The 72,089-nt window shown below is 35.4% G+C and overlaps 2 protein-coding genes across 2 annotated transcripts; both read right to left on the bottom strand.

Moving 5' to 3' along the window:
* Positions 1-11,434: 11,434 nt before the first annotated feature.
* LOC112014043 (gamma-glutamyl hydrolase 2) lies at positions 11,435-64,872 on the bottom strand. The gene is made up of 10 exons (XM_065775967.1): positions 64,125-64,872; positions 58,672-58,758; positions 38,951-39,040; positions 38,113-38,260; positions 35,327-35,367; positions 25,259-25,348; positions 25,062-25,124; positions 23,928-24,016; positions 11,744-11,836; positions 11,435-11,657 (listed from the first exon to the last, which is right to left on the bottom strand). The coding sequence occupies exons 1-10, from the start codon at positions 64,599-64,601 to the stop codon at positions 11,624-11,626; spliced, it is 1,212 nt and encodes a 403-aa protein (XP_065632039.1). The 5' UTR covers positions 64,602-64,872; the 3' UTR covers positions 11,435-11,623.
* Positions 64,873-69,056: 4,184 nt separating this feature from the next.
* On the bottom strand, positions 69,057-71,715 carry LOC112002670 (uncharacterized). Its single transcript, XM_024034827.1, has 3 exons — positions 71,261-71,715; positions 69,253-71,174; positions 69,057-69,121 (listed from the first exon to the last, which is right to left on the bottom strand). The coding sequence occupies exons 1-3, from the start codon at positions 71,713-71,715 to the stop codon at positions 69,057-69,059; spliced, it is 2,442 nt and encodes an 813-aa protein (XP_023890595.1).
* Positions 71,716-72,089: the final 374 nt, after the last annotated feature.

The following is a 72,089-nucleotide window of genomic DNA, read 5'->3' as shown; positions in this document are numbered from 1 at the left end:
TCAACCTTATCTAGTAAATTATGGACACTTTTTGCTAGGTCTTCTATGGTTTGCTCTAAGGAGGGCCTAGACTCGGAAGTGGATTGATGTTTAGAGTTTGACTTGATGCGACCACTACATAGATGCATGCACACAATATTTATGAATGCAATTAAGATTCAGAAAAGTTCAAGTAACCAATTCTCAATGTTAAATTAAGGTCAAGCAAGAATGCATGTAGAGATTAGATCAATGAATCACAAGAATAAATTGCAGTCAAGTAGTGACAGTATTCACAATATTGAAAGATGGCCCAAATAAAAGTCAAATTCCAATAAGCTCCACAATTAATAATGAGAATAAGATATTTCAAAGAAATTGGTATTTTTATTTTTTATTTTTTATTTTTTATTTTTTATTTTTTGGAATTTTAGAATGGGTACTGAGAGATAGCACAAATAATAAAATAGCTAATTAGAGCACAAAATGGGTAGGCCTGTTGGGTATGGTGGGGATATGCACATAAAAAATATAAAGATAATATTTTTTAATGAGACAAAATTGAACCCACCAAAAGAGAGTAAGAGTTGTACCCTAGTCAGTGGCCAACTTATTGTACTAGATAGTCACGGGCTTGGCTCCTCAAGTGAATAGGTCTGACTTGGACAAATGGACCTGTGGAGAACGATGTCACATTAATAATAATTTCTTTCTTTCTTTTTTTCTTTTTTTAATGAAAATAACAAAGTACAAAGTCAAACACAATAAACTTAGAGAACAGAAACTCAAAACTGACTAACAAAACTCTAACAAATTAAACTGGAAACAGAGGCTGTCTCTGTGATGAAGGTCTTTGGCTAGTGTTAGAGACTCGATGCCTGGTGGCAGTGCAGAGGCACGGACAGTGGCGGCGTGAACATGGAGGATTAGTGGCAGCTTGCCTCCGGCCCTGGTAGCGGCGATGGGTTAGCAACCTCGGCAATAGTGGCTCGTCAATCTCAGTGGCAGTGGGTCGGGGTGACGATGGGTCTTGGCATAGGTCTTGGCAGCGGCAATGGCTCATCAATCTCAACGGCAGTGGGTCGAGGTTGATGATGGGTCTCGATGTGGGTCACTTTTCTTTTTTTTTTTTTTTTTTTTTTTTTTTTTTTTTGGGATTTGTGGGTGTGGGTTATGTGATCAGAGGTGGGCACGGATGGTGGTCACCGGCTTGGGAGGCATCACTGGCTTTTCTATTGGCTTGGGGATGAAAAACTCATGGGGCTGCGGGGTATATACGGATTGCCGGGGCTGGTTTGAGCTTGTTCAAGATCTCATGGGCAAAAACTTGAAAGGTACTGTCATATTTGGCTAGCTTGCTCTTTGGATGGTTTTGCTTTCAAGTGGTTGTCTACGGTTGTGTTGTATGGATTGAAAGTCTGCTCTGATACCAAAACTGATGTAGGACAACCATAAACAACAATAGAATAAAAAGATAAACCCTAAGAGTCAACAACTAAGGGTTGCTTGGAGTTAGCACCAGGCAAAACTGGAGTCAGCACCAGTTAAAAGAAAACACGTTTTTAATAATTCTCAAAATTGTTTTACAATAATCCCAAAAAGTGTTTAAATAGCTAACAATAAAAATGCATAAAGAAACCCTAATTATTAAATGCTCAGGCTTAAATAAACTCAAGCCCAATAACTAATAGGTCACATCCATAAGGTCACAGGTTGGGCTATCTTCTTTTTGCTCTTCCTCCCATACGTGCGTCTAATTGGGGCTTGTATCTCGTGTCCGCGCCACTATCACAATGCTGATGGTTTCGAATTAAGCATATAATACAAAGTTAAATTTATAAATCCACATTTTTTTTCTTTTTTCTTGTTTTTTTTTTTTGTTTCTTTTAATGTTTCATAAATTCTGCTGAGAAATTTAAAACAACCATTTCATGGTTAAAGAAACTGGAGGGAATGATTATAATTATGCATTGTTTCAAGGCAAACAATTGAGGATGTTAGATACATGGTTGTAGAAGTTATCCAAGCAATAAATATGCATTGTTATAGTATGTTTTATTAGCAAAAAACTACTAAAAAAAAAAACCTTCTTTTTTCTTGCAAAATGACTTGCTATGATTATTGATCACCAATTTTCTATTATTGTTCCATGAGTTCATTGGTTCTCTATTATTATGACATTCTACACCAACAATTCTTCTGCTTATGACAAGATATGACGAGTCTCTCTCTACTTCTAATAGAGTGCAAAAAAAAAAAAAAAAAGGGAGGGGGGGGGAGACATGATATGATATGGAGATTTAGTACTGGATTTTATAATTTTTCAAGGTACAAGATTTTATGATGCATTTATGCAAAAAAAAAAAAAAATTGGAGGAGAATATGAGTTTAGCATGGCATAAAAAATGTGACACTCCTGATGTATGCTAAACTCATTGATTTAATTATGTTCAGGTTTTATTTCATAACTCTTGCCTTTAAAGACTATTTCAACATGATTGCGATTATATTGCATTAAAGGCTAATTTGTTTGGCTCCAAGTAATTGTGAAAAGGCATGTCTGTTTTATTTCAATGTAATTTGTCAAGCTCCTCTGTAAATACCACCAAAGTTTGGGTTGTGATGACTGAGAGTGAAGCTGTTGGAAAATATTGGACCAGTTCTAGGAATAATGAACGCTAGCTAACCTAAGAATTTTTAATCCTATGTGATAGGGATACCAAGGGAAGAGAGTAAGTTTCATTCACCTAGTAAAATATGATCAAGTTACAAGTATCAAATATTTAATTTACTTTTAAGTTTCAAATAAATGTTGTTAGGACAACTTTTAATTCAAAATTATTTTGCATGTACTTTAGTTGTTTGTTTGGCCTTTTTTTGTATTATTTTAATACACAAGGAAAATCTTTATTGATCATGCAAATATAGATATTAGCTTACTGGTAGAAGGCATGCATCTTAACATTCACTTGATTAGGATTTGCTACAGATTAGAATTGTTCTTAAATCTGTTCTTTGCAGCATGCAGTTAATTCCTTTATTTCTAGATTCCTTCACGTCATACTTACTAGAATTAGCTAATAACATTTGATCCAGTACAAAATAAATGTAATAAATTGTATGAATAACCACAGTAAGGAAGTCTCTATTGCATGAGGTAAATGTTCTTTCCAATGACCACCTTATTAGCTGCAAATTACTACAGTTATTATATTGTTAAGTTAAACCAATTTTTCTTCGGCTGAAATTGTTAAATTACCCGAAGATTATAATATATGCCAGTTATAAATGGCCATTATAGTTTGTTGCTGCATTCATTAATTTTGTTAATGCTTAAATGATCAAAGATTATAAAATGTTACAAATTATTGAAGGAGGCTTTAAATTTCACTCATATATGTTTGAGGTCTGTTACCATTCTACAACACTACCTTATTATATTTTTGGATTTAATCCTTCCCCAAGCTTGTTGGATTAATTACTTATCATAATATGTGCATCATATGTACCCACCTTTAAGTTATTATTTGTAAAAGAATGATTTGTAAAGACTAAGATAGAATACATAATTAGCAATCATACCAAAGCTTTGCAGGGTGTAAAAGCATCTACACACACTTGGCGAATATTGATAATTATTCAAATTCTTTGTATGTGTGTAAAATAACATTTCATTGTTTTAATACTACCTTAGTCTGGCTTTTATGATTATATTGTTATTCCTAAAACTTTGTTGTTTAACATTTGATATCAATACTGTGCTTGCAACATGGTTTTTTTTTTGGGGTTTGATTTATTTAAAAGACATGTAACTAAAATCTTTCTTAAATATTCAGTGATTTGTCATTCACAATACAATGTCCAAATAAATTGAAAGCTAATATCAACACTACCTTATATTTATTACTTTGTTGCTACTTGCTGGTCCTTTTAATTTTCAAAATCTATGATGAATGTGAGAGCATGTTTATTTCTGGTGGGGATTTCATCTGGTGTAGCAGTTGATGCTACAATAAAGGTGGTTAAAGAAGGCTCAATGATAGAAAACTCATTGTTGTAAGTCTTATTCCTTTCTTCAAATTAATATGGAATCTCTATTGCATGTTTTTGTATTATGATAATTAGCTTAAGTTATTTTAATCAAGCTTCACTTCAAAATCACTTTAAATATAAGTTGACTTCTTTTGATATTCCTACTAAGGGTAACATAGATTTTCAAAAGGTTTTTGATCTACTCTTGGAAATTTCTGAAACTGAAAAGTTAAACCTAGATAGGATGGTGAAGACAATTTTCATGTTTAGCAATATGGGATTCCAGTAGAAAGGGGATAAGATATTTCTGAAGATGGTGTTTTGGATTGCTAAATGTGGTTTCATCTCTAGAGGATTAAGTTAAGTTAGTTCCAAAGCCAGAGGAGTTGATGGAGTTAGAAATTTTTGGAGAAGATTCCCATGATCTAATTGTATTTGATTGATAAAGTCTTCATTATTGGAAAACATACATCAAGGATTTATTGCTGTTAGCAACATGCTAATTGTGATATTATTTGTGAACTTGCTTAGGAATTAGGAGTGAAGCTATATGTTTTTTTATCTTGAATCTAAAGAAATTGTTGAGTCTAATTTTGGAACACTGAGTTTATTAATCAGTAAAATAACAATCCTCCAACTAAATTGGTATATTTTAGTTTCTTCTTCATCATGCAGTTTTGTAGCTTGATGAGATTACAATTTTTATGTATACTGGTTATTGAAAGCTAATCTATAATTTATATAAGATCTTATCAAAAGTCATAATAAAACAATATGTGAAAAAAAAAATACTTGCACTAATAAAAAAATAAAAAGTAAGTTACACTTACATTGCTTAGGAAACTATATAAATTCATTTGTTACATATTATAAATCTTATTTTTAATCGTGAATATTTATGAGGTTTGAAAAAATTAACTTCAAGAGAACAGTTTGTTTCCCATTGCTTTAAGATTTATATTTTGTTTGCTTTAAAAATCTCGTGCAATGCACGGGTTACAAGCTAGTAAAGCTATAAACGCACTAGGCATAGCATCCAAACATGTAAATCTATGAAACATTTTAACTCTCCATACATGCTTTTTGATGAAATATAACTCAATGGGTATAAATAGAGTTTTGTGTTCACCTGAAAAAGAAACACAAGAATACTGTGGGTATTCTCCAAAATTGATATTTGTCTAACCCAATAAACTTGATTATATCCTGGGGACAAGTTTGTAAAAACCCTTTAGCAACTTGCGTATAAGGACAAATATTGCCTAAGGATAACATTCAATAGTGCCTCCAAGTCAATCACTAATTTCTATTTACTTGATGTGTTATTTTGTTCTTTCATTATTACTCCTTGATTTGGTGAAATCCCTAACAATCTTAGATGATATTTGCTACAATAAAAGGAGTAAATGGTGGTACAACTTTGAAGATGTTGAACCATGATTTGGTGAAATTGGATCACTTTGATAAAACCAATTTTACACGGTGGAAAGAGCAATTGGCTTGGATTTGAAGAGTCTTCAAATGATGAATTGATCATAATGAAGATTCAATGGAACAAGGCCTAAAAAACAAAGTTTCTTTGTTGGCAAGACAAGGTAATGATTCTTTCACATTATGAATACATTAAAAGTCATGTTCATAGTTTGAACATTGAAGGTACAGATTTCTTGTCCATGAGCAATTAGAATCTCAAATTGGTTGACGAGTTTCTTTGTTAGAATATTTGCATGTGTTGTGAATTTATTGGAATTGAGAAATAAGAATGGACTTTTGACATGTTTAAATGTTATAAAGTGAAGTAGAAAATCTAAAGGATGAGAATTTAAACACTTAAAGTAGTATGTGAATATTTTCCTAAGTGATTTTCTAAACTATGTGAAAACATTAAATAATATGTTAGAAGGTCTCACTTTAGATCAATTCAGAGAACATCACTGAATTGAAGAAGAAAGCCAGGTTAGAGGTGAAACTAACACCGATTCTAAAGTGATTATGAACAATGTTTAAAGTAGAAGTTCTAATAAGACCAAGAAGCATTTGAATGTGAATAAAAGTGTGAGTGGTTTTAAAAGAACAACTCCAAGAATCCCAACGATGACAATTAGAATATGTCATGTTTCCTTTATGGAAAGAAATACCACTGCATTTGAGAATGTAAGTTCCTAAAGAATAAGATGAAACAATTGTCATTAAAGACATTATTGCTATGGTGAGATACGTATGTAATAATATGATCACTATATTTTATATGGTTGTAATTACCAATCCTTCTAATTGATGATTTGATTCGGGTGCAATGTTGCATGTGTGCAACTACAAGGCTTAATACAAGACTTATGAGTGAGAAGTCTTCCATAAAACTAGAGGTGTTTGTGGGCATCCACAGTAAGGCAAGAGTTCATGAAAGTGCATTGTTGAAGTGAAATTGAATTTTGGCAAGAAGTTCTCTTAAACAATGTTTTTCTACGTACCTGATATCAAGAAAAGCCAATTTGTTATTTAAGAATGGTATTGTCAAAAAATGGGATATTAGTAGGCGATGAATATGCTACTAATGACATGTTCAAACTAAGTGTTATTAATAAAGATGTTTCTAGTTATGCTTATATTGTTGATTCTTTTATTTGTGGCATGCCAGACACAGACATTTAAATTTCAAATTCTTGAAATTTATGTCAAAGCATGATATAACTTTATATAAGCATGATGATTTGCGTTGAATGGTGTATTAACTAGAGATGGTGAATATTTCTAAATGTACATTCTTCTTTGTGAGGATTATGTCATAATACACCAAAGTGCAATCCCTTATACGCCCCAATAAAATTTTTTAGTCAAAAGAAAAAGAGAAGAGAACTCTAGTTGATATGGTGAATGCCATAAACTTGAGTGCAATCAGCTAAGTTCCTATCTGATCAATGGGAAGAAGCTTTGCTTTGTATATGCTATGTGCATAATAGAGTTCTCTCTTAAAGGTATTTCATATGTGTTATGAAACGAGAAAGTGACCAAATGCTTATCATTTTAATCTGTGGGGGTGCTTAACCTTTTGTAAAAAGATAGACCAAAGATGATTAATTTGTCAAAGAGCTATATAAAGTGTATATGTAGGTTTTGTGTAAATTTTGTGGGTATGTAGTTTATTAGACTTAATGTCTAATATAAAAGTGAAATCAAAGGACATTGAATTTATTGAGTTTAAATTCAAAGATGATTTTAAGGATATCCCAAGACTTAATTAAACATGAGTAAATGACTCTAATGTTAAATATCACATTAAGTGGTATTAACAATTTAAAAACTTGTTCACTAAGTGAACAAAGGTGGAGTCAAAGTGTGAGAAATAAAAAGGATTTTATCCCAATTTTATTTAATGTGAAGCTCTTGTTTACTTTGTTGAAAGTAATAAAAGTGTAGTCCTAAAAAAAATACATAGTATTCTTTGAGGGAAGTGATCCTAAAGTTTTGAGAAAGCTTTGTACTTCTTAAATATGTAGTTTTTATTGTAAAAACTATTATTGATGAGATAGACTCGACATTATTTAATAATAATTTGGTCTCAGTGGATCTACCTCTAGTTTTAAAATCAATTGATTGTAAGTGGGTATTAGAATAAGATATAAAATCCTTTGGCCTAAGGTTAGTAGTAAAAAGTTTGAAACAAAAGGGAAAAGATAGATTACTTGATATCTATGTACTAATAACTGTTTGTGTTATTAGTTTGATATCTTTAAAAAACCATTCATATAAATTTAAAGAAATTCACTATATTCGATTATTACATTTTTATATATGTAATTACAATGTGAATATATATATGTGAATTTTGAAATGTTTGATAACTAAAATTGTGGGGTTTAGAAACTCAAATTGTGGAATTATGATTTCCAAACAGCGTGGAGGTATAACTCTCAAAAGTATCATGGACTCATAAGGATGTTAATGTGCATCAAAGATGTGCTTGTTAAAAGTATTAAGAATTAACATCAAGGGATATTAAATTCATTGTGATTAAACTTTGTCATGTGTGATAGATGTCTTAAGTTTAATCAAGTACATGTTGTGATCCTATTTTCAAAATACTTCTTTGTGAAATAAAGAATGTACAAGTGAGTTCATTAAATTTACATTCAATGATCAATAATGAAAACATTGGATTATGTGTCCATATATAATTTGAGTATACATCATATAGATGTGAAGTAATTTTCTTAAATAGTGATCTTGGTAAGGAAGTTTGCTTGAAAGACCTGTGAGTTTGTACTTCCTTAAATAATTAAATGAAAGTCTTTTATGAATATGAATCAAGTAAAGAAATATAGTGGAGAAGTGCACTATATTAATCTCATTTTGAGATTTATGCTATCTCATTTGGTTGAGATTTGAGTAATTTTATTGTGTTGAGATTAGTATTTTCTCATTTTATTGGGAATTATGTTATCTTATTGTGTTGAGAACTTATTTCTTAGATTTTAATATCATTAAAGAAGTAAAGACACTTTGATTCCAATATTAAAGAAAGAGATTTCTGGAAAGGTGGATGCACAGCTCGAGTTTGCTAGTGTTATTAAGTACATGTTGCATATCATATATGAAACAAAACTAGACATTACTTTCGTAGTATGTAGACTTTCAAAGTTAAAATATATATATATATATATATTTATATATATTGATCACTAGAAATTAATTAAAGCGTAATGAATATCTATTATATATAATATTCAAAGTTAATTCTATTATTGATGTAAGTGATAACATCTATGTCTAGTTAGATATTCACTACATATTGGGGTACTATGTGTAAGCATTAAAAAAATAATGTGTATTTCTTACTTTGCTATAGAATTAAATTGAAAGCATTGGTTATAAATGGTAACGGGCAAGGAAATAAAATGACTAAAATTTGATAGTGTCGTGGCCTCGACCATAGTGAGCCATTCCTTATAATGTAATTGTGAAACTACAATGCGTATAGTATACATGAGTTGTATACAATGTGAACTTAGAAATAAAAGTCTAAGACAAGAATACGTTAAACAAGTCAAGTGTGGTTGGACTAATCCATTGCCTACGTAAATTCTATATACAAAATAGGTTATTTACCTAAGTGTGTCTCGAGACTTGGTAAGGATAACATTCATTAGAATGAGACTAAAACCCTTCTTTAAAGAGAACCACTAATAATGGGAACCTAATCTCAAACTGGTTATATCTAAGAGATTTAAAGAGTAATAACAAGTTATTGATACGTGATTAGTAAAAGCACTAAATTTGTGTCTTATTCAGGATAGATTAGAGCAAACTGTTACGATGACATAGAGGATGAGTTTTAAACTCGTAATGAAGTCCATAAATCATAAATCTCTGTGTAACAGGGACAGAAGAATGAACTTCACATTTATGAACATAGGAGTAGTGCCGCTTCTAGCAAAAGTAAAAGGGTTTTCTCTTTTACATTTTCACTAAACTGGGAAGAGCACACGGCTATAATAGTGCTAACAACATAGATTTTTAAATGTGTTGTGAATATTCTCATGTGTGTATTGTTTTCGATTTCAACACATAAGAGTTTTTGTTTAAGCACCAAATCACCATTAACTCTGTTGATTTCTTGAACAATTAGACTAAAGGGAGGTTTAAGTTGAAAGACACCTTTCGTTATACATGATAGAATATCAATCAAGTAAGACATATATTATTACAACATTGTGGGAGATTGTTGTATATATGAGTATATACATGGAAATGTTGTAATAATAATATTTGAGTTTGAAGAATATTGTTTCATAAAATAAAAATTCAAAATCTGGAATTTTCCAAGTGAAATTCGAAATTTAGAATGTTCAATTGGTCGAAACTTTTGCTTGATCGATCGAAGTGATGAGGAATAATATCTTGGAGTCTCAACTTGATTCAATCGATCTTCAATTCCTGTTCGATCGATTGAAAAGAGACTTCGATTGATGCTCAAATCCTTTTGATCGATCAAGACTCGTGAAAATTGCATTTCTAATAACTATTCTGAATGTTTAAAAAGATTTCAAACTTTGTAAACAGTTTCATGAAATGTTTTAACTCTCCACACATGCCTTTTGATGAAATATAACTCTATAGGTATAAATAAAAGTTTATATTCACAACACAAAAAATCTTGTAAATATTCTCCAAAATTGTTATTTATAGAACCTAATAAAGTTGATTGTACCCTAAGGACAAGTTTGTAAAAACTCTTTAGCAACTTGCGTATGAAAACAAATATTGTCTAAGGATAATATTCAATTGTACTTCCTAGTTAATTACTAATTTCTATTTACTTGATATGTTTATTTTGTTCTCTCATTATAACTCTTTGATTTGGTGAAATCCCCAACAAGCGATTCAAGAGTTAGCAATTTAGGGGTTAACAATTCAAGGATTGGATACTTAAGGGTCAGGGATTTAAGGGTTAGAGATTCTAACCCCTGAATCACTAACCCCTAATTCACTAACAAGTCCATTGCACTTAATTAATTTTATATTTACATATCATTTATTTAATTATGGACAAAGTTTGATTTCAAACTAATTTGTAATCGACAGCTACAACTCCCACAAAAAAACATGAACATTATTATATTTTGAAAATCTAATTTTTGAATTGCAAGTTATTTATATTTTTAACATGCATATAAAATTTCTTGTCAATTGGATGTTATTTATCATACAAACTATTAACTTATTTTTTATGCATAATTTTAGATTACTTATTTTTAAACGTTTAATTGAGAACTTTTGATCTACTAGAAATTTTGTAAGCATAAAAATATAAGAAGAAAATTTAATCCAATGGTAGATTTGTTAAAATTAACATCTAATAAAAAGATATTAAATGAAGTTGTAACCATTGGCCACAAATTTCTTATGCATAATTCTAGATTACAAAAACTTGAAATTTTAATTTTGATTTAGTTATTAATCTTTAATCTTCTAGAAATTTTGCAAGTGTGGAGAACATAAGGAAAAAAAATGAAATTCAAAATTTGTTAAATTTACATCTAATAAAAAGATATTTAGTGGAATAGTAGTCATCGGCTACAAACTAGCTTTTAGCCAAATTTTGTCTTTTAATTATTTTCCTCACTTCCATTTTTCTCTCTCTATTTAAAGGAAAACAAATATTGGCATACTATATGATCAACCCCAAGGGGTTGGCTTAGTGGTTTCTAAGGTCTCATGATATTTATGAAATCCTAAGTTTAAATCCTCTCGCCAACATTTTGGAGCCACCCATTATTCCCTGTAATAACCTGGTACATGTGGTAAGGGAGGACTGCATACAACTGAAGGAATAGTTAGATACCCAAAGAGATCTGGATAACCTCATTAGTCAAAAAGAAAAAAAAAAAATATATATATATATATATAGACACACACACATACGTGATAGAAAAAATACAAATTAAGTTTAGAGGATGTAGCAGGCCGGTGGGACGTATTAGTCTTCAATATATGGAAAGATGATCAATGTCTCGTTTTCCAACTTTTAAAGTTCATAACAAATACAATGCACGCTACACATATGTCAAAAGACGCATACATAATAAATGACCTTATAATTTTGGTTTGGAAGTTATGAAAAGATATAAACTTCATCGTATCCCTTCCTACAGTCAAGACAGAAAATCAAATTAAGTTAGTATGCCCACGTGAAAGAAATACAATGCAGTTTGCAGCACAAAATTGGGCTTACCCAGCCTTCCCACAATAAGTGGGACTGTAATTGTATATGAGATTGTCGAGCACTCTTCGAGAAGGTGGCCTATTCAATGACTTCCTTGCCTCACTGCACCAAAATACCATGCTCAACTCACTCAGAGCAAACGTTTAGTAAAGAAGCACAGAATTATGTTCAATTGCTCGTGTGAACAACTGTTCAATTTTACGCACAAGATGCAAAACCCAAATTTCAGTTTCAGCCAAAACCTAATGTGAAGTATAACAGCATCTCAACTGAATATTTGGAAATTTCAGGGGTGAAAGATAAATTACATTTTAAACCTAGAGGGCCAAGACACCAATTGATTTTTTGTTTAGGCAATGCTCGATATCAGATGTCTTATTTGACAATAGGTCACTTTATTAGTTGAGCTAATTAAAACCGCTATATAGTTTTATTTTAGAGTTTTGGGTAAGTTTTCTTCAAAGCTCAACATTTTAAATAATTTCGTTTAAACCAACTAATCACATGATGTTGAATGGGGTTAACAGAAAACATGTAAGAAGGTTTTAATGAATTATTGTTAGAAACTATGAAATTTAAATGAAAAATTTTTAAAATGTAAGGTTTAAATGAAACATATCCAAAAATCAAAGGTTTAAAAATGAAATGGTTTTAGAAAATTTGAGAATTAAATGAAACATTTTGAAAGTGTAAGGTTTAAATGAAACACACCCAAAACTAAGGTTTAAAAAGTAATTTACCCCCAAAAATTTATTAAAAAAAAACTATGGAATAACATACCACCACACTTGTAATTCACAAAGCAAATCTATCTATAATCTATATATGAAACTAAAAACGTTTCACTTTTAGTTCACTTCATAATATTTGTGCTACAAACTTTTGAACTCTCACAATTTTACACATCATTACTCTTATATATATTTTGTAATTGAAATTAATTTCATTCTATATTTGAACTCGAGTAGAATTTTAACACATAATTTTTTTTTTTTAAATGGATGGACTTGGATATATAGGCAAATTTAGCCATAAACAAAAAGTCATAATATATGCCTAATAGTAGAATATTTAATTCCATGAAAAAATAAATAAAATAAAATAAAATAAATTCATAATAAATGACAATAACTATCATAATTATGACATTCCATATTTTTTTAAAATAATAGAGAGAGAATATCATATTATATATTAAACTTTCTCATGCATTGCACTAGTTGTTGACTAGTATTATATATAAAATAAAAAACGTTTGACTTTTGGTTGACTTCATAATATTATATCACATAAGCCTTTGAGGTCTTACAATCTTAATATATATTTTTAATTTGAATTTAAATTAGATTATAGATTGAAACCATTGATTTGAATCTTAGCATATCATATTTTTAAGAGATGGGCTTGCGTGGGACTTGTTCAGGGGTATACAGAGATTTGCTTTGGAATGAGTTGGTTAGAGAGTTTCTTGGGGTATTCCTTGGTGCTGTCTAGGGGACTTTTATGTGATACATTTCCTAGTGAGAAATTGGGTGGTTGCAGATTTAGTCAAGCAATTTTAAAGTTCTCTGAGTTTCATTGAAGGCCTGAACTTAATTGACCTACCTCTTGAGTGAGGGACTTATACATGGACGAGTGGTTCCAATTCACCTTCGATGCCCAAAATTGATAGGGTTAGCGACCACAGATTGAGAAGAGCCATTCCCTGATGTAATCCAATGGGTGTTACAACATCCAATTTCAGAGCATTGCCCTATTTTTTTAGGAGGAGGAATGGTGAGAGGAAAAGTCCTTTCAAATTTGAGAATACGAGGTTAAAACAAATGGGTTTGTGGAAAGGGTACAATCTTGATGGAGTTGATATTCTTCCCAAGGTAAGCCCTATTTTGTGCTAGCTAAGAAGTTGAAGGCTTTAATGGAAGACATTCATTGGTGGAACATAAGGGAGTTTGGAAATGTAGGGGTGAATAATAAGAAGTTGGAGTAGTTGATTAGGCTAGATGAGAAGAACGGGATTAATGGGCTCACACTAGCGAAGAAGAGGGAAAGGGATAGAGTGACATCAGAAGTGAATCAATTGGCTTTGATGGAGGAAATATCGTTGAGACAAAATCTAGAGTTCTGTGGCTTAAGGAGGGAGATAAGAAAGTTTTTCCATCTGATGGCTAATTCCCATAGAAGGAATAACTATTTGGGTAATTTAGAGGTTGATTTTGTGGTGTATGAAGAGGAGCCATAGGTGATTGACCAATTGGTGGGATTTTATCAAAATTATAAACGGAGATAGAGATATGGGAGACCTATGGTGGATGACATGAATTTTGATAATAATGGGGTAGTGGAGAATGGGTTGCTTCAACAGAGATTTGAAAAGGAGAAAATTCTACAAGTTGTGGGTAATATGGAGAGGGATAAAGCTCTGAGACCAGATGGGTTTCACGATGACCTTTTTCCATCATTGCTGAAGGGTTGTGGAGAGTGATATTTTAGCTTTCTTTGAGGAGTTTCACGAATATGGTAAATTTGAGAAGCCCATGAATGCTTCTTTATTGCACCTATTCCGAAGACACATAAAGCCTCTATCTAATATAAGAGATTTTAGTCTAATAATTTTGGTAAGTGGTGTCTATAAGATCTTGGCCAAGGTATTGGCATATCATTTGAGAGGGGTGTTAGATGGCCTCATTTCTAAATCTTAAAATGCTTTTGTGGCATCAGATTTTGGATTCAGTTTTGGTTGCAAATTAGTGTGTTGATAGTTATGGAAACCCCATAGTACCTGCCTCTTCCCTTGTTGAACACAACCGTTAAGCCCCTCCTTAAAATTTGGGATTCCCATGATTTTTTTTTTTTTTTTTTTTGAATCAAAATGTAACGGAAGTCTTATTTGAATAGATTCCGTTAATTTTGAGTGAGAATTAATTCATTGAGATTTCCGAGCATTGTCACCCATGACCATCTGAAGCCTTAGACCCTGCTAGATCCTATCATTCACACCACACACAGCTTGTTTTGGTTTCAGCTTCTACACCATCAACATTGAAGGAGCTTCTGCCCGTAAACGTTGTTTCCCCTTATCTATTGCATTAGGCCCAGGGACAGTTACCACCACATCTTTGCTCTTCTCCCCTTTCGCCACGCTACAAAAGAGCGAGAAGCATGCACCTTGGCCTTATGTTGATTGTGCAAAGTATATATACACGTGATTCCCCCAAAGCATGCTTGCTAGGTTTTAATAAACTTTGCAACTTAAACCCAAAACCCCTCCACCCACGCATCTACCTTTTGGAATAAGCACTAACCTCTAACGTCCTCAAGCCTTAAGTTCAATCACATCAATATACCTTTGAAAAGCATTTAAGCACCTCTGAAATGTATACGCAATATCGCCCTCTCTGAATGTAAGGAATTGTTTGTGATTGCCTACTAACATCATTTTCTCTATACTAGATAGTAACCATTAGCCTACATTTTTTCCCATACATACAGATCTCGAATATTACTTACCCCTCTCAAAGATATGCAATTCAAAGAAGGTTCCCCCTCTTCCACCACAAGTTCAGAGTTTGGCTTCAACGTAAAAACTGCGAACTCCCCTCCTCTCAAAATAAGATATTCTCCGGCTAATCTGAGGTAGTCGGGCCTCGTTTATGGCTTATTCTAGGTAGCCAGGCATTGTCTAAGAGAGAGGAAAGAGTAAATTAAGACGTTTCCCTCACTGCATAAGAGGCTTATCAAATGTCATATTTAACAAAAATTAAATGAGAAGAAATCATATTATGTTAAATTTTCTAGTGCATTGCATGTGTTACTAACTTGTACCAAATATTGCACATGACAAGACCGAGAAAATAGAAACAATAGAACAGAAATTTGGAATACCATACACAAACAATAATAGAAACATATGGGTTTTCTGAAAATATTTAGATTTTGTAAAGCAGGAGAGTAGTTTTTGATAAAATGTCAAATAAATAAGACTGGTAATATGCACAGATGCAGATATGGCATATGAAGAGGATTTTTTTTTATTCTTCTTATTTTTATTTTTATTTATTATTATTATTATTATTATTATCATTATTATTTATTTATTTATTTATTTTTGGTTTTATTCTACTGTGTAGGCAAGGAGCAGCCCAGGTTTAAAAATCATCTTTGCTTTTCCATTCTTGAATCTAAGGCAAATCTCATAGGCCTGAGCACTGACCAGATTTTGTGCTTTGGGAGCTTAGACTCTAGAAGCAACCCATCTCTTTGTATTTGGGAAAACTTAAACAAATTTTTCCAAGTTACCAAATATATTACCAACTTCACATTCCAGAGTTTCTCAAATAATCAATTCAACCAGATTTCTTCATGCTCTGAATAATTCTTTCAAGGTCTTAATCACCTTATGAATTATTTTTTAATTACCTTGTGAATATTAATTATCAAAATTTTTAAATTTACACGACTGTTTTTGCTACACAAATTTCAAATTAATTTCATACCAAGTGATTTAAGAATATACCAATGGTCTTTTAAAGGTTGGGTAGTACAAGCCAACTCCATATAAGGGATGCTGCCGAAACAATTATATCTCCCCCAGTTGGAACCATCAAAGTAATTATGAATGGAAGGGTGATCAAAGAAGTAGGAATAAAGCAAGCAAGACTCATAGTAACCTTAGTTATTATAGATCTTGTAAGACAAGGGTTGAAGTATGAACTTGGGGATAAAGTTGCACATCACCCCCAATATGCAAAGTTGAGATAATCTTGGGCATCCAAGACAACAAAGAAGACTAGAAAAAATAAAATAAAAGGAAACAATGACTTTTTTTTAAAAGGAAACAAAAGACTGATAAGTAACATATTTTTTATAGGTGAAAAGTAATTGTATTAAGTATGGAAAAAAATATACAAAGATTCAGGGAGGCAGTTTAAGTATACAAGCTATATGCTCAACTGCCCCTACAGAACAAATACGTCAAAACAAAGAATCCAAAACATCACAAGTAGTAGGGGCCTACAATTATCTAGTGATGCCCAAGAAAATAAAGAACTAACAAAACCTAATTTTATTCCCTCCACATAAAGTTTTTGCCCCTTAAATGTTTGCTTGTTTCTCTCCCTCCAAATGTTCAACATAATGCATTGGCTTCGTTTGGGAGTTCATAAGGGAATGGAATGATCATAAGAGAATGAAAATGAATAGAATGGAATAGTGTATTTAAGCAAAGGAAATGAATGGAAAAGAATGAAATGGAATGGAATTAAGTAACCATGATTGGATGTTTTAAAATAAAGAAATGAAAATGAATGAAATGTAAGTAATCTTGTTTGGGAGTAACATAGAGGGAATGAAATGAAATTATTTTATGACAATATTACTATTAAACTCCTATTTTAAAATAAAAGGATTGAATATATAGGGGTATTTTGGGACTTTTGGTAAAAAATTCATTAAATCTAATTTCATTCCCTCTCATTTCTTCCAATTTTAGGGGGAATAAAAATTTGAGATTTTAAGAGAATAGAGAGAAATAAGTGTTCCCTTTTAACCATTCCATTCTCTTCCACTTAAAACTCTCAAAACAAGTCAATTCCCTCTATTAAAACTCCCAAAAAAGGGAAGGAAAAAATATTATAAAATTATTCTTTTAATTCATTTCCATTCCATTCCTTTCCCTCCTCCCAAACGAGGGCTAAAGGAATACAATCCGTGTCCCGTTTCAAAATTAATTTAGTTTTCTCCTCCAGCATTGCAACATATCATTCACCATTCTCCCCCATCACCTCAAGCACCACCAAAACAAATTCCCACCAACTCCACAACCATTGCACATTTGTAGGAGTGGAACAAAATTTAAAAAGAAAAGAGGGAAACCATGGTTTTCAAAATTGCAAACCAGATCGTAGGATCATACGATCCTATGATCTCACACGCCCAATACGATATGGATCCTTCACTTTCAATTCACGTTCAAGGATTGACAAGATCATATGATCCTACACAATCCTAGTTTTTGGCCATTTATATTGTCTAATAGAAGCATACTTGGGTCCAAATGAAAAAGAAAGAGACATACACTTAGTCTTCTTGTTGTTACTATGAATATATGAGAAGAAGGAGAGAATTTTTTTACAAGACAAAGGGTATAACCAAAAACCAAATCCACAAGTCCACAACAATGATACCTATGTGTTTAAGAGAGAGAGTCTTCATGTTGCTTTGAATATATGAGAAGAAAGACAAATTTTACAAGACAAAGGGTATAACCTGTAAAGTTGTTATTTACAACTATCCCTGTATTTATTTTGGGATTTGATTGTAAGGGTTGTGTGATATAGAGAGAGAGTGTGAAGACTCAAGCAATTGAAGACTGAAAAGTTTTCGCGGATAGCTCGTGACTAAGTATCCCGCGAAGTGACTCATATGGCTTGCACATGCTGGAATGCGAAGAGTCAAGCCAGAATGGAGATAGCTGTGTTTTGCGAGTATCTTACGAGTAAGGCCTTCCCGCGAAACACCTGCGAGATATTTTGTTCTGCCAGCCTGTCCATTCTGATACACACTTTCTGTGCCTACACTATATATACCCACATTACCCACAAATGTTGAGAAGTGCTTCTGAGAGAAAACCCTAGCTAAACACCTTCAGAGTTAGAGATTGTTATACTCACAATCCTCTATACATTTGTTTGTGGAATTTCCTTAACTCCTACCTCTCCATTTCCATACCATTGAGAGGTTGATAATCCAAACACTTACCACACCCTTTCAGAGTGTCAAGTGAAGTTTTGGTGTTGCTGGGAAGTATTGAAAGAAGCCAAAGATAGCAAATGCAATATGGAGTTTGTTGCGGGATCCGGAGAACTAAACAAGACACAGTTCTGAGAAGCCTTGTTAAAGTAGGAGTTTGGAGGACTTAAGTACATCGGGTAAATTAGGCTTAGAGAGTCTCTTGCTAACCCATGTATCACATTCCCATACCATTGAAAGGTTGATAGCTCAAACACTTATCACAACCTTTCAGAGTGTCAAGTGAAGTTTTGTTGTTGCTGGGAAGTATTGAAAGAAGCCAAGGATGGTAGATGCAACATGGAGCTTGTTGCAGGATCCAGAGAACTAGACAAGACACGGCTCCGAGAAGCCTTGTTGGAGTAGGAGTTTGGAGGGCTTAGGTACATCGGGTAGATTAAGCTTAGAAGGTCTCTTGCTAACCCATGTATCCCAACTAATTATCTAGTGGATTATTACAGCTTGGAAGGCGGCGGAGAGGTTTTTTGTCGAGTTTTTCGGTTTCCTTTTCGATAACACATCAGCTTGTTATCTTGTATTTGCATCTTTCTTCCCTACTTTTTTACATTCCATTTTACTGCTGTGTTGCTTTGTTTATGGATTAAAGTAGCTTGTTTGTTTATCCGTTCGCTTTTACACTATTTTGCACTTAGTATTAAGTTAGTGTAAAATCAATCGAGTTGTAACTTTTTTTTTTTGATAAGTAAGAATGTTATATATACGAAAGTCTACTCTATGCATGAAAAACATAGAGCAAACCTAGGAAATACAAGAAGAAAACTGAAAAAACAAAAAAGAAAATTAAACAACAGATAAATTACAAAAGAGAAAGAGAGCTAAGAAAAGAGAAGAGAGAATCACTAGTCGTGAGTCTCCAAGCCCGAGACCAATCAAAAAGAGTCCCACTAAAAGAGGCAATCATCTGAACACCGGAACTATCCAAATCTTCAAAAGTCCTCTGATTCTGTTCCTTCCAAATACACCATAGGATACACAACGGAACTAAGTTCCAAATCTGAGACGAATGCTTTTCCAACTAATTCCACCAGCAAAAAAGCAAATCTGAGATCGATCTACGCATAACCCAAGACAAACCAAAAATTACTAAGACAAAGCTCCACAACCGATAAACCATCTCACAATGAAGAAGTAAGTGGTTTACCGTCTCTCCACAATGCCGGCACATAATGCACCAGTCTACAAAATCCAATCCCCTCAATCTTCTCAAGTTATCATCCATTAGGATCTTATTCCAAGCTGCACACCAAACAAAAAAAGAAACTCACCTAGGGGCCTTTACTTTCCATATTCCTTTCCAAGGAAAGACAATTGAGGGAGAATCTCGCAATTTGTTATAATACGACCGAATGTCAAACTCCCCATTAGGCTTCAACTTCCATCTCATCCGGTCTCTAACATCCATTGGAGGAATATTAGCTCCCAATATAAGAAGAAAATGCAGCCCTTCATCCATCTCCCAATCATTAAATTCTCAAATAAAACGAACATCCCAAAATCTTCTATCCTTCGCCCCCTGCCTTGACAAAGAAGCTTCTACAAATGCCTCCTTATCAATAACAATACCATACAGCCTTGGGAAAGCCACTTGGAAAGGTTGATCCCCATACCACCCATCCTGCCAAAATCTCACTCTATTCCCCAACCCAACAACAAACTGACAATTCTTGCTAAAATCCTCCCATCCCATGCGAATACCTCTCCACAAACCACACCCATGAACTCCCCTACCTAGCTTTGAGGTCTATCCCCCCTATTCTTCCCCATATTTTGAAGCTACCACCCTCCTCCATAACCGACCCTCTTCCTTCCCAAACCGCCACAGCCATTTCCCCAATAAGGCCCTATTGAAAGTAGTAATTTTCCTTATTCCCAAACCACCATTAGCTATAGGCGCACAAACTTTATCCCAACCTACCAGATGAATCTTGCTATCACCCTATAGAAAGTCTCTTTGCAACTTTTCAATCTTATTAGCCACATAAGTAGGAATGGTGAATAGAGATAGAAAATAGGTAGGAAGGCTAGATAACATACTCTTGAGTAACATCAAACGACCCCCCTTAGACAAATACATCTTCCACCCGGCTAATTTCCGTTCAATTTTTTCCAAAATAGGATTCCAAATTGAAGGGAAATTATGCGAAGCCCCCAACGGCATGCCAAGATAAGACATAGGCAAAGTTCCAACTTCCAACTCTACAACCCAAAATTTCTACTAGGGCATGCACATCACCAACCTCCCCAATTGGAACCATTTCACTTTTGTGCACATTTACCTTCAAACCTATTATCACCTGAAAACTGAGTAACAACAACCGAATATGAAGAATTTGCTCTACATCTGCATCACAAAATAGGATAGTATTGTCTGCAAACAAAAGAAGTGAAACACATTCCCCACCACCTCTCCTACCCTCAACTTTAAAACCATGGATCAAGCCAGCTCCCTCCACTCTTCTCAACATCCTACTAAACACCTCCATCAAAATCAAAAACAACATAGGAGATAGCGGATCCCCTTGTCTAAACAGCTATAACTTTAATTTGGGGGTCTAAACAACTTTTGTGTTTTCAACATATTTCCGAGCTTTCATAACCAAAAACCAAATCCACAAGTCCACAACAATAATACATGTGTTTTAAGAGTGATAAAGATCAAAAGGTGACAATCTTTGAGGTAGTTACGCTTTAAGCTTAGCCATTTATGCTTCAAGAGGTAAAACAGAGAAGATGAAAACATTAATTTGCAAAGTCTGAGATATTAATGTTAAGTGGATATGAAGCTGCCAGGTTTTAAATTTTCCTTGTTAGGGTGCCACTTTTTTTTTTCCCCCTTTTAATCTTTAACTTTATTCTATAAAGGCTATACGCTAAGCTTACTGGATGCAGCTGCATGCGCATCCCACACAATTTTTGTTTTTAATCTGATACAACCGGGACACCTGAACGCAGATTAAAGATCCAAGTCGTTTTGGAAGTTTCATACAATTTCAGTCAATACCGGCTGAAATCAAAGATCCGGCTGGTATGCACTTTGTACTGAGGTTATGAACAAACTCAACAGGAAAAATAAATAAATAAATAAAAAATGGAGAGAGAGGAATGAGATGAAGAACAACTGAACAAGATGAAGTGAGCCCCCACAGCAAAAAAATAAATGAAGAACTGACCAGATGATGAAGAGGCAGGCTGTGTGAGAGAGGAAAAAAAGAAGAAGAAGAGCCAGAAGAGAGCAGACTGTGAGAAAGAAAGAAGAAGAATAACGAGAGAGGTAGGTGAGTGAGATGACAAAAGTAAAAAAATTTACTAGGATGAAGTGCAAATCATGTGGATGGGCATGGGAAATGGGAAAAGTGTATTTCCAAGAAAGTTCCTCGTATAGAAGGACCCCAATTTTAGTTAATAACAATATACTCATTTTATTTAATTTTTAAAAAAATTATATTAAATTATTAAGTCTTGGACCCTTCTCCCAAGTCCAATTTGATATATGAATTAGACACGCCATTTATTTCATTATCAAGTCTATATTACTGTTTTAACTCATGCCTTTCTTTTTTTTTAATTTTATATTTTAATTTCTAAACATCATTAAATAGTTATATATTCACTTTATTATACATTATTGCTCTTAAATTGATATATATTTGACATTATATGAAAAAAAAAATGTTTAACAATATACAAAAAATAAAAAAAAAATATATATATATAATAATTAATTAATAAATGTATCTCGCCGTACCCGTGTCTTACTTTTTCAAAAATTTTAGTGTCGCCACACCGCACCCGCACCCATATCCGTGCAGGTGCTTCCTAGACTAAACATTTACTTAACGTTTTGGATAAATTCTGTTCAAAATTAAGTATATCAGCTTTGTTAGAATAGATCTAACGATGTGTGATATACAAATTACATCATATTGATACAATTTTTTTTTTTAATGGATGAATTCATAATTGATATGATTATTCAACATACAATGCCATTATCTATGTATTTTTTGTGTAAGATCTTACAATCTATGATCTCACCTTCCTTCCACCATCCTATGTAAAATCTCAATTTTGACAACCTTAGGGGAACTGCTTGAAGTGTGTTTGATCAATATTTCTACCAAACTTTTAAAATATGTAGTTTCATTTTTAACTTAAGAGATGGACATATACTTCATTAGGTACAAATTTAAAATGAAGAAATCCTCTTAAAGATGGGAGTAGCCACTATGGATAAAAATATGAGAAAAAACTGCTTTAGATAGTTTGGTCATGTTTAGAGAAGAGCAATTAATGCACCACTAAAAAAAAGTGAGTTGATCCAAGTTGAGAGAATGCAAAAAGGTAGAAGAATACCAAAAATAACATTAATAGAAGTAATATAAAAGGACAAGTAAATTAAGAAAGCAATAGAATATGAGATAGAATATATGTGACCGATTCTAACTAATTTGTTGAGAATCCATAATCAACCCCAAAATTTTGGGACTAAGACTTTATTGTTGTGGTGGTGGATGTGTAAAGAGGTTAGAGGATTGGAAAGGTGGGGTGGGGGTATCAGTGGTCTGTCTTGCTAGATCTTGCTAGATAGGTGGTCTAATCATAGGGTCCAACAAAAAATATATAAATTAATTTAAGAAATCAACAAATAAATATGTGAATTAAAAAAATAAATAGGCATGTCTAAATTACTAATTAAAATTAAGTCTAAAAACTAGACATCTTATATAATTCATGTTATGGGTATAAGTTAGGGGCAAAACAGTAATATCACTATGTACTCCTTTAAGTTAAAAAACTCAAGACATGTCTTCCCCTCAACATGGTATCAGAGCATACCTTTATTTGTCATTAACCCCACCAACCACAACCCACATATGGTGTAATTGCTACTCAATATGTTTCGACAAGAGTCCAAATTGCTGATATGTTTACCAAAGTTTTATGTAATACTTGTTTGGGTTTATTATGTAACAAGCTGCGATTGTATGATATATAATCTCCAATTTGAGGGGAAGTATTATGGGTATAAGCTAGGGACAAAACGGTAATATCACTATGTAATATTATTTTATGCCTAAGGGTTAAATTTAAAAAGCCAAGACACATTTTTCCCTCAACAAAATCAAGGTTTCACAAGTAACAACAATAGATAGAAGTTTGCAACAGGCTACTTCACCTGCATCATGAACTAGAAGTAACCTTGCATATGGTTGGAAGAAGTTTATATAGCAATAGCTAAATCCCATTTATAAGGAGACAACCCCTCCCCCATTCAAAATCAAGTTTACTTAATAACGTGAAAAGTTACCTCTGTTACTTGTTAAACCTTGATTTTCAATTATTTTAAACGGCTAGGTTTTAGACACATTAAGTCACATGGACTAACCTGACCAAAAAGTTTGCAACATGCTGCGTCACCTGAACTGCTTCCTCTGAGTGTGGAATCATTGATAAGCCCCATTCAAAAGCGTTTTTCTGCAGTGTATATAATCAATCATCTCATGTATGAAATAAGACCACTGCATATATATATATATATAGAGAGAGAGAGAGAGAGAGAGAGAGAGAAGTGGAGGTGTAGATAAAGATCAGTTTGCGACTTAATTGCAGTTTATCAAAGCTGTAACACAGTACACATTAGTTGACCAAGACATACATGCGATATAGCACCCAACCAATTGTTTTAAGTGCAAAATATATTCAACGCTAAAATTTTATCACTTGCAGGATAACACTTGCTCCCATTTCCTTAATGCTTGTGTTAGAATTATGGTGAAATAATTAAATTCACCATTTTCTAACATCTTAAGCTTTGGGGATAATCAGTGATTTATCATGGTATTAGAGCAGGAAAGCATAAGTTCAATCGCTATCTCCACTCTACCTCCCATTTAAAATGTTAAAATCCACACATATTGAACCTCACTTTTTATGGGAAAATTTGGGCCCACGAATGAGGTGGGTGTTAGAATTATGGTAAAATAATTAAATTCAACATATTCCTAACTACTTAAGCTCTTAAGATAATTGGTGATTTACTAGTTTGCATAATGAGGTAGGACTAGGACCCACCTACAACAATCACTATTTGGACACAAAAATTGATATGAAAAGAAGTAATAAACCATTCTTATGAAAGGGAAAACGTAGTGTTCCTGATTTCAAACCTTTCATAAAATAGCCATTACTTGATACAAAATCCCCCAATTGGTTGTGGTGTCATGTTTTTCCCCCTTCTAATAGGGAAAAACAGAAATATTATTCTCAATTCATTTTTGTATACTGAATCAAGAAACAAGTTGAGGGGAAAGAAATTGAGTTCCATTCAAAAACTTGAATCACACTCGCCTGTAGGCTGTACATATCCACTTCATCTAAATTAGACTGTGTAGGCTATACACATCCACTTCATCTAAATTAGACTATTGTAGAGGCCAATGAGTTCTGGTTCAAATTCTGACAATCTCGCAACTTAACAATCACACGTAATAAGATTATGGGACACATAATATAATAGTACCTCTGGATGCCATTGAAAGGCAGTCATGGGATAGTTGTGTGAATGTACTGTAGAGACATAGACCTGATATAATTATTACCACTTGATTCAGAATGATTTAAGAGGATAAAAATAATACGAAGAGGTGAATGTAGTCAAATATTTAATGTGACTTTGTGAATCGATCTAAGATAAAATAGCGCAAATACATTCAGTACCTTGTTATCTTCATCCGTGCTGGTTGTCAGGACCTTAAAAAAGCTGGATAAATTCTGGTTCTCTTGAAACCTTTCAGGTGAGATACCATACTGTCCCATTGAGTAACAAATGTATAAATAAATAAATAAAGGGAAACACAAAAGAACAAAAGAATTTGCTACCCAAAGTTTGCAAGAAAGAAGATCAGCAATATGGAGACAGGGTCCAAGATTGCACTCCAACTAGGGGAACGAATTTAAAACAACACCTTCAATCTAATTTAAAAGGATCTATCCATGCCAAATATTTTCAAGTGTTATCTTTTATACCTCTTTAAAACCATTTTGGACTTAAGGTCAAAATCCAAATCCCTTTGATGAATTCCCTAGTCGAAATGAACCTTTCAAGATTAGGAGAAAGATGATCATTATTACATATTCCTAGATTGTACCAGACTCGATCACTTACTCCTTAGAATTATTTCCCAATATATGCAAAATTAATATAAAAATAATAATATGATGTAAGAGCATTCACATTGGGGGTGTAAAACCTCCCTAAATTGTTATTTTACACCCACAAATACCTAAAACTGGCTTTACCCGGGTATCTATTGTTAAAAAAATTTACCAACTTGCTACTGCAACATCTTAAATATAACAATTATTGTAGCAAGTTTGTAAAATTAAAAAATAATATTTTATTCTAACTTTATCTCTCCTCTCTCCTCACTCTCAACTCATCTGCCTCTCTCATCTTACCTCTCTCTTCTCTCTTCTCTCTCACACTCTGCCTCTCTCACCTCGTCTCTCTCTTCTCTCTCTCATCCCTCTCTTTGACCATGGCCAACTTGGCCCAAGCAGTGGATCTGGCATGGCCAACCTCGGCCTAGGCGGTGGAGATCAGCATGCGTGGGTATGGATCACGGTGGGTTTGGTTTGTTGTGCAGCTCATGGTTTTGATTTGTTTTGGGTTGGGCAGTGGAGCTCATGGGTTCCAATGATTTGTTCAGTCCCTGGTTAATAGGTGTTGTTTATGCTGCTGCAATGGGGAATCAATGGATCACCTTCTTCTTCATTGTAAGTTTTCTCACATCTTACTGGGTGAAACTTTTGTAGTGTTTGGGATCTAGTGGGTAATACCGAGGTCAATTAGCTCTTTTTCTTTATTTGGAGAAACTGGTTTAGAAAGCATCTTTCAACCATTTGGAATATGGTCCCAACATGTTTAATGTAGTTAGTTTGGCAGGAATGCAATATCCACATTTTTGAAGAAAATGAGAGAACATTAGATCACCTAAAATCTCCTCTTTGGTACTCTGTTTCATTGGGCTTGTATTTGGAGGTGTACAAATTGTATTTCTTTATCTGAATTCTTAGTCTCTATTTCCTTTAGTTCTTGATTAGATTGTATTTGTTTCTTGCTCTAGGCTATGGATTTGCAAGGGTCACAATGGTAGTTTGATTGATTTGGGCTTGGGTTGGGTTGGGTGGATTTGTTTTGGGTCCCAATCTAGTGGTGGCAGATCATTTTGACCTGTGCTTGTGGCGGTGGGTTGATGGGGTTTTGATATGGCTAGGTTGCTTCAGAGGAAGAGAGAAAAATGAATAAATAAATAAATAGCGTTAGTTGTATTTGAAAATAAGAGTTGGGATGTAGTGTGAATTGTATAATGGGTTGTTAATACAAATAAAGTAGCTTTTTAGATGGTAATATGAGTATTTTTTTTTAGACACTTGGATGTGAAAGCTCTAATACATGAGAATTGGCATATGGAATGGAACAACTTCAATGAAATTTCTTATGGGGTGGCTTGGGAGATGAGACCAAATTTCATCTGGTAAGGGCTATGATTTGTGCCCCTACTCCTCTTTTTTTTTTTTTTTGGGGGGGGGGGGTGGATTGGTGTCCATGGAGTTGCTTGTTTTTTTGTTTTTGTTTTTGTTTTTTGTTTTTTTGTTTTTTTTTTTTTTTTTTGGTATGTTCTAAAGATTGTATTCCTAGCTGAAATGTACTTTTCGACCGAAATAGCCGAAATTGGCCAGAATGGCTGGTACAAGCCGAAATGATCTAGTATCTAAAGTGAGACAAAATAGAGGTATACATGTACTGGATTGGGTACCAACACGGAAAATATTAGCTATACCGGTTGGTACAGTACAATATCATCTTCCTTGGTCCAACCCCATCATGTTGTCCCATCTCACCCTAACCTATATGAGTTGGCTACAACCAACAAAGAGGGCTAGCAGTTTTGATTTTAAGTGACAATGACTTGTGGTTTTAATGTAGAGGTCAGAGATCATCATTGGTTTTGTGAGGGTTGTGGTCGCATGCATGCATCTACATAGTGGTCGCATCATGTCAAACCCTGAACATCAATCCACTTCTAAGCCTAAGTCCTTCTTAAAGAAAACCATGGAAAGCCTAGCAAAAACTGTCCATGCTTTACTGGAAAGGGTAGAGCGAGTTGAAGCATCTCAAAAAGAGACTATTAACCATGAAGGAGATAACATGCTTAGGCAAAATAACCACGGTTCTTTAATAGGGCTTCAAACTTTGAATATGATCACTATAATCACAATGGCCCCAGGGATTATGATGATAGGTTGTCCAAGGAAAAGATAGAAGCACCCACCTTTGATGGTTGCCTAGAACCATGGGTTCACTGATTGGTTACGTCATATGGAGAAATTCTTTGACTATTACCATTGGGCTGAGAATAAGAAAGTGAGGTATGCCAGGATGAAGTTAATTGGAAGAGCTGACCTTTTCTAGGAGGACCTTAAGGATACCCTTAGGCGACGATGTGAACCCCCTGTTACTGATTGGCTTGAGATGAAGGATGCACTCTTGAGGAATTATCTTGCTCCAACTTATAGGAGCTCCCTCTTTGAGGAATGGGATCGCCTAAAGCAAGGCACTACTCCTGTGGCTGAATATATAGAGAAATTCAAGGAATTCAAGAGGTGAATTAGAATAGTCAAGGAAGACGTTGTCACACTCAATAGGTTCAAGAAATGTTTAAATGCTAACCTACTAGGCAAGATTATCACCCAAGGAGCCACTACCTTAGTAGAAGCATATGACCTTGCTAGGAATTGTGAATTAGCATCCAAATTTATCTTTTGGCGACGTTCTGAGCTCCAGAGTGTCCCTACCAACCCTCAACCTTTTGGTAGCAAATCTAGACTTGCCTTACCCCCTCTTAAGGTTAACCCCAATAGCACCCCAATAGAAAAAGGGGACAAGGGAAAAGGTGTGGTCAATGAGCCTTCAAGATTAGGTTCTCACCTCTAATATTTCAAATTCAATGAGGTTGGACATATTCCAGCTAGATGTCCCTTTAGAACCCTTGTAATTCAAAAGGATGGTAAAAAGGTAGAAGATGTTAAGGAGCTTGTGTATGACCCAAATGTTGAAGAAATCCAAGATGTTGAGGTAGAATGGGAAGATGATCCTAGCTACCTTGCGTGTATTAGAGCCATCTCTCCCCAGGTTGATGATTTCAAGGACATCTTTGGTGTCCCTATAGTGAATATGGTTAGGTGTGCTTTGGCAGAACAGAGAGACACTGATGATTGGCGAAGGAGTGCCATCTTCCAAACTTACACCAAGTGTGGAGACATAACTTGCAAGGTTATTATAGATAGTAGGAGTTGTATTAATGCAGTGTCCTCTAACATTGTTTCCTACCTAGGCTTGAAATTGATCCCACGCCCTAACCCATATAAAGTTTCTTGGGTAGATACTTCCTCCATAGCCATAAAAGAAAGATGTGTTGTCCCACTTCAATTCCTCACCTACAAGGCTGAAATATGGAGTGACGTAATTCCCATGGACGTAGGGCATATTATCTTAGGTAGACCTTGGCTTTATGATTTGGATGTCACCCTTCATAGGTGATCTAATTCTTGCTCATTTATGTTTAAAGGTAAGAAAATTGTGCTCAATCATTTGAAACCCAAGCCAATCGACATGAGCAAGAAGAAAGAAGAACCAAAGGCAAAAGGCTTGAACATCATTAGCCTAAAGGCATTTGAAAGGGTAGCAGTTCAAGATCCATTATGTTTGCCTTAGTTGCTAAGGATCTTCATGGAGAGGCCCATGAGGAGCAACCTGAAGAAGTGAAGTTAGTGCTCCAAGAATTTAAGGATGTTTTCCTTGAGGAACTCCTCGATCATTTACCACCCATGTGTGACATACAACACGCCATAGATTTTGTGCCCGAAGCGACCCTACCAAACTTGCCTCAGTATAGAATGAACCTTACAGAGCATGCCGAGTTACAAAGGCAAGTAGAAGAACTACTTAGAAAGGGTTTTGTTTGTGAAAGTACGAGTCCTAGTGCAATCCCTGCACTCTTGACTCCAAAATAAGATGGAACTTGGAGGATGTGTGTTGATAGTCATGACATCAACAAGATCACTGTGAAATATCGTTTCCCTATCCCTCGATTGGATGACATGTTGGATATGATGGCTAGGGCAACAACCTTCTCAAAGATAGACTTGAAAAGCAGATATCATCAAATTAGGGTTCGTCTTGGTGATGAGTGGAATACTGCCTTCAAAACGAAAGATGGTTTATATGAGTGGCTAGTCATGCCTTTTGGATTGTCCAATGCTCCTAATACCTTTATGAGAGTGATGACTCAAGTGCTCAAGCCTTTTATGGGGAAATTCTTGGTTGTGTACTTTGATGATATCCACATTTATAGCAAATCTATGGAACAACACTTAGACCTCCTAACTCAAGTTTGTACTACCCTTACGAAGGAGAGTTTATATGGCAACCTCAAGAAGTGCTCTTTCTTTACTGATAAAGTCATCTTCCTAGGTTTCATAGTATCCTCAGAAGGAGTTTCTGTCGACCCCTAAAAGGTTCAAGCGATTGTGGATTGGCCCAAGCCCAAAAATATCCATGAAATTTGAAGCTTTCATGGGCTCATTTCCTTTTATCGCCAATTCATCAATGGGTTTAGTACCATTATGTCACCCATCACTGACTGCATGAAACAAGAGGAGTTTATTTGGACAAAAGCTGTTGCTAAGGCTTTCAATGCGTTTCCTTGATTTTACCAAGCCTTTTGAAGTGGAATGTGATGCCTCAGGTATTGGAATAGGGGGAACACTGAGTCAGGAGTGCCACCCAATTGCTTATTTTAGTGAGAAGTTGAATGATGTTAAGCAAAAGTACTCCTATGTATCCCTCGGTCTTCCGTGAGAGATTTCCTAGTTTGGGAGATACATGTGGGAGGCCTTACATGTCATTTTGGCCGAGACAAAACAATTGAGGAAGTGGAATGTCAATTCTATTGGCCTAGTCTTAAAAGGGGCGTTGCTAAGATAGTTGATCAGTGTCGTACATGTCAACTAGCCAAACATCGCAAGCAAAACACTGGCTTTTATACGCCTTTACCTGTGCCAAATCGCCTGTGGCAGGATATGAGTATGGACTTTGTGTTAGGTTTGCCCTGCACCTTTAGGAAGCATGATTCTATTCTAGTAGTTGTTGATCGCTTCTCTAAGATGGCTATTTCCTACATGTTCTCAGACCTCTGATGCTTTTAAGATTGCAAAGCTCTACTTTAATGAGATTGTCAAACTTTATGGTCTTCCCAAAACCATAGTGTCTGATAGGGATGTTCACTTCATGAGTTATTTTTGGATGACTTTGTGGCATTTAGTGGGCACCAAATTAAAATTTTCCACGGCATTTCATCCTCAAACTAATGGTCAAACTAAGGTATTTAACCGTAGTCTAGGCAATCTCCTTCAGTGTCTAATGGGTGAAGCCAATTAGAATTGGGATTCAATTCTTCCTACAACCTAACTTGTATATAATAACTCTGTTAATAAGTCTATAGGCGCTAGTCTTTTGAGGTTGTGCATGGGTATACACATAGGAAGTGCTTAGATCTTTTGCCCATGTCCCCACATGTTAGAATTTCTAAATCTACTGATGCATTTGCACGACATATTCATGATTTGCATAAAGAGATTCACAAAAAAATTCAGGTAAGTAATTCTCAATATAAAATTCATACTGAAACTCATCGATGTCATGCAAAGTTTCAGGTAGGCGATTATGTCATGATTTGGATTCGACCTAAACGGTTTCCCTTTAGGACCGTTAAGAAATTGCAGACTTGTAGTGCCAAACCATTCAAGGTATTGAAACGAATGGGCCCAAATGTATATGTAATTGACCTTTGTCATGATTATGGTATTAGCTCCTCCTTTAATATAGAGGATCTAGTTGCTTATAAAAGCCCTACAGTTATTTCTGGTCCCCCTTTTGATGAGCCTTTGCTTGATCCTATTGATGCCCCTATCCCTACCCCTTTACCCTTAAATCTTCCCTATGCACATAAAGAATCTATTGATACTATTTTAGAAGAACATATTGTTTTTACCAGGGATGGAGGAGTTCACCGTTTCCTAGTTCGGTGGTGAGGGAAACCAGATTCTGATTGCACATGGATTACTCAGGATGAGCTACATCGCCTGGATCCTGACTTGCTTGAGTACTATCAGAGCTCTTTAGATTTTCCCTCGGCGGGGTCGAGTTCTTCTCACCCAAGGGGAGTTGGTGCGGACACAAGGTGCAAGCCTCCAATTATACACATGTATAGGAGAAAGAACAAAAAGAAGACGGCCCAACCTGTTGCCTTATGGATGGAGCCTGTTAGTAATTGGGTTTGAGATAAAGCAAGCCCGAGCATTTAATAATTAAGGTTTCTTTATGCATTTTATTATTAGCTATTCAAGCACTTTTTCTAATTATTATAAGACAGTTTTGAGAATTTAAAAAAAAAAAAAAAATGTGTTTCTTTTACATTGGTGCCCACTCCAGTTTTGCTTGGTGCTGACTCCAAGCAACCCTTAGATGCTGATTTCTAAGGTTTAGTGTTGATTCTATTGTTGTTTATTTGTTCCATTGAAATAGTGTGGTTGTCCTACGCCACATGCTAACCACGTTTGCTATTCATTTCGATAACCATAGTTCTTTTCGGCTATCCAGATTGGACAACATTCCATTTTATTGTCAGCATGACTTACCATCACCTTAACAAGATGTCGTTCTTCAGTTGTAGTTTGTACGGGTCATCTTCTACAGGCGTTTGTTTCTAAACTGAGTTTTGGTTTTACATTGCATGATACTTACTACGTACAGTCTACGTATCTGTTGTCAACTTACGATCATGTAAAACACCAAAATTTACAATCACGTAGAATGTAACTAAATTCACACTTCAAATATATGGTTTGTAAACACTCATTTATTTTTAAACAAACATGACCATTATTTATTTTCCATGTCATGGTCTCAAGCTTACCAAACAAAGCAGCACTTGATTGGTAGTAAACTAAAAACAGATTCATATATTCTGAATAAGATATTTTGGTTGAGCTATATGGAAGCAAGATATCCTTTTATGCTACACTTTCATGATGTGTACCTCTGTCGATTGTAATTGATGACTTACAGAAGCTCATGAATTTTGCTATAAACTCTGTGGAAGATAATCCAAAAGAACTTCATTCAGAATATGTGAAATCAAGAGTGATGATTGGCTATTAAAGAGAAGCTCAATACTCATGTACTATAACCTCTATCTTCGTGACAAAAAAAAAAAAAAAAAAAATTCAGATGGGTTGGATTCAGCTGTGATTAATATATTAATGAGACCATAGTGCAAATTACCATATGAGACTAGAGGAATAATGTGATGTATGTATGTTCAAAATTGGCAATGGTTGATTTTCTTTTACCTTCAATCCTCATGAATTGATTAAGATTCATGGTCATTGGGTTAATTAGCCTTTTATCCATTTCCTTATGCATACCTTTATTATTTTCCCTCTGGACACAAGAAAACAAAATATCATTATCTTTTAGAATATATATATTAAAGAAAAAAAGTTTGGATATTCAAACGATGACAGTTTTTCTCTAAACCAGTTTAAGGAAATCTCCTTCAATCCCCTGAGTGGTAATTTAAAAGACAATCCACATGGCTCATTAAAAATGTCATAGGACTAAAATTAAAGTTCATGAAGATAGCCATTTCAACCATCAGGTAGTGAGTTGAAGAAAATTTCTTTTATACTTATTCAGAGATAAACTTTTTTTTTTTTAATTATTTTTAAAGAAACAAGAAGTGTCAATGAGTCTAGATTCATACTTTGTAATCACCATAGAGAGTGTCATTTCGGTTCTGTAATTCTATACGTACAAGCTTCTTCAGTTCTACTACCAGAGACTGCATATGAAGATAATTTCCTCAGGATGATATAAGCCTTATTGATTGGTTCCAATACAGTTGCATGAAATTGAAAGAACATTCTTACCTCGAATATGAAATCCCGGGATACATTATGCTCGCTCAGATTTTGAAGTTTCCCACTTATAATATATAGCCTATATATGAAAGGAATGCTCATTCTCTTAGAACTTGATAAGAGATCTCAGCTTGCAAAATGCAGTTGCAAATTTTAATTTTTAATTACAAGATGCATCAAACAAGCAATAGCTCTAGAGGCTAGAACCACAAATTTTTTTACAAAATATTTTACAACTGCTAAAATGACAAGTTATTAATGATAGATGATCAAGTAATAACATTGATGGGTTTAGATGAAAATTAATAGAAATTTGTCAACTCAATTATTGTAAAAAATGTTGTCCTGTAACACTTCTCTTAAACAAATTAGGCTACAGAATTTCAATATAGACAAGTTTGGACCAATTGTAATGTGATCATTTGGAATTTGTAACATTTTAAACTATTTTGGTCAAATTGTCTTCCACAACAAGCACAATGGAGTTTATTCTAATATAAACGAAATATGATGATAAAATAGCTTACTGTCTTGGGCTTTGCTCTTCAATTATATTCCTAGCAATATTTGCAATACCATCTTTCCATCCAGTCAAAATTTCATGGTCTTCTTTAAAGGGATAACCGCAAGTATAATGTTAGGAAACAGGCAAATTAGATATAGGTAAGAGGATAGGCAAGGCAAATGTGAAAGAAAAGAGAAGAGAAGAAAAGAAAATAAAAATCCAAAATATTGAATGGTTACCATATTAGTGTTACCTATCTCTCCAAGTGGCCTCAAATGAACGAATGGCTTGGCGGAGGTTTTTTTTTTTTTTTTTTTTTTTGACATCTCAGCAATCTTTTCAGCTAATGGATGTTGCAGTTCTATGCCTTCTTTGATGTAGGACAACTAGAACAAAACTGAAACAACAATAAAATAAATGAATATGACCTAGAAGTCAGCATCTAGGCCTTACTTGGAGTTAGCACCAAGCATGGAAACCACTAGGAGTCAGCACCTAGGGTAGACCTGGAGTCAGCACCAGACCAAAGAAAGACCAAACGACCATTTTTCATTAATCAAAATATCTACTAACTCCTCAAAGGGTACAATAGGTTGCTTATAAAGGATTGCTAAACCCTAGTTCTAATTGACTTGGAAACCCTAATTGCCTTATTACAAAAATAACTTTACTTCTAAATTAAAATACTAATAGCCCAATAAACTAATAGGACCTAAAACGTAAAAATACAATTGACTTGCAAACATAAATAATACTAAATAATAATCTTCTTGCGTTTCCCACATCATTCTCCTCTAATTGGAGAAAACTCGACCTCAAGTTCTAAAGCGTTAAAGGATTAGGATGCTGACAAGTAATACTTGCTTCAAGTCTGGAATCACCCTAGGGAGTATAGAGAAAAGAAAAACCTTGAATTCCACCACGTTAAACTCTTTTGGAATAACAAAATCAATGTGTGGAATCAACATAATCTTATCTTGAACCATTGGGAGCACTATGTTATCCACTTTCTCCACTTTAGCAAGCTGCTTGTCTTCATACACCATAGAAGACTAATCAAAAGAAGATTCATTAGCTTCCAATATCACATCATGTGCACCCTCTAACATAATACTATCTTTAGACACCATCTTTTCACCTTACTACTCTTCAATAAATTCATTTCCTTGCACGCATGTTAAAGCAACACTTGTCGAGGCATGTACGTTTGTGTTTACATTAGGCTTTGGTGTTGCTGGATGATTCTCCACGACCAAGATATCATCATCAATGTTGTCTTCTATTGGGGCAACAATAAGTTCATTGTGATCAAGTATTCTTGGTTTCCCAATTGAATTGGATTGAGTTTTCTTTTGCTTCATCTGAGCAATCTTGTCTTGAACATCTTTCATGAGCTTTATAGATAATTCCTTTAATTCCTTGGTAGATAATTCCTTGATAGATTGTTCAAAAGTGCGTTGAGGACATGAAATGGGATGAGGATGAGGATTCATCGTATTTGCTTCAACTTGAAAAGTACCACACTGAGATTGGGGTAAATACTTAGCTCAATAGTATGGTAACAAATACTCATCACAAAACTTTTTTTTCATATCTTCTCACACACTAATGGCACTTTCATACCTTGTATAGCGGAAATATTTAAGATTCTCCCAAAACCTTTGTGCTTTACCTCTTAACTTCAACTTGGCATACCTAACCTTTTTGTTATTTGCAAAATTTGCTTACTCAAAGAATTGCTCCATCCCATTCATCCAGTTGACAAAATCTCGTGGATAAGTGTTACAACCATCAAAATAAGGTGCTTCTAATATTACTATGATTCTCTAAAATAGTGCTTCAACAAATAGTTGGCAATTGGAACAAGAACCTGGGTTGCTGTGATGTTCTTTGGACAGATATTTGCTGGGACTGGGCTGGTTGACAGGTTTGGATTTCATGGGCTGGGTCTTGTATTTTTTTTTTTTAAAAAAAAACTGGTGTTGTAAAATGTGGGCTTTGGGCTTGTTAACAAATGGGTTGGGCAAGGGTTTGTTTATGTTACTAGTGGTGGTGGCGATATGGCTTGCGTGAGAGTGTACAGTGAGTTTGTTGTTTTGACTAGGTCAGGTAGTTTAATGGGTTTCAATTTGAGTTCTTTATTTCAAATGGGCCGAGTCAAGTTGTTCTTAGTGGGAAAACACTGTGGGGTTGTAAATAAAAACTAATCCGGAAGAGTTTGAATAGAAAATAAGGTGCTTGGTTTTTTTTTTTTTTTTTTTTTTTTTTTTAAAAAAAAATTAAATAAAAGGCTAGATTTTGTTACCTTTGAGATGGAATCGCTAGTTTATGGAGGGATTGCGAAGGCATGGTGCTAGGCCATTGAGGGTCACGGTGGTGCAATATCAAGAAGACGATGGTGGTGGGTCTCATTGTGGTGCGATCTGACAGATGAGGGATGGCAGCATTGGCTATCCAATGGGTGGTGGCGCACAAGGAAACTTCTTGAAAGAACTTGACCAGATCTAGCCGTGGGGTTTGTTAGGTAGCCTTCTAGTGGCAGAAAAAATATGGTGAATGGAGTTTTTTATTTTTATTTTTATTTTTTTGTGATATTTTTCCTGGTTCTGGATTGACTTGCGATGATGCTTCAAACAAATTGGTGTTTGCTCTGATACCAAATATGATGCAGGACAACTAGAACAAAACTGAAACAACAATAAAATAAAGGGATATGACTTAAGAGTCAGCATCTAGGCCTTGCTTGGAGCCAGCACCTAGGGTGGACCTAGAGTCAGCACCAGACTAAGGAAAGACCAAACGGTCATTTTTTTCATTCATCAAAATATCAAAAAACTCCTCAAGGGGTACAATAGGTTGCTTATAAAAGATTACTAAACCCTAGTTCTAATTGGATAGGAAACCCTAATTGCCTTATTAAAAAAATAACCTTGCTTCTAAATTAAAATACTAATAACCCAATAAACTAATAGGACCTAAAACATAAAAAATACAATTGACTTGTAAACATAAATAATACTAAATAATAATTTCCTTGCGTCTCCCGCATCACTCACTTTCCCTAAAATGAGTCAAAGGTGAGAAAGGCCTATGTAAGATTTGGTCTAGCTTTTGGCCTAAGTAGTTTTTAATTTTATTCTTCTACTACTTACAACATTTTTTTTTCAGCATCTCCATCTTCTAGCAACAACTTTGAATGTATATAATTTTTTTTGATAAGTAAAAGTTTATTGATCTCAAAAAAATGGAACACCCTAGTACACAGGGAGTGTACAAGGGGTCAAACAATCAAGAACAAAAATTACAAGAATCTAAGAAATCAAGAATGGATAAAAAGGATTGGTTCCACAATGCAGCCAACCAATCTATTAAAGTTCTAAAGAAAAATAGCTTCAAGTCTAATATGGATCTCTCCTTATCTTCAAAACACCGACTATTTCTCTCCCTCCAAAGGCACCACAATAAGCAATGGGGAACCATAAGCCATATATACCCATTTCGATGACGGCCACAACTACCTTGCCAACATGCTAGAAGCCCCAGTATAGATTGCAGCATAACCCAGCTCACAACAAACAACCCGAACACCATAGCCCACATATCCATTGCAACCGGACAATGAAGAAAAAGATGATCAACCGATTCCCCATTACACTTGCACATGTAGGACCAGTCTAATATCCAAACTTTCCTTCTTCGTAAATTGTCAATCATTAAGCATTTCCCTAAAGCAATAGTCCAAACAAAGAAAGCTACTCGAGAAGGAATCTTCTACTTCCAAATGCTTTTCCAAGGAAAGCAATAGTCATTAGAGCCCACTAAGAGATTGTTAATCCCTAACCATGAAGCCCTTCTCTCTAACAGATTCTCTGCAAAATTTCTTAATTTTTTGTCAATTCTTTGCAAATCTTTTACTTCTCAATTCTTTATATTACCCCTTTTTCTTCTAACAGTTTCAAGAAAATGCTAACATTAATATGCTTATAGTCATTATACATATGGAAAATGCTAAAACCCTTACTGAGTTTTAACATATCTATATCAGTTGGCAGATATAATATAAAAATTATATACCTTTGAAACACAGTTCCTTCAATATGTGTGTTTTCCATAAATTGAAGAGTAGATGCCTGATCTGTTGCATTAAATGCTTCAAGAATATTATGGTCCTATTATCAAGAAAAGAAATATCATAAAATAAAAACATATCCTTTGAAAAGAATTGTTGAAACTTCCAAAATTTACAAATCAAATCAACAAAAGATGGAACAAAATTTATTCCATTTTTCATCATGAATGCAAATCAAAGTCTACCCACCCATCCAAGGATGATAACTAGTAGTCTTAAATGCCAAAAGGACCACAGCCACTGATTTTGTAAACCAACATAAGCCACAAAGTAGTAAATAACAAATGGGTAAAACTTAGGTACGATTCCCTAAGGTGCAGTACATTAGCTTTGCCAATTAAATTATCTAATTGTCCTTAGAATAGATAAAATTGTTCACGTTTTATTGGTCAATGCAATCATGTATTTGAATTTAATTGGAGAACTTAACGTACCAGACCTAAGGAACTCATAAAAAATTACTAGTAAACAGTCTGCCCATGTGAGGTTAACCACTTGATAACACATATAGGTATTCCTTAAAAACAACACATCACATAATTCTACTCTCGTCAAAAATTTAATAACTTGAATCGCCAACAATGATAAACGAAATTGACTAAATTGACTATTCTGACACTGAACATCACTAAGGGTAAAAAAGAAAAAATAAAAGGATATGCTACTTTAACGAATACAGACAAAAAATAATTTGCAAAATTTATACAAATCATGAGAAAGGATAGACTACCTTGCTGATGATCATCGTTAATATCTCAAAACCTAGGCATATGGCATATAATGGGAAATGGTCACCAGCATCATTCCTCTCTAACGCTATCTGCATAAACAGATAAAAGATAGGTCATTGACTCACTGTAAGAGAAATCCATAAATAACACTTAGAAATAACACATCCTTTTATTTTCTTAATAACTTTAAAATGTAAAAAGTTCATAGGTAAAAAGAGAATCTTAGCATGCACTTTATTTCATTGGTATTTGATGAATTAGTCATCAAGCAAATCAGATGTATATTTTGTATTTGTAAATTAAGAATTAATGAACCAACCATAATTACCATTTCAGAAACGGAAAAAGGAAGAACTAGCAAAATTGAACCCTAACTTGAGGACAAAATTGGACCCGAACCCAAGATTTTGAACCCTAAGGGAAAATGGGTGGTTTGGTCAACCCACAACCCAAATTGACCCTAAAGGTTATATGAAAAATCAATTTTCTGATATCTTGTTGATGGCAAGTGATCTCTTAAGCATTCCTATAAGTGCGGTTGCTTTTGAATCAACCTTTAGCACTGGAGGTAAAAATTTTACTCGGTATCATTCTTGTCTTTTGCCCAAGAACGTGGAAGCTTTAATTTGCACTCAAATTTGGTTATATGGATTTAAAGGTAGCATTTAATACATTTATAGAATAGTCACAGTTCTAAAATTTTAGTTCTTTATTGACTCTTTATATTATATACTAAATATCTAAATTATATATATGTAAATCTGAATTCTTATTTATTTATTTATTTTTTTAATGAATGAAAATGATCAAAATTTTGTATTGTAAATGAAAATGCTAGCGAAATTAGTCACTAACTTAAGATGCAATTCTCAAGTATGAGTATTTCACTGCTAGATCTACTACTGACATTGAGTAGATTGAGGTACAATTCATATTAAATATTTACTTATTTTCTTTGCCTAATTTGCTATGTTTTATTCTTAAAGCTTTATTCTTTTACTTATCTTTCTAGGTAATTTAAATTTATAATTTTTTACATGCAACAAGTGCACCTGAGGAGGTTGATACTAATCCTAAGATTACACAAAAGATTTTATGTAATATTTAAATTTTATCTATTAGTATTTTTCTATTTGTTCTCTTATTTGTATTGAAAGGATTACAAAAACAATATGATCATATTTTATTATTACTATATTTTGCATGTAAAAAATACAGGTCTTCCCAAACCCGATTGACCCAACTGTTATGCAACCCGTTAGGACAAACAGTTTTTTATCCAAACTTGATCTTTTCCATTTGCTATGTTTGGAAAAAGAAGAAGACATGAGATGAAATTGAGAATGTGTGTTAGGTTAGCTGGTAAAGTCCGTACTTATTGTACAAGATGTCCAAACCAAATCCTGCTTGCAGCAAGGGAGGAGGTTTTTATAGAAGAGCAACTACTACTTAGGCAGCAATGGGAAATCAAGTGGACTACAAAAGGGGTCTTGCAGGGGGTTGGGGGGGAATTAAAATAAAAAGGTGCGAAGGTGCTTTATGGTGTTTTCCTATTGACTGCATGGAAGAACCAATACAACATTTGATTATTTTCTTTGAAATAATCACATATACTTCAAATAGCCGCAACAGTGAACAATATGTTGAGAAAGAAAGTTGTCTACGAGAAATCATTATTGTTGATTGGTTGTACAGTTCCTCCATAACTTAACAGTTTCAGGTTTGAAAAACTGTGGTTTACTTTACAAAGTTTAGACTGCTTCCCACACTTGGACAGTGTCTTTTTTTTTTTTTTTTTTTTTGTTACATTAAAGTGATTTTGAGACACAACGTACACAACACTTCTTTATGTATTTATAATCGAAATACAAGCAACGTAATCATTCACTCAACTCAGCGTTACCATTCAGTCTTGTTTAAATCAATATTCAGAAAAATAAATAAAGCATGGGCTATGCCTGAATTAATTTGAAGGAGAAGATTTCTATCCAAACCAACTTAAGTTAGGTTGTAGATATCCCCATCCAAACCATACGAACCCCTCCTTCCCAAGAAAAAATAAATTTAGCCAAAGGTGAAAGGTGACCCTAAGGCACCAAAGTCCTTGTATCACTTGAGGCGTGAGGCACCAAAAAGATGCTTGAGTGAAGCAAGGCACAAAACTATAAATATAGTTAATATACATATAATGAACTCAAATCATATGTATCTGATACTTATTAAGCACACTTTGAATTTTTCAATCTACTAGAAGGCTCTATTAACAGGTCGAGCCTTGGGGAGATAGCAAGTGTCTTGCACCAAAAACAACAAGTCTCGGGTTTGAGTTCAGAAATCAGCCTCTCCAAAAATATAAATTAATAATAAAAAATAATAAATTTGAGCGTAACGCCATATGATTTCATAGATTCACTACTGATTGTTAAATGAACTGTTAAGTATATTACCAATATACCCATTCTTTCTTATTTTGATAGGTAATAAGAAAAATATTGTTAAAAATAAAAAGGAAGAAAAATACAGGGTGTTCACGATGGTGAACAACAAAAGACAACAAAAAACACAAAAAGCATAGAAATCAAGAATCTATTCTAAGGGAAGAAATAAACTCCGTGATAGAAGAACAAGTCAAGAGACCCCAACACCTAGACCAATCAAAGAGAGTCTGCTAGCACAAGTCTTGCAACTGAACCAACGCATTCTCAGTATTCTCGAAAGGGCGATAGTTCTGTTCCATCCAAATGATCCACATCAAACATCCTGGGACCAAATTCCAGATATTGGAATTATGTTTCCCAACCCATTGCCGCCAACAAAATAATAAGCTAGCTATAGACCCTACTGACATGACCCAATGAATCCCAAAGATATGAAGCATATGCACCCACAAAGTATGAACCGTAGGACAAAAAAAGGAGATGGACCAAATTTTCCTCATTGCAACCACACATACAACACCGATTTGCTAGAGAGAGACCCCGAAGCATAAGATTACCCAATGCAAGAATCTGAGAATGAGCTACTATCTACATAAAGAAAGCCACCCTTTTAAGAACCTTTACTTTCCAAATGCCTTTCTAAGGAAATAAAGACGTAAGAGCATCCTGAATCCCCTAATTCCCAGTCATGAAAATCCCTATTAAATCTCAAGTTCCAAACTCTATCAGTCCCATTTGTTTGAACCAAAACCTCAAAAATACAAGTTTCCTTATTATCCAAACACGCATATAACTTCGGATAGAGGATAATTAATGGATTATCACCAACCCACCTATCATGCCAAAACCAGATACAAGTACCATCACCTACCATGAAAGCCAAATGCTTAGAAAAACTCTCCCACCTTCATTGATACTTCGCCATAGACCACAACCATGTGCCCTCTTGCATACTTAGTACTCCACCCCCCTTTGCCCTCTCCATATTTAGTAGCAATAACTCTCAACCATAGATGAGTAACTTCATTGCCAAACCTCCATAACCATTTCCCATTTCCCTAATAATGCTTGATTAAAACAATATACCCATTTTTTCTCTTTACAAGCTTGTGTATTATTCTTCATTAATACAATTGACTTATAATAAAAATTAATAAATAAATAAATAATAAAAAAAGAGGAAAAAAGAAATCACAGCCAGGCTCTTTTTGGAGTGTATGAGATAAAGAAGCAATCAATCAGTAGTAGAATCACAATTATTCTCAAATAAGAAAATTAAGACAAAAAGGAAAATGAGTGTTCCCACCCTGAGAAGGGTGATTTTAATGGGGGTTTTGCAGAGGATGAAATGGAGCCATCGGATTGGGTGAGAAAGATGGTCAAGGGTTTTGGTAAGTATGTGGGTTTTTCTATTTCCTCCTGTGTGAGTTAGTGTACTGCTTTCTTTCAACAAATTAGGAGAGCCTGGGAGGAACAAGCTTTTGTTGCAAGCCCACATTGGGGGAGAAATTCAAATCAAAAGGGTATGAGGGAATTAAGTAATTTAATTTCCACTATTAGTTATGATGGGCAGCCTAGTAGAAATACTAGAGGCAATTTGAAATCCATTGGGATGGGCTTTGGTCATTGTTCATGACTTTGAAACTCCTATCATGGAATGTGAGGGGTTTAAACAATCCTCATAAGAGGGATATTGTGAAGGATTTACTTGAGGAGTGGAAGAGTGCTGTTGTTTTTCTTCAAGAAACTAAACTAGATAGTACCATCTCTACCATTGTAAAAAGTCTATGTGGCAGGCCCTTTGTAGACTGGGTAGCTTTGGATGCCATTCACACAGTTGGGGTGTACTGTTGATGTGGGATAGAAAGGTGTTTGAGAAATTTGAATGTGGTAGATTTTCAGTTTTTGTTTAGTTGAAGAGTGTGGTGGATGGCTTTGAATGGGTTCAAGGGTGTATGGACTGAATGATGAATAGCTTAGGGATGCGTTCTAGTCAGAACTTGATAGTGTGAGATCACAGTGGGATTTGGATTGGTGCTTGTTTGGTGATTTCAACATTATTACAGCAAAGAGAATTGGGTGTTCTTAGTTCAATCCAGCCATGTTTAAATTCTCAGATTTTATTGAGAAATGCCTTTTGATCAATTTGCCTTTGGTGGGGGTGAATATACGTGGTTTCGTGACTGTTAACCCTTCCATGTCCAGAATTGCTAGACTTCTGGTGTCAGTAGATTGGAAGACACATTTCTTAGATGTGACCTGAAGGCTTCTTCCTCGGGTGGTGTCGGATCATTATCCTCTTCTTGTGGAGGTAGGAAGCATGTTGAGGGGGATCTTGTAAAAAATCATGTTGATGGAGGATATCAGTTGGAGACAAATATCCCGGATGTTGTGGTTTAAGGGGATAAATACACAAAGTTCATTCACAGGCTTGCAAACTCTCATCATCACAAATGACACCATTGGGACATCGGTGGTGGAGGGGGAGGTGATCACTAACGAGGATAAAATCAACACGACGATAGTGGATTATTATCAAGCCTTATTCTCGGAGCCGGGAGTCCGATGGCCTCCATTGGATGGGTTAGAGTTTTCTGCTATAGAGAATGAAGACTCTTGCTGGTTGGAATTTACAAGGATGAGGTGTATGAAGCAATCTCTAATATGAATGGAGATAAAGCAACTAGTCTGGATGGTTTCACAATAGCTTTTTTCTAGCATTGTTAGGGCATTTTATAGGCGGATATTATGGAGGTTTTCCACTATTTCCATGCACATAGAGCTTTTGAGAAGAGTCTCAATGCTACTTTTATTTCTCTTATTCCAAGAAAAAATCTAGGGCTGTGGAGATCAAGGACATTGGTCCCATTAGCCTCCATCTCAATGCTACTTTTATTTCTCTTCCAAAAAAACCTAGGGCTATAGAGATCAAGGACTTTGGTCCTGTTAGCCTTATCACTTGGGTCTACAAGATTCTGGTACAAGTGCTAGCGAACAAGTTAAATATGGTGTTGGATATGTGGTGTCAAAACTCCAAAATGCCTTTGTAGGAAGAAGATAGATTCTAGGTTCTTTGTTGATTGCTAACAAAAGTTTAGATAGTCGCCTAATGTCCAGCATACCGAAGGTGTTATTCAAGCTAGCTAGATTTGGAGAAGGCATACAAGCATATGCATTGGAATGTCCTATTACATATGCTATGATGTTATGGTTTCGCCCCTAGACAAAGGCAGTGGATTTATTCATGTCTTTCCATAGTCCATTTTGATGTGCCTGTGAATGGCAACCCCTCAGGTTTCTTTCATAGCTTAAGGGGATTGAGACAATGAGACCCTTTGTCCCCCTTTTTTTGTTCACCATCATAAGGCAGGATGTTAGAGAGAGTAGGGAGGGGCAATTATATATCAGGTTTTTCAATTGATGGCCACTCCACTAGTCAGTTAGTCATATCTCATCTTCTCTTCGCAAACAATACTTTGATTTTTTGTGGGGCGGATACAAAGCAATTTGGCACTTGAAAGCTGTATTTACTTGGTATCAAATTATCTATGGGTTGAAGATTAATTTGGGGAAATCCTAATTGGTTCTAGTTGGTGATGTTCCTAATATGGAGGTTTTGGTTGGTATATTGAGTTGCAAGTTAGCTCAATTACCATGACATAACTGGGTCTCCCTTTAGACTCTACTTTCAAAGCAAAAACTATATGGAATGGTGTGCTAGAGAAGATGGAGAGGTGCCTCGTTGGTTGGAAGAGAATGTATCTATCTAAATGGGGTCAAATCCTGTTGATCAAGAGCCCCCATCCAACCTTACTACATACTTCTTAACCATGTTTCCTATCCTGTTAAGTGTAGCTTAGCGTATTAAAAAAATTAAATTACAACAAGATTCTTTGTGGGGAGGGATAGGAGACGAGTTTAAGTTTCATCTAATCAATTGGAGAAGAGTTTTTGATCCAATTAAAAATGGGTGGACAAAGCATTCAGTTTGGTCATCTTAATCAGGCTTTACTTAGGAAATTGGTTGTGGAAGTTGCTACGGAAACGGATGCTTCGTGGAGAAGAGTAGTGGATGCTCAATATGGCAATATGGGGATTGGGGGGGGGGGGGGGGGGGGGGGGGGGGGGGGGGGGTGCTCTAATGATGTGCAAGGGACATATGGAGTTGGCCTTCGGAAGAATATTAGGAAGGGATGGGACAATTTCCATCGTTTGGTCTACTTTAAGGCAAGGGATGGCTCCTTTATTAAATTCTGTCTTGATCCTTGGTGTGGGAAAATTCCCCTAAAAGACAACTTCCTAGATATATATGGTATTTCTTGCAATAAGGATGCTTCAGTGGCTGAGCTATTATCTCTCTTAGGGGATAATTTACATTGGAAGGTCAACTTTGCTCAACTGGTACAAGATTGGGAGTTGGGAGTCAGTTGCCTCCTTTTTTGATCTGATCTACTCTAGTCTAGTGAGTGGGAATGCAGTAGAGAAGATATGCTAGAGACAATATTAGATCCTTTTATAAGGTATTACATTCTGTACAAAGTTTGGTGTTTGGAGACTTGGGCTCCAAAAAACATTAGTCCTTGTCATGTGCAATGCATATGACTCACTTAAACCAACTAAGTGAGCCATGCACATGACGAGACACATGTCATCTTCTTACTAGTGGTAGGAGCCCAAGCCTCCAAACATGTTTGGAGCTAAACATTTTCCTTACATTCCACTCCCCAATCTCCTTTTCCTTAAAAAGCTTAATAAAAACCAAAAGTGCCAACAAAGGTTTATTACCCATCCAAAAAAAAGGGTGGCAGCAAAGGTTTGTTTCTTCTTTTGGACTGCAACTTCGGGGAAAATTTTAATAACCGATAATTTGTAGAAGCGTCAGGTAGTGGTGATTGATCGGTGCTGCATTTGTAAGAAAGACAGGGACTCTATTGACCATTTACTTACACTCTACCCCATGGCTAAAGAATTGTGAAATTCGGTATTTATGTTATTTGGGGTTCAATGGGTTATGTCGAGACGTGTTATTTTTCTTTGTTTTTTGATAAGTAATAAAATATATATCAGAAAAATGAGTTACCCAAGTATGCAGAAAATATACCAGGTAAACAATCAGTTACAAAAATTGCATAAATCTAATAAATCAAAAATAGAAAATAATGAAAGATTTTTCAAGGCAGAAAGCGAGTCCAAAAAGATTTTGAAAAAGAGTATCTTTAAACTCCAGTTATGTCTTTCCCCCTCCAAATGCACCACATCAAGCAATGGGGATAATCATCCAAACATGAACATTCCAATGACAACCAAATCAACCTTGCCAACACACTAAAAGCTCAACAACAAATTTTGGCATCACCCAATCAACTCCAACAAAAAAAACCCAAAATCATAGACAACAGGTTTGAAGCAATAGGGCAATGTAGCAAAAGGTGATCAACAAATTCACCATTACATTTGCACATATAACATCAATCAGTAATCCTTACCATTTTCTTCCTTAAATTGTTAATTGCCAAAATTTTACCCAAAGTTGCAGCCCATATAAAGAAGCTACTCTCAAAGGGACCTTTGATCTCCAAATGATTTTCCAAGGGAAAGGATGATCACTAGGAATTCGGCAATAAACACCGACCTTGAAGCCTTTTTCTGGTTTGGCTTCCAGCACATCTCATCCTCCCCAATCCCACTAATTGCCGTACCATAAATGCTATCCATGAAGGTCTTCAAGGACTCCAATTCCCAGTCTCATACAAAGTGTAGATCCCTGTGAATAATCCCATTGGGAAACTGCATAAAATCAGCCACACCTGCCTCATTATTGCGGCTAATTCTAACTAACTCGGGGTAACATATAGCAAGAGAAGTCTCCCCACACCACCGATCTTGCCAAAACTTCACTCGTGTTTCATCTCCAACCTCATATTGAAGGTGACATGACAAAGAAGGCTAACCCAGTCTAACAATTCTCCATAGACTAACTCCATAAGGGCCAAGAACTAAACTAGTACACTACCCCCCCCCTTTTTTTTTTCACCACCATACTTGATCTAAATCACTCTTCTCCAAAGAGCATCCCTCTCAAGACCATAAAGCCACAACCATTTCCCCAACAAAGCTTCGTTAAATTCAATCTAGTTAAATGGGCGACTGTTTGTACTCATCTTTCTTCTCCCCCCATACCACCCCATAAAAAATTCCGTTGGAGCTTTTCAATCGATTAGCCACATCTGCGGGAATAGGAAATAAAAAGATAAAGTAGGTAGGCAAGCTCAACAGAGCACTCTTAATTAAAGTGACTCTTCCTCCCTTTGATAAATATATAAACATTTCTTTCCATCCTCCAAGTCTCCTTTCCACCTCTAAAATGGATTCCATGTTGTCCTCTCTTTGAAGTTAGCACTCAAACAAAGACTAATGTTTGTAACCGCTCCCACAAGAAAAAACTCAGACTTACCAGGATTAATTTTTTAACCTGAAACTGCCTCAACCAGATGAGCACCATACATAGTAGCAACAGCTGATTAAGATCAGCGTCACAGAAAATGAGTATTGTCAACAAAGTGGAGATGAGACATTACAAAAGAATGTCCCTCAAGATTGCCCACCCTAAAGCCTGATATACGGCCCTCATTAATAGCTTTATCCAACATTTTACCCATTGTATCCATCATAAATACAAATAGTAAAGGAGACAACAGATTACCTTGTCTCAAACCCCTAGAGCTCCCAAAAAAAACCAATAAGGAGAGCCATTAATCAAGATGGAGAAGTGAACAATAGACAAAGCCTTCTCTACATCCAACTTACATAGCACCACTAGTCGACCAGACTTTATTCTACTATCTAGACATTCATTGGCAATAAAAAAAAAAAAAAAAAAATCAAGAATATGCCTCTCCAACAAGAAAGCATTCTGAGATGTTGACGTACCTCCAAGAACTACATGCAACCAAATAGCCAGAACTCCAGCAATAAGTTTATAGACCCCCCAATCAAACTAATAGGCGAAAGTCCCTCACTTCCATTGCCTCAATTTTTTTTGGGATGAGAGTGATGAAGGTAGCATTCAGGCTTTTCTCAAACTAACCTTTGTCATAAAATATTGGAACATAGCCAAAAGATCAGATTTGAGTACAACCCAGCAAGATTAGAAAAAAGTCAGAGAAACCATCTGGTCCAGGATACTTATCTCCATTAAAACTCCTTCTAACGCCATGGATTTCTGCTTCCTTAAAGTGCCTCTCCAACATACTGCCTTTTCCCTAGAAAGCCTAGGGAACTCCAACATATATGGGAAAGATCTATGGACTTGCTACTCGGAATATAAACTCCTATAATACTGGGTGATGCATTCAATAATCATATCCCGATTAGATGTCAAGGCCCCATCAACCATAACACTTGTAATACTATTATTTCTTTGATTAGAGTTGGTCATGCGATGAAAAAAAAATTATGAGTAATGAGATTTATTGATATCAAAAAAGGGACTCCCTAGTACACAGGAAGTGTACAAGGGTCAACAAATCAAGTACAGTAATTACATAAATCAAGTAGATCAAGAAAAGAAGAAAATGATTGGTTTCGCAAAGCTAACAACCAATTGAATAAGGTTCTAAAGAAATAAAACTTGAGGTTTGGCATGGATCTCTCATTATCTTCAAAACACCTGCCACTACTTTCCCTCAAAGACACCACATTAAACAATGGGAAAAAATTTTCCATATATGACCATTTTGATGGCGACCAAACCTACCTTGCTAGCAAGCTAGGAGCCACACAACTAACTTTGGCATAACCCAACTTACTCCAAATAAACCCAAAACCATAGACCACGGATCCATAGCAACCAGACAATGAAGGAAAAGATAGTCAACCAATTCGCCATTACACTTGCACATGTAACACCAATCCAATATCCAAATATTCTTTTTTTCACAAATTGTCAATCATCAAACATTTCTCCAAAGCAACAGTTCAAACAAAGAAAACCACTTGATAAGGTATTTTTTGCTTCTATGCTTTTTCAAGGGAAACAAAATTCATTTGAGCCAACTAGAAGACAGTAAGAAACACTAGCCATAAACCCCTTATTTTTATCTGGTTTCCAACTCATTTTTTCCTCCCAAAATTTCCCTTACAGAAGAGCCATATATGGTATCCATAACCTCCAATTCCCAATCATGGACAACCCTAAAGAGACTTACATCCCAATGAAGGACCCCATTAATGAACTTCATAAGCTTAGCCACACTTGCCTCCTTATCTCTGCAAATTCTAAATAGTTCAGGATAGCTAACAATAAGAGAAGTCTCCCCACACCACCGGTCTCGCCAAAACTTCACCCTCAACCCATCACCAATTTCATATAGAATATAATGGGACAAAGTAGGTCATCCCAAGTAGGGGTGTTCACCAAACTGCACAAACTGCAAAAATCGCACCAAAACCGCCCGCAAAATGGCATAACTGCACGCACCACAAATAATAATGCACCGCCATATGGTGCAGTGCGGTTTGTAATTTTATAATAAAAAACCGCACAAACCGCACCGCACCACACCTTCTCTATATATTAATATATTTATTTATTTTTAATATTAAATATATTATTAATAGTTTAATAGCCCTAGTTTTCAAAAAAGAATAGTTTGATAACCCTAGAAGTGTTGACTAGGACTAGGAAAGCCAACTCAAAATAAAGAAAAACTAAGAGAAAAATTAGTTTTTGGTTAGGTAGGAAAAGCCCAAATTTTGAAAAATATATCGACTTCAAGCCGTTCAACTGCATCTTATACATTGCACCACACATGTGACAGCAAAAATGAGGTGTAGTGCACTTATGGTTTTCACTAGACTCTAAACCACACCGCACCGCACATGTGACCGCAAAAATAAGATGCAGTGCAGTTATAGTTTTAGCTAAACTACACCACAAAGTGCGGTGCTAAAAATAACCCAAAACCGCACCGCACTACGAACACCCTAATCCCAAGCTAATATATTTCCACAAACTGACACCAAAGGGACCAGGAACTGAACCGGTACACTAGCCACCCCATACACATCCATATTTCACTTGTCGCCAAAGAGCATCCCTTTCAAGCCCAAATCTCCACACCACTTCCCAAACAAAGTCTCATTAAAAAGTCTCAAATTCCTTATCCCCAACCACCTGAAGAAAGAGAACAAATATTGGCCCATCAAACTAGATGAAATTTGGGTTCATCCCTTAGATCACCCCATAAGAAATTCCGCTGGAGTTTTGCAATTCAGTTAGCCATAGAAGTAGGGATAGGAAAGAAAGAGAGAAAATAAGTAGGTAAATTTGATAGAATACTTTTAATTAAAGTAACTCTACCTCCCTTTGATAAGTACAAACATTTCCATCCTGCTAATCTCCTTTCCACCTTCTCCAAAATCGGGTTCCACATTGTCTTATCCTTAAATTTTGCACCCAAAGGAAGGCCCAAATTTTTCATTGGGCGAGTACCTTGTTTATAGCAGAGGCCATTCAACAATAACTCAATATCATGAACCGCTCCAACATGAACCAATTCTAACTTACCCATATTTATTTTTAGACCATAAACAGCCTCAAACCAAGTAAAGCACCATACAGAGAATCCGAATCTGATCAAGCTCGAAATCACAAAAAATAAGTGTGCCATCAACAAAGAGGAGGTGACACACCACCAAAAATCATCCCTCTAAATCACCCACACGAAAACCTAACATGTGACCTTCATGGAAAACTTTATCCAACATTCTTCCAAGAGCTTCCATGACAAAACAAATAACAAAGGAGACAAAGGAGCACATTGCCTTGTCTAAAACTTCTGGAGCTCTCGAAAAAGCCATGAGGAAAACCATTAATAAGAATAGAAAAACAAACAATAGATACCCAAAATAAATCCACCGCCATCACTTATCAAAGAAACCACTATGCTCTAGGAAATTCATAAGAAAGCCCCAATCCACTTGTCAAGGCATTCATTAGCAATAAATACAGGGTCAAGAATCTGCATGTTTAGAACAAAAGTATTTTGAGAAGCTAAAATGATATCTCCCATGACCGTGCATAGTCGAGTAGCCAAAATTTTAGCAATAATTTTATAAACCCCCCACGCAAGACTAATAGGGTGAAAGTCCTTGACTTCTACCGCTGCAATTTTTTTTGCGGTGAAAAAATTTTGAATTATAGTTCCCATCCCTCAAATGCAGAACCCTAAACTACTGTCTCCAACTTATCTCTTCTAACAATGTAGTCTTTTCAATTTAAATGCTGAGGCCTTTCCTTCTCTAATTTCTCCTCACCAAATAGTGGGTGCCTTTCTACTTTAACATCCAAGTCATTCAACTCACTCCACAATTTATGTTTCTTGACAGTGACATTACAAACTCCATTTCATTCCACTGTTTTAAATCCAATTTCAGCACTTTTAACTTTATGGCAAAAATATAACTAGGAGTCCCCTGAAAATAATAAGTCTCCCACCAAGATTTCACCTTTTCCACAAACCCCTCTACTATTAACCACGTTTACAAAAAGGTATATGCCCTTTTTGTTGGTTCCCTCACCATAAAAGAACAAGAAAATGATCAAATAAAACTCTAAACAACCTTATTTGAGAGATGCAAGTGAAATAATCTTCCTCATTGCTAGCAAGTTGGTCAAGCAATCTTATTTTTCCACAATCTCCCCATACTCCTCTTCTTTTTCCACAATCTTATTGCTGGCCGTATCAATTTGGACAGTATGTACCACACCCTTCGCTGGTCAACCCCACTAAACCTTTGGCCAATAAGAACCTAAAACCCCCTGTTACACAACAACCAACACAAAACATCATCCCACCCACTGTTCCACAACATAGACTTCTCCCTAACCTAGGGTTGACAAACAAGAATTCAGCTTCTTTTCATATTGACTCAAAGGCCTTTTCTTTGGCTTTTGATGGGGGTCGAACGGATTCTTATTTCATTAATGAGCGCTGGAGTAAGTTCCATGGATCTATCCGTGTGAGAAGGTTGAGGTTGGATTGGATCATTGCATGTTTGGCAGAATTATGTCAGTGAAACTATAGTAAGCAACATTTTTTCAAGCGGTTCTGCGAGAATTATAAAATTTTGGAGTTTACTAGTAGATCGAATAAGGGTGGTATGCTAGTGGAGATTTCTGAATATCACAATGGAGCAAAACGAGGCTGTTTGCGTGTTCCAGAAGGTGATAAAAAAGGCGGTTGGGCTACTCTTGAAAAGAAATTGTGTGAGTTTCTCTTGGGAAAAACTGAGTCTATGCCAAGGAAGGAGGCGGCGGCTAGCCATGGTGGATTTGACAAAACCACCGACAATCTAAGATCACAAGTTTGGCAAAAATTGAATGACTGTGAATTCAGGGAGTGATTTACTCTCAAGGAAGCAGTTTCCTAATCTTACTAGTAATTTTCAACAGAATGAGAGATTAGGGGGATTTGATTTTAAAAAAATGTCAAATATTTCAACTTAGTTAAGAGCTGGCCAGCCTGTACATGAAACCAATTGGAACTGGACCCAAGCCCATTTTGCTTTAAAAATAACAGTGGATTTAGAAGGTGCAGGTAGAAGGTCTGTTTGTTGGGATAATAAAACCCAGCCCATTAGTGAGGGGCCTATCTCCTTGGATACAAACTGTGATCTTGGGCCTCCCCACCAAGCCCAACCCCGCACTTCTAATAAAATTGTGGGTACCTCAGGTGTAGGGGATGTTGTTCCAGAACTGTGTCAAAGCTCCTGGGAGGTGGGCGAAGGGTTGGGCAAACTTGGGTCAAAACTGAAGACATCAGTACAGCCCCCAGACTACAGCGTCGAGGTGGGTCTTGTCTCCAACGTGGTTCTGCATCCCGATGGACACATCAACGAGGGTGAAGGATCAGGCAACCATGGTTCCAAGCTGAGGACAACAGCACAGCCTCTAAGCTCCAGTGCCCGGGCGGGTCTTGTCTCCGATGTGGGTTTGCACCCCGAAGGACACATCAACACAAGTAACAACGTTGCTCCATCAGCGGTGAGCTCTCCAACCTCGTTTTCAGCCGATGAGTTTGTCGATTCATTTCAGCGACACAACTTGGTGAGCCCGCATCTTTTCTCCTCTTTCTAGTTTGGTTTCCAATGAAGAGGTTTTAATGTTAGAGTGGGATGAGTCTTTGTTGTCAGTTAAGGGTGACGAGGAGCCAAAGTCACTGGTTTGCCATCCTTTGGCTCAGTGGGATCCTAATAGAGGTCTGGTTCTAGCTACAGAGGGTGATTTTGTTGAGGTTAATTCAGGGGATGATATGGAGCCTTCAAAATGGGTGAGAATGATGATCAAAGGCTTTGGCAAGTATGGGGTCTTTCCTATTTCCTCTTGTGAGAATCTATGTATTTCTTTTTTTTCAAAAGCTTGAGAGAAAGTGGGAAGAACAGGCTGCTGCTGCAAGCACATGTTGGGTGAGTAATTCAAGCCAAAAAGGTATGAGAGAATTAAGAAATTTAATTTCCACAATTAATTATGATGGTCAATCTGGAAGAAATACTCAAGGAAGTTTAAAATCCATTGGGACGGATCATTTTTCATGAATTTGAAACTTTTTTCTTGGAATGTGAGGGGATTGAACAATCCCCAAAAGAGAGTAATTGCGAAGAACTTGCTGGCAGAGTGGAAATGTGATGTAGTTTGTCTACAGGAGACAAAATTGGATAGTATCAATTCTACTAGTGTAGCCCTTTTGTAGTGTGGGTGGCTTTGCATGCTAATCATACTGCTGGGGGTGTATTATTGATTTAGGATAGAAGGATGTTTGAGAAAGTTGATTGTGTAGTAGGAAGGTTTTCAGTTTCTGTATTGTTGAAGGGTGTGACAGATGAATTTGAATGGGTTTGTTCCAGGGTGTATGGACCGACGGATGTTAGTCTCAAGGATGCTCTATGGGTGGAACTTGATACTGTGAGGTTAAGGTGGAGTTCGACCTAGTGTTTGTTGGTGATTTCAACGTTATCAAATACCCGATAAAGAGGTTTGGTTGCACTTCTTTCTCCCCAGACATGTTTAAATTTTCAAAATTCATTGGGAAACATTTTTTGGTTGACTTGCCTTTGATAGGGGGTGATTTCACTTGGTTTCTGGGTTCCAACAACCCTTCAATGTCTAATATAGACATAGTTTTGGTTTCAACAGAGTGGGAGGACCACTTCTTGGATGTGACCCAAAGGCTTCTTCCTCGTGTGTTGTCAAATCATTGCCCAGTCTTGTAGAGGCGGGTGGTATGTTGAGGGGGAAGAGTCCTTTTAAATTTGAAAATATGTGGCTGAAGGTGGAGGGTTTTGCGAATAGAGTTCGCCAATGGTGGAATAGTTATCACTTTGCTGGGCCCCCTAGTTTTGTGCTAGCATGCAAGTTGAAGGCTCTTGAGGGGGATTTGAAACATTGGAACAAACATGTCTTTGGGGATGTGTCTTCTAGGAAAAAATGCTTATTGACTGAGCTTTTGGATCTTGATTCAAAGGAAGGTCAGCAAGTCTTGTCTCAAGAGGAGGAATCAAGAAGAGTTATTATTAAAGCTAACATTGAGTCTTTGGCTTCTTTGGAAGAGATTTCTTGGAGGCAAAAATCGAAAGCTTTCATAAAAGAAGGGGATAATAACACCTGGTTTTTTCATAGACTTGCTAACTCTCACAGAAGAATGAATTTTATTAGGAGTGTGGAGGTGGATGGCATGTTGTATGAGGGCAAATCAGATGTTTTCTAGATCATGTGGTGGATTTTTATAAGAAACCTTACCAGGAATTGGAATCCTAGAGGCCTACTACTGATGGCTTAGAATTTGATTGTGTAGATGAGATTGAGAAGCTCTCACTAGAGAGGGATTTTAAGAAGGAGGAGATTCTTGATGCATTAAAGGAGGCTGAGGTAGGTAAGGCCTCGGGGCCTGATGGGTGTACTATGGCATTCTTCCAAAAATGCTAGAGTGTAGTGGAAAGGGATGTTATGGCATTCTTTGCAGATTTTCATAGACATGGCATCTTTGAGAAATCTCTTAATGCCACGTTTCTTTGTTTGATCCTTAAAAAGTTCAATGCTATTAGTATTAAGGACTTTCTTGAGGGCAGCTTGTATAAGCTTCTGGCAAAGGTTTTAGCTCATAGGCTAAGAGGTGTTCTGGATAAGCTCGTTTCTAACTCTCAGAATTCTCTTGTTGGAGGGAGACAGATTCTTGATTCAATCCTTATTGCAAATGAGCGCTTGGATAGTAGAATAAAGAGTGAGATTCCTAGTGTGATTGTCAAGCTGGATATTGAGAAGGCCTACGATCATGTGAACTGGAATGCTCTGTTCTACCTTATGGAGAGGATGGGTTTGGGGGAGAGGCAGCAGAGATGGATGAAGGCTTGCATTTCTACAGTTAGGTTCTCGGTTCTTGTTAATGGTTCTCTAGCAGGTTTTTTTGGCAGTTCTCGTGGTCTCCATCAAGGGGATCCTTTATCTATACTCTTATTCCTCTTGGTGATGGAGGTTAAGGCAAGTTGCTGAAGAAGATGGAAGTGGGCGGTTTCTTGAGCGGATTCCAAGCAGGCTCCCACGTTCAAGGGGGTTTCAAAATCTCCCATCTTCTTTTTGAAGAAGACACTATCTTATTCTGTGATGCTTCTAGAGAACAATTATTATATGTAAGAATGGTGTTGATTTTCTTTGAAGCTATCACAGGTTTGAAAGTCGATGTTGGTAAGAGTGAGATTGTGCCAGTAGGTGAGGTAGGCAATTTACATGCCCTAGCTCGTGTGTTATGTTGTAGGGTGGGAAATCTACCTATGAATTACTTGGGTATGCCTCTTGGGGCACATTACAAGGATCCCTCGATATGGAATTCAATTCTAGAAAAAATGGAAAGGAGACTTTTTGGGTGGAAACAGTTATATTTGTCTAAGGGTGGTAGACTTATTTTGTTAAAGAGCACTCTTTCGAGCCTTCCTACTTATTTTTTATCTCTATTCACTATTCCTCAAGCTGTAGCAGCTAGATTGGAGAAGATACAAAGCAATTTCCTGTGGGGGACTTCTGATGAGGTCTTTAAATATTCTTTAGTCAAGTGGGAGAAAGTTTGTTTACCAATGGAGGAAGGTGGTTTGGGGATAAGGAGTGTGTGGTTGTTTAATCAAGCCTTGCTTGTTAAGTGGTTATGGCGCTTTGGGAAAGAAGTTCACAGGTTATGGCGTCAAGTTATAGCAACCAAATATGGAGTGGATGGTGGGGGTTGGTGTACTAGGGATGTTCAAGGGACCCATGGCTGTGGACTGTGGAAGAATATTAAAGCAGGAGTTAAGAGTTTCTTTAGACAGGTGAAGCATGCTATGGGGGAAGGCCATCGTATTTGTTTTTGGTATGACCCTTGGAGTGGACCTATCCCTCTAAAGGATCTCTATCCAGATCTGTTTGCTTGTGTTGTTTCCAAAGAAGCTTGGATTTCTGATTTGGTTGTTTCTAATTTAGAAGGGGATAATAGAAGCTGGAATTTACGATTCCGTCGAGCGTTTCATGAAAGTGAGGTAGAGAGATCATGCTCTCTACTTAAGCATCTTTATTCTAATATAGTAATATGCCAAGGAGTGAGGGAGATGATACGTTGACTTGGAAGTTGAATCATTCAAGGGTCTTTGATGTTCGCTCTTACCATAACTTGCTAGCTAACCCAACTAGCTCTTCTTCTATCCCTTTTCCCTAGAAGTGCATTTGGAGTACCAAGGTACCTAAAAGGGTGTCTTTCTTTTTATGGACAGCAGCTAGGGGTAGTATTCTTACCATTGATAATCTAGTTCTTAGGTGTTTAACATTGGTTAATTGGTGTTGAATGTGCCGGTGTAATGAGAAAATTGTGGATCTTCTTCTACTCCATTGTAAGTTTGCTTATGCCTTGCGGCATGAAGTTTTTTTTATATTTGGAATCCAGTGGGTGATGCCGAAGACAGTAGCCTCCCTTCCTTTTGGCTGGTGGAATTGGCCGAGGAAGCATTTCTCTAATTTTTGGAATATGGTTCCAGCTTGTTTGATGTGGTTAATTTGGCAGGAGCGTAATAATCATACTTTTGAAGATATTGTGAGATCAATAGATCTTTCGAAGTCTATATTAGCTGGGACCTTATTTCAGTGGGGTAAAATATGGGGTTTTACACAATGTATTTCCATTTCTAAATTTCTTCTTTCTATTCATATCTCTTCCTGAGGTACTTGTATTCGTTTTAAATTCTAAGTGTTCACCATCGTGAACGTGATGTCCTTTTTATGAAATAAATCTTTGATTACCTAAAAAAAAAAGCCTACGGTGATTTGGAGCATGATCCCTCACAACCTCATGTGGAATATTTGGCAAGAGAGGAATACCCATACTTTTGAAGGAAATGAGAGATCAACCAATGACTTGAAGTTGTCTTTCCTCCTGATGTTGTTAAGAGTGGACAAATGCTTTGGGTGTCTTTACTTTTGTTTCTTTGGCTAATTTGCTTGATAGTTTTACTTTCCATGCTCCATAGTTTTTGATGTATTGCTGGTTCCTTAGCATAGTTCATGTGTATTGTTCTCTATTTTCAATGAAGTTTTTGTTAATGTGGTTAGTTTGGCAAGAATGTAATAACCGTATCTTTGAAGATAATGAGATATCTTTAGATATTTTAAAACATCCTCTTTTTGGTACTTTATTTCAATGGGCTTGTATTTGGGGTCTTACACAATGTATTTCAATTTCTGCTTTCTACAATATTTTAGCTGTTAGCTTTAGCTTTTGAGCTTTTTGTATTTTCTTTTTATTGCTTATCAAAAAAAAGTAACTAGGTACTTTCATGATAGAAAGCTTGATATAGGAAACTGTACTAAATATCACTTTGCTTATCTCAATAGTAATTTTGATCAATACATTGCAACCGCAAACCTCAACCACTTTCTAGTTATGTGAATTACACACCAAAATAGCACATTTCTAATTTGAGGCAGGGACTAAAAGGAAAACTACAAGTATATCAACTTTGAAAGGTGTGAACCATAGTGAATGCACTCAACCCACTGTACTTGGAAAATACAAGTTCTCTCCAACAAGCATTGCAAATGTCATGCAGAATTTTTTTTTTTTTTTTTTTTTTTGGAGGGGGGGGTGGTGTGGGTCAATATAAATCCAATTTTTTTCAGCCTGTCAAAAGCTGTCAACCCCATGCTGGTTCAGACTATCACATAGTTCAAGCCACTCCTTGTATAAATATTGCAGAAATGTAATTATTACCTTAAAAATCCTCTCGACAACTTTGTAGTACAGACCAGTTTTAGCCCACCCTCCTGTGAAGAGCACTCCATTGACCAAGTTGAGCTTCTGTAATGCAGCTGTATGTCATTAGCATGATGCTATAATTTTCTATAGGTAATGTTACAATCAGAGCCATGGGTCTTGACCCACAAACCTTGCCCTCCACCTTACTCTTACAAGAGAAAGGTGTCGATTGCAAGCAGAGATGATATGAGTGCTAAAATATGTAATTTATCAACATATCAAGTTTCTCCAAATAACTAGATAACAGTAATACTGCAATATCAAATTATCAAACAAATTCAAAGGACCGAGCCAACAGCCAATATGCACACCAAGAACTTAAATTATTGGATTTTGGATGGGATATACTAAAATAATTGGACCTCTTGATAGTAATGCATAATCTATAGGTTGGTCCAGTTAAAATCCCCCAGATCCCCAGGTTTTTGGGTCTCTCTCTCTCTCTCTCTCTCTCTCTCTCTCTCTCTCTCTCTCTCTATATATATATATATATATAAAAATTGATGGTGGAATCATAACATGGTTAAAGAAAGGATATTCTCTTTGGAAGCCTAAATCTAAGGCAAAGCCAAGAATAATGCTCAGTTTGTTTTGATGTAAAATATTTTCACATTTTACCATATTTGTTTTGCAGTAAAATAATTCATCAAATGTAAAATATTCAGTCAAAGGAAAAACTAAGGCAAAAACTATAAAATATTTTACACTTAAAAATCAGTAAAACGTTTTACAACTTCTTCTCCTCTCTCACTCCCAACACTTTTTCAGCTTCTCCCCCTATCTTAACTTTCTAAGTTCTTCTCCCTCTCTCCATCTCTCAGCTCTCTCACTCACAAGGCCACAACCCTCTCATCTCCACCCATCTTGCACAACCCATCTCACACCGTCGCCCACCCACTGACCAACCCCAACCACCATCATCGGCACTACAAAACTTCATCATGTCTCTTCTGCACAAATCCATCTTTCGCTTCTCTCTTGCACTGCCTTGGGTCCAACAACAGTCTTCGATCTCGCCTCTGCTGGGGTTAGATTTTCAGATTATGTTCTTTATTTCTTGGGTTTTCGATCTGAGTTTGTAAAGGTTTTTCTTGTTTATGGTGGTTGCCTTTTGGCAGGTTTTTCCGATCTCTTTTTTTTTTTTTTTTTTTTTTTGGGTTTTTCGATCTGGATTTTGGTTGACAGTGGTTGTCATTTGAATGGTCAATGGTGGTTTGGTGGTTGGTGGCTGTTTTTTGAATGGTTGGTGGTGTTTTGGTGGCTGTTTTTTCTTCCGTTGTGGAGTTTTTTTTTTTTTTTTGGCTGAAGGTCTGTGCACCAGTTGAGTTTTGAGAAATATGAAAAAAAATTCATTTTACAGTGAAACATACAATTTTTCACTGTATTTTCATGTTGACAATCAAACATGGTAAAATATTTTACATCTGCAAATATTTTACTTTGAAACAAACTGAGCGTTAGTGTCCATGGTAGTTAATTAAGTTTTTATTTGGTTAGTCTTGAGTCAAGGGTATTTTAGTAATTTTACAATTGTTGGGTATGGGCCATAGTTATAGGCCATGGGATTTATTAACGAGTCTTGTTTAATTATAGGTCTTTATGTACGGGCTTTGGTTTAATTATTAAGTTTAAATAGTGTCCTAATACTAGTAGGAGTCCTAATACTACTAGTACAAGTAAGAGTCTTTATATATATTGTGCTCAATGTATTCAAGAGGTAGAATGAGTTGATTAATAAAATTGAGTGTTTTGAGCAGTGAAGCACCGACGCGGCTCCAGAGGAGCTGCACCGGAGTCGGACTCGGCCGGACGCGGGACGCGGCAGGGACGCCGCTGACCGCGAGTCCGTGCCGCGTCGGGCCACGTGGCAGCGCCGACTCGCGCCGACGCGGCGCGAACCGGGCCGACTCGGGCCGAATCGGCCGTATCGGCCGATTCGGCCGAATCTGAAATTTCCGGTTCCGGCCGAAATTATCCGAAATTTCCTGTTCCGGCCGAAATTATCCGAAATTTCCGATTCCGGCCGAAATTAAAAAAAAAAAAAAAAAAAAAAAAAAGGTGCGAAACGCACCGTTTGACCTAACCTAAAAATATATCACACTCACTCACTCTTAGTAGTCCAAAACCCAAAATTTTAGTCCGTCCCTCATAATTTCCAAACATTATGGAATGTTTTAGTTTTAATCTTGTGGGTTGTATTGAATTTACGAACATCTTGTTTTAATTATTATCTACTATTGCTCTTAAATTTGGTATATGTTTATATAATATGAAAAAGTGTGCTTAGCAATATATTAAAAATATAAATAAATATATTTTTAATAATTTTTTATTCGCCGAGTCCCGCCGCACCCGCACCCACCTTTTTCAAAAATTGCCGAGTCCCGCACCCGCACCCGCACCCGCACCCGAGTCCCGAAACGCACCCGTGCTTCCTAGGTTTTGAGCAATGGGTACTGTTCACACAGCCCCTAAACAGCTCTAACTTCTCTCTAATTCTTCATCATTCCTAACCCAAAACCCACCACAACTAAACGTAGACAAATCCCTAATCTATCCTACATCATATATATATATATATATTCCCACTTATGTAGATTCTCTTCATTGTCTTTTTAATTCCATTATGTTCTTTAATTGTTCCTAAGTTCTTTTTCAAAATGAATAAGAAATGCGATTAACATGGCTCAACAATGAATAAACTCACCACTAAATCTATCAATTTCAGGTTTTGATTAATCACAATCCAATTACCTACATGTACACAATGTTCTAGACATGAGAATACATTTTGCATTTTGTTTTTCTTATTTAGGTAGTGTTTGGTAACTCTACTTTTTTATTTTTATTTTTGATAAGTAGGTTGCGTTTGGTAACTCTACTAGTATTCCATAAAATAAATAAAAACAATATGTATTCTAGCAAAATGATTTCTAAAAATTATATTATGACAGAATGCCTGTTTATAAAAAAAACTATATTTGGTTTAATGCTGAAACTTTTACTAAAAAGTAATTATGCTGAATGAAATTGAGTTTAACCATATTATTGGAGAATGCATTTTTTCCAATTAATTAATTTTACAATTAGAACATTAACCATTTAATAAATTTTTAAAATAATAACCCTATCACCAAAAAAAATCTAGGTAGATACCAGAAGAAAAAAAAAATCCTTATTTTAATTATATCTTCCTTCTCAATTCTCTCTCGTTTTTTTTTTTTCTTTCTTTTTCCTCTTTAAAATTAACCAGCCCAAATGCTCAAGCTAAACCTTTTTCTTTTTTCTTTTTCCCTCTCTTCCACAAGACTCCCCTTTTATCCTCCTTTATTTTTTCCTCTGTTTTTTTCTTATCCCTCTACTCATTCATGGTTCACCAGTGCATCAAAATCAAATGGAGAAGCTGACATTAATATTTTTTAGGCAAGTGCATCCAAATCTCATAAGCTGCCCCAGAGTTACATTTCTGCAATGCAACAATGGAAGAGTTGTTGAGCAGTGGTGATTGGGTGCTTCTAGGGGATTGAAGTGATTTGTGTGTAGGTTGTGGTAGCGGGTTCTTTTCTTTGGAATCAATGAGGGAAGCAGCTCAGTTGGAGGGCTGGAAGTTGGATCTGTTGGCAATGGCTGTCTGAGGGGAGGTTGGAGGGATGAGACCTGGCACGATGATTGTATGGTGTTCATGGTGGTGGTCTTTGGGTAGTGAATTGGTGATTGGGTGTGAGGTTAAACTGGCAATCATGTATGTTAACCGTGATTTTTTAGGTTAATATTTGAAAAAACTATATATGTATATATATATATTGGCTAAAATAATGTCTCCATCCCTAACTTTACCAAAAATTCAGTTTTCCTCCCAAAACTTTAAAAAGGTTTGTTTTTCATCCCTAAACTTTGCATAATGTTCTACTTTATGCCTTTCTGTCTATGTCCATTAGTTTTATAAACTACGCAGCCTAACGGAAAGCTAATGTGGTATTTGACTTTGACCAAATTTTTTCCTTTTTAAAAAATTGAACATATCGTTTGAAATAGGTACACATGGAAAAAAAATATATAACCGAGACAAATTACCCAATGTCCCCCTTGGACTTCAACAAAAATCACTAACACACAATCATTGAACTTTTTTCCCACCATTTGCTCAAGAACCAAACAGTACGCATAACATAACCGCTCAAAAATCCCAATACTCAAAGTTGTTTGTTTTTAAAGGGTCTTATAGAGAAGATTATATTGATCAACATAGATTGATTCAGAAATATGCTTGTCTTAAATTTATGTATTTAATAACAATCAATCCAAACAAAATCAAACAAATAACATTTGAAAAAAGAAAACATAAAATCTAAATCTTTCTAAAAACGAAGAATAATAATTAGTTATATAACGGCTCAAAATATGGGTAGTGAATAGTGATATATCACGACGGTTGGCAAGGCCAACTGGGCCAATTACAATGACAGAGACCTTAATTTCACAAATCGTCATTGTCCCCTCAGTACACATAAGCTAAACACAAACATAACAAAAACGATAACCTTAAAAACAAATGAGAATACTCCAATCTAAAAGAAGCAAAAGAGAAATAGAATCTCACAAATTGTGTGGTTCTAAGCCCTAAGTTCCTAACTCATTGATAGGGAAGTTTTGTTGAAATCCAAGGGAGATGTTGTGGGGCAATTTGTCATAATTATATTTTTTTTTCCAATGATTTCATGACATGTGTTCAACTTTTGTTTTTTTTTTTTTTTAAATAGTTTGGTCCAAGTCAAATACCACATCAGCATTCCCGTTAGGCCACATCTGACCAAGTAGAATGTTTTGTAAAGATCAGGGACAAAAGATGAAACTTTTATAGTTTTGGGACAAAAACCGATTTTTTGGTAAATTTTAGCCACAAAAACAACATTTTGGCCAAAAATTATTATTTCATAATATTTTTATAATGAATTATTCCTTTTATAGAAAAAATTCATTCTCCAGTTCTATAACCAAACACAACTTCATTCAGAGTAATTACATTTTCGTGAGAATTTTAATATAATAATAAAATAAAATAAAAAATATTTTAGCAACATTCATAAAGTAAAAATTCATTCTATTTTACCAGAAAAATCTATCTGCACCATAGCCGTATGAAAATATATCTAGAATTAAAAAAATAAAGAAGGCATCAATCCCAATCCATCCATCCCCCTTGCTGTCAAAACTCAATTAGCACAAACGCCTCCTAAGGAACTTCATCATCGTAATATACTCAAAAAGCTCATCATCTACCTGACCTGAACCCTAATCTAATAAATAAATAAATAGCCCAAATAATTCTTCTTCTTTATCAAATTTCAACTAGCATAATAAATAAAACCTTGAAAGAAAAAGTAAGGTTAATTAAATAATAATAGTACCTGGAAAAGAATGTGGGAAGGTTCATTATAGATGAGAGGAATAACACGAGCACCAGCGGATTCAACGAATTTGACATAAGAGGCCGCAATGTAGGAAGCGTTTGTGGCATTGTTGAGACGTCCAGAGGCGCCGTCGCCCGGGTGGCTCAGAATTCCGATGACCGGCCGGTAGTTGAGGTTGGGATCTGGAGTGATACAGGCGGTGGTGGTGGTGGTGGTGGTGGAGTCGGCGAGACCGAGTTGATGATCTTGAGTTGGGAGAAGAATCGTTGACTGAGCTTTGGCGAGGCTGAGTTCTTTTGAGTAAGAAATGAGGAGAGGGATCCAGAGGTAGTTCCAGATTTCAGAGTAAGAGGAAGAGGAAACGACGTCGTTCTTCGGCATGTCTGAGCCAGTACTGGAAGATGAAGATGAAGGTGAAGGTGAAGATGAAGTTGAAGATGAAGAGGAGTACTGTGGTACGGCGTCGTTTGTCATTGCTAAATTTATAATCAAAAGCAGGAAAGAGAAGGATAAAGTGAATTCATGAACGATGATAATTGATACTACCTATTATTATACACTGAAAGAGACAGGAACGGTGGGACTCATTTAATAATTCAAAATGGAGATGGCATTGGGCATTGCCATTTGGGATTGGGAGCACACAAAATGGGAGGAAAAAAAAAATCCCAAAAAAAAAAACATAATCTTGTATACCAAAGGAAAATACAAACAACAAACAAACAAATAAAAGACTCCTCTATCATTTCAATAAAGAAGAAAGTTCGAGTTCCAAGATTTTTCACAAGGAACTCGAGTTTTATTCAAATGGAAGTCGAGTTTCCTAGACTCGATTTCCACGTTTTTTTTTTTTTTTTAGCTTCGTTTCAGACTTCACGAAAGGGGGAATTGGGTTGGAACTCGAGTTTGTTAAACTCGATTTTCAAAAACAGTCAAACTTACTAAAATATTTCATCTGCATGCTATGCACCAAAAACTTTTCTGAAAAGCTACTATTTGGCAAAATTGGCCAAAAAAGCAGTGACTCAATTCATTTGGTGTGCGTTTGGCTCCAGGTTAAAAAGCTAGTTTATTGTTACTACTATTAATGGATCCTATTGAATTTTTTAGTACTATTTATAGATCCCACTATACTATTTTAGCTAACTTTTACCTTTATCTACAATACTTTCAACAAAAAATCTTCAGTTTTAGCAAAATAAGTAGATCCTAAACAATCCCAAATAGATCCTTGGAGTCCTTATTGTGTTTTCGCCTTATGGGGTCTGCTGAGTGCTAAGTGCTGACTAGGAATTTTAGTTTTAAACACATGGTAGACCCCATTCACCATGAGAATTAGCCACACACATTTGGACTCACACATGAATTCTATTTCTAATACACCGTAGTAGATTATATTTGGTTCTATTTTTATTTTGCATTTGTAATTTTTAATTTATTTATTTCTTTTAATTGAATTCAAAATTCATATTAATCATTGGTCGTAAAAAAAGAAAAAAAAATTCCACAATTTTACCCCAATTTGTAAAGGTGTATTGATTGAGTTCTTGAAAATAAAAGTAATCAACATACCAAACCAATTCAACTGCACTTAAGTATAAACACAATCACATTGACTTTAAAACTGTCAATGTAAAGAGAATTATACGCTTTCAAACCAAATCAAGTAATAAAATGATATATAATTTATAAATAAATAAAACAACAAAATAAAAAGAAGATAACAACCTATCCAAACATACCACGAACCCTCACAGTCGCATCTTTACTCCTTGTATAGCGTATTAGACTCCAATAACAACACTATCTTACTCACAATCTCACTCACAATCTATTAATAAAAAATGAAGGAAAAAAGCCTCATAATTGTTAACACAGTAAACTAAACACCTACAATTGTTTGCTCACTCCTAAGTTTAGGAGATCGTAATAATATAATTCTTAGAGTACCAAGGTCGAATCAAAAGGAGCAAGATAGATTCAAAAACAATATAATTAAACAAAAATTTGAGTAAAGAAGAAAAATACTTTTGTTTGGTAATTGTTAACAAGAACAATAATAAAAACTGACTTAAATCAATAATGTAAATATTAGGGCATCGGGGTGTTTCCCTATATCGATATGAAATTTTTTGTGATCTAAGAAATTATATATTTCATAATTGATTGTTCTTAGACAATTAAATACTTATGATTCGGTTGAACTAAGACAATTCAAGAACGCATAATAACCTAGATTACTAATGCGGTTAGAAAAATTTTCAGAAAAACTCATTCACTTTAAAACCTGATTTCTATTTGAAACTATTAGAAATTCATCTAAACAATAAGAAAAACATGATTGAACTTATTGAAAGCATGGAAGAACTAATACATCAAAAGAAATCTAATTGAACAATCAAATATGTTGTTGATAAAATCCTAAAAAGAATCACATTTAATTTTCATATCGTATAAAAGAAACATAACCCCTAGCCTTAGTAAAGAGTTTAGATTGCCATTTGAGAAAGGAAAATTCAAGGTTTTCTCTTCCAAAATTCATTCTACACAACCTCCCTTCAAAACCCTAACGTCAAAGTGTCTAAAGAAAATAAAACTTTTACTATTTTAATTTTCGTCCTGGTTTACAGCAGTGACTTGTGAGTTAATTTCGGCCTTCAAAAATTAAAAATTTTGAAAAACTCAAAACTGGAAAGTTGTAGATATTTAAGTCATGGTTCCAACCCATCCTGTCTTGTGTTAATTGGATTTTTAAGGAGAGAGATATGCCCAAAATACTGATTAGTGCTCAAATCAGATTTTTCCTTTTCAGCTTTTGCCTCTTTGACTTCTTTCCTTATTTAAAGCTTCCAATCATGGTAGACGATCCAAGCACTCCAGCTGCACCTCCTTAAATATTTAAGCATGGTCCTTTAACTCCACTTTAATTCTAATTTGCCTCCATTCTCTCACAAATTCCTGTAAACTCATCTTTCTCACATAATTTTCTGAAAGTAGAAAATTACACACGATAAATGACATCTTATTCAAGAAATTATGTAAAGATAATTAATAGGAACTAATACAAATCATGGCTTAATTATACAAATTAAGCATAGTAATAAGGAGATAACGCCCACATAAATATATAACAAGTATACATTTTAAGGCGTTATCACACCCTTCCAACTTAAATCTTGCTAGTCTCTAGCAATCCACAAAGTACCCATGTCTACTAAAACTAAAAAATTAAAACTAAAATACAAGCCACTTTCGTAGGCTACACGACTACACTTTCCATGTACAACAAGTCTTTGAACCCCTAGGTCACCCTAGTGGTCGAGTTTACTCTTATAGGGGTTTGTAGTGACTCTACCCACAAAAGTCAAAGGTTTCCTGAAAATTCCTGCAGCAAATGTTAGTCTACTTTATCATTATATCATACAAATAAACTTTCAATTTTGAGTTGGGATACTATTCATCATATTAAAGAGTTTTCACTAGCTTCACTTTTGGATTGTGTGTGCATAACCCATCCAATCAAACTGGCTTTTCCAAATATGCATAGACCAAGAATAATCTAGATTATAGCCTCTACTCTAAAACCTCTCTTAAGTCATCAACACTTTGAAAGAACACACATAGAAGTAATGGTTTCTCTCTTTAAATCACATGTCAACAAAAAGGAAAGAGGAAATTTTAAGAATATTATATGTGTATACAAAAATAGCCGCTAAAACAACAGAAAAAAATCCCTTGGAAATGATGTTGAATTCTTGGAAATATGAGGTTAATACCATTATCATCCCTAGTTTTTATCCCAAACACATACCAGCTATGCACCTTTAGGATTAACTACGACTTTAAGTTTAGTGGTAACATAATCTTATGAAGGCAAACTACTCTCTTTGAAATATGAGATATATGAATCAAACGTAGAAAATTCAAGCCAAACCCAACTCATAGCAATAACAACCAACTTGAATCAAAATAACTTTTACTCAACCATATAACCCTTCTAAAATACATAAAAGATGTATAAGACACAAATGATTTATTGATTAATTATGTACGCCTCTTCTTTCTTTTTCTTTTTCTTTTTTTTTTCTTCTTCTTTTTGATTTATTTATTTATTTATTGAAGAAAAGAGAGACAATGGTGGTATCTAAACACATCAATTGCTTAAAACTTAAACCCCCAAAAGAATACCTATAAATAAAATTGTTTTGTGGTACTGTAGAAGTATTTCTCATGGCTCAAATGATGGTGACAATGGTTAATGTAAAGGTAGGTTGAATATTAGTTTAACCGGTGACAAAAGATTGATGGCCTTAAACTCTCATCTCCTAAAATTCCACATAAACCAGCATGCCTAAAGACAAAAATAAGTAATATAATGGTATATCTTCCCATAATGTTTCCAGTAGTCAACAAAAAAATATAGAGATCCTTTACAAAAATTGAAGTATATGAGAGAAATTTAAGAGTTCAAACAAATATATACTCTCACAAAGAAAAGTAAGGCTCAAGAACTCTCTATATGGGTTGAGTTTCAGCTTATATTTAACTTGTTCATGATCCATGCATGTCCAACATCCAACTGTCCGCTAACCTGGCTATTATGTTGAAAAATTTTCAATTATGCTCTTCATGAAAGAGTCTTAATATAGCAAATAGTATAACCAACTTAGTATTATTCATTCCATCACATGATATAAAAATAAAGCTTATAACTCTTCTATATTCAAATTCAAGGTTTTTTTTTTTTTTTGAAAAGAAATAAAGAAAANAATTTCTTTCACACCTGCAAATGTTAGCTCACAAAAAAATAATAACAAAACAAAAAAAACAAAAAACAAAAAACAAAAAAAAAAACAGAAGGAAAAAAAAAACAGAAAGAAAAGAAAATTAAAACAAATATGGCACAACTTCATAAGGCCCTTTCAAAGTTCACGTAGCATCCCAGTAGGCAGGGATCTCCAGTGACATAGTCTCCTCCTCAGGTATAACTCCCCCTAAAAATGGTTTTAACCTTTGTCCATTTATTTTCAAAATCCTACCATCTTTAAGGTCCTCAACTACTACAGCTCCATGATTAAACACTTCCTTTACAATAAAGGGCTATCCCACCTAGGTTTTAACTTACCTGGGCCTAAATATGCATATTTAAGACCACCGGGCAGTGGCTTAAGGTCCAGTTGTGGTGCCTCTTCAATTGAATGCACGAGCTTTTTTTCATTTCCTAGTAGCTCTTTAAAGCAAGGCTTCCATCCTTTATTAATGGCCATCATTTGTTGTTCTTCCAAAACCTGAGAGGAATCCAACGAAGAAAAATTTTTAGATACATGAATATCACATTCTAAATTATAAAAACCAACAGAATTATTAAGAAGAGTTTCAAGAGGATCAAAAAAACAATTCTTATTAAACTCTTCTTGAACCACCGCCCCAATGAAGTTCACATAAGCACAGTCATCATCCTCGTGAGGTTGTTTAGCCACATGAAATATGTTTAACTCCAAAGTTATGGAACCAAAAGTAAATTGCATCCTTCCATTCCTACAATTAATTAAAGCATTAGCTGTGGCAAGAAAAGGTCTACCCAAAATAATAAGGGTATGAACACTAGGATGTAAAACAGGTTGGTAATCTAGAACAATAAAATCAATAGGATAATAAAATTGTTTAATTTTCACCAACACATCCTCAACAATCCCTCTCGGTTTCCTTACAGAGAGGTCAGCCAACTGTAAAGTTACTGAAATAGGTTTTAACTCACCAAGTCCAAGTTTTTGATATACACTGAAAGTGATCAAATTATCACTTGCCCCAAGATCTAGCAATGCATGCTCCATGATGTAATATCCAATAGTACAAGAGATCGTAGGACAACCTGGATCCTTATACTTTGCTGGGGTCTTATGTTGGATAACTGCAATTACTTGTTCTGTTAGGAATGTGATCTTCTTCACATGATGCTTTCTCTTGATGGTGCATAGGTCCTTAATTACCTTAGCATATGCAGGCACTTGCTTGATAACATGCAATAATGGCAAATTTATCTTAACTTGATGCAAATGCTCTAATATCTTAGATGTGGTGTCCAATTTCTTAGGTAATTTTAAGGCTTGTGAAAATGGTGGAGGGATTGGGCATTTTTCAATGCCATCAAACCTAAGTGACTCAATTTCATGCTTCTCTTTTTCAACTGGGGTCTCCTTAGATTTCTTAGTTACTAAAGGAGAACTTTTATCAATCTCTTTACCACTCCTCAAAATGGTCACAGCTTTAACTTCCTCATATTTATCCTTAGAGCCAATTTTTAGATTTTGATTGATGGGATTAGGTTGAGCTTGGGAAGGAAGTTTCCCTCTCTCTGTCCCACTCAATGAATTTTTAAGCCTAGTTATATGACTCTTGGTCTCTCTTATCTCTTCATCTAGCCTAGTGAGCATGGATTCAAACTTTTGATTTTGCTCACTTTGCCTTTGAATGAAAGTACTAAGTGCATCTTCCAAGAAAGTTCTAGATGATGATGATGCAAGTGGTGAATTAAAATTCCTTGGAGCAGGAGGATTCAACACATTGTCACTCTTATAACTCAAATACAGATGGTTTTTCATATTTGGGTTATAATTGTTAGAATATGAAGACTTATTTGGCCAATATGAATTAAATGCATGTACTTGTTCTTCTGGCACATTCAAGAATGATGAAAGTGATGCACATTCATTTGTAGCATAGTTTATCTCATGACAGATTTTACACACCTCCATTGGGTCCTCTCTAAAGGTAGCACTAACATTCCTACTTCCTTTCATTTTGAGTGCTTCAATTTCTTTAGTTAACATGCTGATTTTTGCACTCATGTTATCATCTTCCCTCAACTTAAAAACGCTTCCACTAAAAGTGGTAGTGTTAGTTCTAGTCCTATCAATGGAGTCCATAGGGCTAGGTCCAGTCCATGTGTTGAAGTTTTCAGCTATCCCATCAAGATAATCCACTGCATCTTCGGGTTCTTTTTGTAAAAAGTCCCCTCCGCATGAGAGTTGAACAAACTGTCGGTCCCTAGGTGTAAGTCCTTCATAAAAATAGCTAACCAACTTTCAATCTTCATACTCATAAGTTGGGCAGAAATTGAAAAGATTTTGTACCTTTCCCAAGCTTGGTATAAGGTCTCATTTTCTCCTTGGACAAAACTAGCTATCCTTCTTTTTACTTGTTGAACTTTGTGAGGAGGAAAATGTTTCTTAAGAAACTCTTTGGCCATCTCCCCCCAACTACTTATAGACCTAGGTTTCAAGGTGTAAAGCCAACTTCTTGCCTTATCCTTAAGAGAAAAATGAAAGAAACGTAACTTAGCAGTCTCAATAACATTTTGTGCATAGAAACTACTAATTACCTCTTCAAAAGCTCTAACATGGATGTAAGGATTTTCATTTTCTTGTCCTCTAAAGTCAAGAACTATTGCTAATAAACCTTGTTTCAGTTCTACATGTGGTGCATTAGATGGAAACATGATGCATGAAGGAACAGAATTTTGTGTGGGATGCAACAATTCATACATAGTTCTTCTATTCTTCTCATGATTACGTGTTTCATCACCCATGACTGATGAAGAAGGTGAAGGCAAAGGTGTGTCAAAAAGATTACCAAAGTAAGTTTCAAAAATTTCTAATCTGCCTCTCTCATTTCTAACCCAAATGCTCATGCAACAATGAATGCCAATCAAATAAAATAAATTAAAAACAAACAGAAAAATAAAAATAAAATAAGGGGAAAAAAATGGAACGAAGTTACCAATAGAAGAATTTCCACCGGTTATGCTTTGCTCCAAAAAAATTGCCTCTGAACACGCAGCAACTCCTCGGCAACAGCGCCAAAATTGCTTGCTCACTCCCAAATGCAGGTGATCGTAGTAATATAATTCTCGAAGTATCGAGGTCGAACCACAAGGAGCAGGATAGATTCAAAGACAATATA

The sequence above is a fragment of the Quercus suber genome, unplaced genomic scaffold (genome assembly GCF_002906115.3).
Source record: "Quercus suber isolate HL8 unplaced genomic scaffold, Cork oak 2.0 scaffold_124, whole genome shotgun sequence".
Lineage (NCBI taxonomy): Eukaryota > Viridiplantae > Streptophyta > Magnoliopsida > Fagales > Fagaceae > Quercus > Quercus suber.
The sequence above is the reverse complement of the archived record's forward strand: the minus strand, read 5'-3'. Positions and strand labels throughout refer to the sequence as shown.

What these genes read in the sequence shown, in the direction of transcription:
- LOC112002670 (XM_024034827.1), bottom strand. Translation starts at nt 71,715, where the DNA reads ATGGGTGATGAAACACGTAATCATGAGAAGAATAGAAGAACTATGTAT. An exon ending in TTATACCAAGCTTGGGAAAG is followed by an intron (nt 71,175 to 71,260) that starts GTACAAAATCTT and finishes ACTTACACCTAG; the next exon opens with GGACCGACAGTTTGTTCAAC. An exon ending in ATATGCATATTTAGGCCCAG is followed by an intron (nt 69,122 to 69,252) that starts GTAAGTTAAAAC and finishes AACCATTTTTAG; the next exon opens with GGGGAGTTATACCTGAGGAG.
- LOC112014043 (XM_065775967.1), bottom strand. Translation starts at nt 64,601, where the DNA reads ATGACAAACGACGCCGTACCACAGTACTCCTCTTCATCTTCAACTTCA. An exon ending in CTTCCCACATTCTTTTCCAG is followed by an intron (nt 58,759 to 64,124) that starts GTACTATTATTA and finishes GCTGCATTACAG; the next exon opens with AAGCTCAACTTGGTCAATGG. An exon ending in GTTGCAAACTTTTTGGTCAG is followed by an intron (nt 11,837 to 23,927) that starts GTTAGTCCATGT and finishes ATTTTGGTGCAG; the next exon opens with TGAGGCAAGGAAGTCATTGA.